General features: G+C 45.2%; 2 protein-coding genes across 2 annotated transcripts; both read left to right on the forward strand.

The window, feature by feature from the left end:
• Positions 1–38056: 38056 nt before the first annotated feature.
• SCIMP (SLP adaptor and CSK interacting membrane protein) lies at positions 38057–44763 on the forward strand (the record flags this gene model as incomplete). Its single annotated transcript, XM_082861565.1, has 4 exons — positions 38057–38174; positions 40061–40124; positions 42704–42777; positions 44588–44763. 4 exons carry the CDS (start codon positions 38057–38059, stop codon positions 44761–44763), a joined length of 432 nt encoding a protein of 143 aa, XP_082717691.1.
• A 13057-nt stretch (positions 44764–57820) lies between these two features.
• Positions 57821–66764, forward strand: ZNF594 (zinc finger protein 594; the record flags this gene model as incomplete). Its single annotated transcript, XM_082860751.1, has 3 exons — positions 57821–57892; positions 64525–65541; positions 66724–66764. The coding sequence occupies exons 2-3, from the start codon at positions 64545–64547 to the stop codon at positions 66762–66764; spliced, it is 1038 nt and encodes a 345-aa protein (XP_082716877.1). The 5' UTR covers positions 57821–57892; positions 64525–64544.
• Between the last annotated feature and the right edge of the window lie 5325 nt (positions 66765–72089).

Here is a 72089-nt window from a genome sequence, read left to right on the forward strand (position 1 = left end):
TTTCTCTATTTTTTGGCTGCATTGGGTCTTAGTTGCGGCACGTGGGATCTTCCGTTGTGGTGCACAGGCTTCTCTCCAGTCGTGACCTGCAGGTTTTTTCTCTCTCTAGTTGTGGCGCATGGGCTCCAGAGCTCATGGGCTCTGTAGTTTGCGGCACGCGGGCTTAGTTGTCCCACGGCATGCGGGATCTTAGTCCCAGACCAGGGATCGAACCCGCGTCCTCTGCATTGGAAAGGGGATTCTTTACCACTGGACCACCAGGGAAGTCCCGGTAGTCCCACGTTTGCTTCTCAGATCTCCTACATCAGTTTTCCTGTTAATCCTCATTTTGCAAATGAGGAATCGGAGCCTCCAAGAGTTTGAGTCTGAAGACACACAGTTAATTAGTGACTGCCAAGTTTACGCTCAGATTTTTGTGACAACAAGTCCAATCCCTTTTCTGGGTATTCCACAGCTGCTGAATTCTTTGAGTTTGGTTTTTGTTCTAATTTAAGTTCCTAGAAGATAGTAATTGTATTTTTCTATGTTTATATAATGTAAATCACTTAGCTAATGAGGACATTCAATTAAATTCAATAATAAAATTAGTTAAGAAAAAGTTTTTGATTGAGTTTTTAAAAACACTGATGCTTTGTAGAATAACTTTTTCTCACTTATACAAAAATGTTTATTATGGTAAAAGATTCAAATATCATAAAAATGAACAGCTAAGACTGTAAGAATGCTCTAAAATCATCATATCATCCAGAGAAACGGGAATATGCTTTACACGCTGCTCAGCAAGATGCTTTTAATTTAACATATATTGGGAACTTCCCTGGTGGTCCAGTGGGTAAGACTCTGAGCTCCCAGTGCAGGGGGCCCGGGTTCGATCCTCGGTTGGGGAACTAGATACCACATGCATGCCGCAACTAAGAAGCCCACATATGCTGCAATTAAACATGCCGCAATGAAGATCCCGCCTGCTGCAGCTAAGACCCAGAGTAACCTAAATAAATAAACAAATAAAATTTTTAATTTAACATATATTGGACATTTTTTCATTTCAGTAGTTATGGGTCTAATTCATTTTTGTAACATTTTAATATATAAATAATAATTTTTTTATCCATTACCCCGTTGATGAATATTTGACTTGCTTCAATTTAAACCAATGCTGCAGTAATGAATAGTAGCTTCATAAATAGAGCTTTGGCCAGTGAATTTCAATAAACTAGATCCCTGTAAGTGAGGTGTACTTAAAAAGCAGGGGTGTTTTTAAAAATATTTTTCATACAAATTGCCAATTTTTTCTCCAAAAATATTTTGCCAACTTACATTTCCACCAACAGTGTATATACGAGTACCCACTTCCCCACACCCTCATCACCACTGTTTATCATCAGTCTTTTAAATTCTTGGCAATCTGATAAGTAAAAAATGATACGAAGTTTTATTTTGCATTTCTCTTGTTACTGGTTTATTCGGAAGTTAACTGCTTATTTTTATTTCTATTCTGCAATTGCCTATTCATATCCTTTTATCTATCTTTATCACTGAATAATATTTTATTGAATGGATGTACCACAGTTTGTTTATACATTCTGCCTGAGTTTCTTTAATTGGTTTGTCTTTTTATTAATAGGAGCTCTCCATATATTATAGATAGTAATCCTGTGTCTCTTTTTACGTGTTACAAATATTTTTTCCCAGACTCACGCTTATCTTTCAACTTTAGAATGTCTACCCTTGTATGGAAGATTTTGTTTCTTAATATATAGAGAGTCAGGCTGGTAAATATTTTACATATGGCTTCTAGTCTTTATAAATTTGTTCTGTGTTCTGCAGTTCAATTAAATTGAGCTCAGTCTTAAATCGTGAGTAGAAGTTAGGCAAGTGAAGGCAAGGAAGAGCATTCCAGATGGAGAGACCAGAAAGGCAAGCCCACAGAGATGTGCCGTTGGCTCACGTCCCTAGGCTGGCTTCCTTCCAGATTGCTTCATTTCTGCCCCAGGGCCATGTGACTGTCAGTGCTGGGCTCCAAGTACCCTGCTGTGGAACTGCAGGGCAGAGAAACAGAAGGAAAATGACTTAGCTTGAGTCTTAGATCTGCCCTCACTGGGTGGATTACCTTGGCCAAGTCACCAAGACATACCAGAATGGTTTTATGTCACATATCCATTCATTAATCCATCCATCCATCCAACCATCCATCCATCCATCCAATATTTAAAAAGTGACTATTGCCTACCAAGCTCTGTTTTAGGTACTGAGGATACCCTGATGAAAGAGACAATGTTCCTGCTCTCACAGAGCTCACTGTCTAGCAGAGAAGATACGATATATAAGCAAATAAACTGAAAGGCAATTTCACTCAATGACAAGTGCTATTTTTAAAAACAGCATGAGGATACAGTGGGAACGTGTGGCATGGTGGGAGGCTGGAACAGGGAGAGGATGCTACTTAGGGTGGTTGGGGAAATTTTCTCTGAGGAGGTGATATTTGAACTAAGAAAGGAATGATGGGCTTCCCTGGTGGCGCACTGGTTAAGAATCTGCCTGCCAATGCAGGGGACACGGGTTCGAGCCCTGGTCCAGGAAGATCCCACATGCCACGGAGCAACTAGGCCCGTGCACCACAACTACCGAGCCTGAGCTCTAGAGCCCATGCTCCGCAACAAGAAAAGCCACCGCAATGAGAAGCCCGAGCACCGCAACGATGAGTAGCCCCCGCTCACCGCAAGTAGAGAAAGCCCAAGCGCAGCAACAAAGACCCAACGCAGCCAAAAATAAACAAATAAATAAATAAACAAATGAAAGGAACGATGAGAGGGACTCAGCCATGTAAAACGCTGGAAGGACCAGCAAGTATGTAGACCCTGAAAAAAAAAAAAACCTTGGCACAGGACCAGAAAGAAGACCAGAGTGACTGGAGCTTCGTAAAGGACGGGGAGCTGCAGGACATGCGGATGGAGAGCTTGGGGTCATGTTCCAGAGAGGCCTTTCATCCCAGTTTTCCTATTGCCTGGCCCCTTTAAAGTTTGTCCGGCCTTTTTCACTCTCAACAGTGTTTGGGTTTGGACAACAAATAATACAGTTGCCCTTACTTGAGGGCCACAGTGAAGGATTTGGATATTTTCTCAATGCAGTGAGAAGCCATTGGAGGGTTTTCGGCAGGAGAATCAAGGACCCCTTTAGGGACTGGATATTTCCTGTAGGCTACATCAGAGCTTTCTCCTCTTTTGAAGAAAGAAAGAACAGCTGCTATGGACCTGGCTTCTATTTCCAGGGACCTTCAAACTGATCTGAGTGTGATTTTGTATCAAACCTGAAAAGTTTGAAATACATCACACATGGCTAACATATGCAACTTGGCCCTGGCTTCTTGGTGCATAGATAAGATCCCCACAAGTCCGGCAGGATACACCAGGTGTCCTGGTAGAAGGGGGGAGGGGACTTCCCTGCTGGCGCAGTGGTTGAGGCTCCGCCTGCCAATGCAGGGCGCACGGGCTCCATCCCTGGTCTGGGAAGCTCCCATATGCCGGAGCACCCAAGCCCATGTGCCACAACTATTGAGCCCGCGAGCCCGAGCTCGCGAGCCGCACAGCTACTGAAGCCCGTGCGCCTGGAGCCCATGCTCCACAACAAGAGAAGCCACCGCAATAAGAAGCCCGCGCGCTGCAACGAAGAGTAGCCCCCGCTCGCCGCAACTAGAGAACGCCCGCGCTCAGCAACGAAGATCCAACGCAGCAGAAAAGATATAAATAAATAAAAACTTTAAAAATAAATAAATAAACTATACTCGAATAAAATATTTATTTATTTTTGTTTGTGTTGGGTCTTCGTCTCTGCGCGTGGGCTTTCTCTAGTTGCGGCGAGCAGGGGCCACTCTTCATCGCGGTACGCGGGCCTCTCACTGTCGCGGCCTCTCTTGTTGCGGAGCACAGGCTCCAGATACGCAGGCTCAGTAGTTGTGGCTCACGGGCCTAGTTGCTCCGTGGCATGTGGGATCTTCCCAGACCAGGGCTCGAACCCGTGTCCCCTGCATTGGCAGGTGGATTCTTAACCGCTGCGCCACCAGGGAAACCCTCGAATAAAATATTAAAAAAAATAAAAGAAGTGGGCAGGCCCACCTGCAGCTTCTGGGGGCCGGGGGGAGGGGGAGCAGAGTGGCAACTACAGTCTTTGCTTCCAGCTTATTGTGATGTGTTGCAGCTTAAGTGGGCCCAGTGAAACAGGTTTTCTGATATTATCCACTTCGCACTAAACCAGCTCTCCAAGACTGGACACGTGCCTTGCAAAGATACACAGATTGGAGATAAACCAATAAAACCAGTACAAGCCTCAAACAAGGAAACAGCAGACCCAACACGTCTCCTACTCCTGGTAGAAGTCCTTCTACAGCCATGTTATGAAGCGAAAACAACGATCAACTCATCAGATCTGACAAACATCTGGCAAATTAACAAGAGAGAGAGAAATTATCAAAAAGGATATTTGAGGGGCTTCCCTGGTGGCGCAGTGGTTGAGAGTCCGCCTGCCAATGCAGGGGACATGGGTTCGTGCCCTGGTCTGGGAAGATCCCACATGCCGCAGAGTGGCTAGACCCGTGAGCCATGGCCGCTGAGCCTGTGCATCCGGAGCCTGTGCTCTGCAGCGGGAGAGGCAACAACAGTGAGAGGCCCACGTACTGAGAACAAAAAAAAAAAAAAAAAAAGGATATTTGAAATACATGTTTATAGCCACAATAATTAATGCCTTTGACCCTGAGTGTATGGTCAGTTTTGAAAAAATAACAACAGTAGTTTGAGTAATTATAAATAATGGAACAATTGGTAGCATGTGCTCAAAGATGTGTTGTTAACGGTAGAATCACCTAAATCTGGAGATCATTTCATGAGAGCAAATTTCTCAGTAGATCCAGGACTGCTCTTAATCCCTCAGCACAATGTCTGACCCAAAATAGGTGCCCCAAAAAAATATATGTTCAAAGATATTTGATGGAGGAGAATCAGTTTCCTGCCTATAAAATGGGGATGATCATACCTGCCCTTCCTAGGGCCCTGGGGCTGATGTCCAGATCAAATTCTACCCACCTCATGTCTCTCCTCTTATTCTCACCGCAAGTGCCCAGCTCAGGCCTCACCTCTGACACCTGGTATGCCTGCATCACCTCCTTGCCAATTTCCCCACCTCCCCCCAACTTACTTACCTCCATTCCACCCTGACTCTGAATGATCCTTCCAACATGCCTAAAACCTTGGGTGGCTCCCTGCTGCTAGCTGGATACAACCTACATTTCATACAAGGCCTTCAAGAACAGGATCCCAGCTTTGCCTCACCTCACCTCACCTCACCTCGTCTCAACACCTCATCCCATCTCACCAAGCGCCCAATAGCCAAACTATCAGTACGTATAGTTCCTTGACGGTATCTCCAAGGTCATCGGTCCCACCTCACACATTTCTCTCCGTTTATTCCTTCTAACCCTTTGGATTGAGTCTAAGTAGGATCTCTTCCAGCAAACTTTCCCTGACTCATCCCCTCCTAGATCTGGGCTGAAGACCAGGCCTCTCAGGGCCCTTATCATAGTGTTTGCTGTTTCTGGGTTTGTTTTTGGTCTCCACTTCTTGAAAGCAGGATGTAGGTCCACAACCAGAGCTTCAAAGAAGAGGCTTCAATGAATATTTGCTGCAAGGATAACTAGATGAAAGAATGAAACACTTGGTTTGGGGAGGGTGTTCAGACAGCGTTTACTATTAGGATGTCAGTCGAAGGCTTCTTGCAGATTCCCCACTGGGGAGGATGAACCTTGCAGGAATCCATCCCTTAGGGATGTTAGTCACTCTTCAAGGCTCTTCACCTTGCCTCGAGGTTTGAGTTCGACCCCCACCTTTCTCTGGACCACGCTATCTTCTACACTCACACCTGCTCTTTCCCTCCCTGTCATTGGATTGCAAACTTGTGCCCTAAGCGCTCTCCCTGCAGCGAGAGCCTGGATCTGCAGGCTTAGGGAAGGCTCACGTCTTGGTCTTTTGCCCTGAACACACATAGTGAGTGAGCCAGCCAGGCAGCCAGCCACAGTTATATTTAGATTTCTGTCACCTGATGGGGTCATCCATTAATCAGGGCACAGTGGCAGCTGTGGCATTTTGGGAGTAAACTGAGGTGGGACGGGGGGCAGTGAGGAAGGGGGCAGGAAGTCTGGGCATTGACCCAGGATTCATTCAAGCAAGACGTAGGGCAGAAATGAAAATGTGTGGCTTACATGAAAGCTGGAAAGATGGAGGTCAGACCCAAGAGGGACCAGGACTTGAGGGAGAAATCAGTGCCTGGCTTAGGCAGGGGAAAGGCAGCGCCTGGGAGATCAGTAGGAAGAGTGGCTCAGTTGATCGGCTCCTTCACTGCCCTGGAGGGCAGGATCTCGGGCCCCTTCCTGCCGGGTGAGCTGTGGCTGAGTGAGTGTCTGACAGGCAGTAAGGTCCAGCTGTGGTCAGCAGAGAGAGCTGCGGTCACCGGACGCCATCCATGAGGGAGAAACCGGAAAGAAGCAGACATGCAGGATTTTTTTTTTCAAGTTCCAGAGGCCTTTCTTGCCCAGATTTGGTTTATTAAATGACTGCCCTGGGAGCCAGGGAATGAGCCCTAAATCATTATTGATCCAGTTGCTTCTCCTTCCTTTTATCTTTAGAATCCGTCCCCACCCCTCTGGTGGGGCCTTTACTGTACAAGGATCTCCTGCCCTGGCTTTGACCCCTCCGGGCTATTCCAGACCCTGCCCACAAGGGTTGGCTTCCTACAACCAAAGTCCATCTGAAACACTCAATGCTGCCTATCACCTCAGGGTCACCCACACTCCTCAGTCTGGCTTTCAAAGTCCACCATGTTCTGACACTCAGCCTTCCCCCCAGATTTTTCTTTTTGCAACAGCTTTCCTGAGGTATTAGTGACATAAAAGACACTGCATATTTCAAGTGTACAATTTGGGGAATTCCCAGGCAGTCCAGTGGTTAGGACTCAGCGCTTTCACTGCTGAGGGCCCAGCTTCAATCGTTGGTGGGGGAACTATGATCCCACAAGCCTCACAGCGCGGTCAAAAAAAAAAGTGTACAATTTGGTTAAGTTTTGACATATACACAAATATATATCCCAGAAACCAACATCAGAATCAAAATAATGAATATATTTATCACCCCCCAAAATTTCTCATGTCCTTTTCCATCCCTTCTTCCCACTTCTCCCCCCATCCCCACGCAACAACCGCTGATACACTTTCTGTCGCTGTAGAATAGCTTGCAATTGTGGGTGTCTCATGCATAAATGGACTCAGATAGTACACACTCCTTCTTGTCTGGAGTCTTTCACTCAGCACAAGTATTCTGAGAGTCATCCCTGCCATAGCATGGATCAACAGGGCGTTTCTCTTTATTGCTGAGTTTAATACCTTCCATAGTATGAATGTACGGCATTGCTTACCCATTTACCTGTGGACAAACATTTGGGTTGCCCGCAGTTTTTGACTCTCAAATAAAGCAGCTCTGAGCGCTTGTGTACAAATCTTCGCCTGGACATATACTTTCATTCCTCTCAGGTAAATACCTAGGGGATTCATGCAGGGAGGGGGTGTCATAGGGTAAGTGCATGTTTAACTTTTTCAGAAACTACCAAACTATTTTCCAAAGTGGTTGCTTCATTTTACGTTCCCACCAGCAGTGTACGAGAGTTCCAGATCGACCACGTCCTCACCAAGACTTGAATGGTGAGTGTTTTTCATTGTCATTCTGATAGGTGTGTAGGTATCTCATTGAGATTTCAATTTGCATTTCCCTAACCACTAAAGATGTTGGAGATGTTTTCAATTGTTTAGTTGCCATGTGTATATCTTCTTTGATGAAGTGTCTGTTCAAATATTATTTTCCCCATTTTTATAAATTTATTTGTTTCTTATTTATTGAATTTTGGCTGCGTTGGGTCTTCGTTGCTGTGCACGAGCTTTCTCTAGTTGCGGCAAGCGGGGGCTACTCTTCGTTGCGGTGCGCGGGCTTCTCATTGCGGTGGCTTCCCTTGTTGCAGAGCACGGGCTCTAGGCGCTCGGGCTTCAGTAATTGCAGCATGCGGGCTCGGTAGTTGTGGCGCATGGGCTTAGTTGCTCCACGGCATGCGGGATCTTCCCAGACCAGGGCTCGAACCCGTGTCCCATGCATTGGCAGGCGGATTCTTAACCACTGCACCACCAGGGAAGTCCCCCATTTTTAAATTGGATGGTTTGTTTTCTTATCATTAAGTCTTGAGAGTCCTTTATATATTCTGTACTCAAGTCTTTATCAGATATATGATTTTCAAATATTGTCTTCCAGTCTCTGGCTTATCTTTTTATTATCTCAACACTATCCTTTGAAGAGAAGTTTCTAATTTTGATGAAGCCCAATTTATCGATTTTTTTTTCTTTTATGCATAGTGCTTTTTTTTTTTTTTTCTTTTTTGCATAGTGCTTTTGCTGTAGTATCTAAGAAATCTTTGCTAAACCTAAGGTCAGAGAGATTTTTCTCCTATGTTTCCTCTAGAAGTTGTATAATTTTAAGTTTTACATTTAGTTCTATGATTCATTTTGTGTGTTTTGGTTTTGCTTTGTTTGTTTTGGTTTTAGGTTGTTTTGTTTTGTTTTGTTTGCCTATGGATGTCCCATGGTTTCAGCACTATGTTTTGAAAAGACTATTCTTTCTTTCTCCGCTGAATTGCCTTTGTACCTTTGTTGAAAATCAATTGACTGTATATGTGTACATCTATTTCTGAACACTCTATTCTGTTCCATGACCTATTTAAGGAATTGAAAAACTACCCTTTCTCCAGTGAATTGCCTTTGCATCTTGTTAAAAAACAACTGACCATATACATGCAAGTCTATTTCTTGACTCTGTATTCTGTTCCACAGATCTGTTTGTATATTTGACGTATTTGTACTGATAACACATTGTTTTTATTACTCGAGATTTATAATGTCTTGAATCAGGTAGTATTAAGTAATGCCAACTTTGTTCTTCTTCTGTGTTATTTTGGCCATTCTACATCCTTTGCATTGCCATATAAATTTTAGAATCAGCTTGTTCCACTAAAAAAGTCCACTGAGATTTTGATTGGAACCATGTTGATTTTGTAGATCAATTTGTGGAGAATTGACACCAATATTGAGTCTCTTGACCCATGAATATAATATAGCTCTCTATTTAGGATTTCTTTTAATTTTTCTGTAGCCTTCAATGTGCAGGTCTTACATGTCCTTGGTCCTTGTCAGATGTCTCCTCAAGTATTTAATATTTTTATGGTGTTTTGGAAATTTTCAATATCTGATTGATCATTGCTATAATATAAAAATACTATTTAGTTTTGTATTGTATCCTACAACATTATTAAACCCACTTATTAATTCTAGCATTTGTTTTGTCATTCTATAGAATTCTAGATTGATAGGGTTTTTTTTTGGGTTTTTTTGTTTTGTTTTGTTTACTTTTAGTACTTTTAAAATGTTTTTCCCTATCTTTTAGATCACCTTGATTCCAACGAGAAGATTGCTGAAGTATGTGTTTCTCTAGCCGTATTGTGCCCTTTTTTCCTCTGGCTGCTTTTAGATTTTCTCTTTATTGCTAGTTTAAATTGTGATGTACTTTGGTGTCGTTTTCTTCATTTTTCTTGTGCTTTTGGTTCATTGAGCTTCTTGGATCTGTGGGTTTATAGTTTTCATCAAATTTGAAAAAAAAGGTGCCTATTATTTCTTTGAATATTTTTTCTGCACCTCCTCCTTTTAGGACTCGTGTATATTAGCCTTCTTGAAGTTATCTCACACTTGATGTTCCTTTACTTTTAGCCTTTTTTCCTCCTTGTTTCTTTGTGGATAGTTTCTCTTACCGTAACAAGTTCACTAATCTTGTCTTCCGCAGTGTCTAATCTGCTGTAAATGCCATTCAGTGTATTTTTCATCTCAAGAAGTTTGATTTGAATCATATACATCTTCTACACTTCTACTTAACATGCTCTTGTCCACTAATTCCATCATCTCTGTCATTTCTGGGTCTGTTTTGATTGACTGATGCTTCTTCCCATTATGAGTTGTAGTTTCCTGATTCATTGAATGCTTGGTCATTCTTCATCAAGGGATGTTATTTTATTTTCCATCATGGTTTATTACAGGATATTGAATATATTTCCCTGTGTTATACAGTAGGACCTTGTTGTTTATCTGTTCTATATGTAACAGTTTGAATCTGCTAATTCCAAAATTCCAGTCCATCCCTCCTCCATCCCCCCTCTCCCTTGGCAACTACAAGTCTGTTTTCTATGTCTGTGAGTCTGTTTCTGTTTCGTGGATAAGTTCATTTGTGTCATATTTTAGATTCCAAATGTAGGTGATATCATATGAAATTTGCCTTTCTCTTTCTGACTTACTTCCCTTAGCAGGATAATCTCTAGGTCCATCCATGTTGCTCCAAAAGGCATTATTTCATACTTTTTTATGGCTGAGTAGTATTCCATTGTATATATATATACCACATCTTTATTTTTTCATTAATTAATTTCTTTATTTTTGGCTGCGTTGGGTCTTTGTTGCCGCACGTGGGCTTTCTCTAGTTGTGGCGAGTGGGGGCTACTCTTCATTGCGGTGCACCGGCTTCTCATTGCGGTGGCTTCTCTTGTTGCAGAGCATGGGCTCTAGAGCGCAGGCTCAGCAGTTGTGGTGCACGGGCTTAGTTGCTCTGCGGCACGTGGGATCTTCCCAGACCAGGGCTTGAACCTGTGTCCCCTGCATTGGCAGGCAGATTCTCAACCACTGCGCCACCAGGGAAGCCCCGAACCAATGAATTTTTAATGGGTGGAATTTCAAACTTTGTGGAAAGTGAAGTGAAACAATAGAAAAAATAAGAGCAGTGTGTGGTGAGGAGGATAGGAGAGAGAGTTCTCATCAGGATCTTCTTTTCCTGTCTGGGTTCTCAGCTCTCCAGGCAGTATCTGCTTTCCTCTGCTTCTCCCGTGAGCCCAAAGACTAGAAATTCCCATGGTTTCTGTGCTGCGCCAGGGGAGCAGGTTGGGTTGGGTTCCCGCCAAGCTCCTCTGTAAGTGTGAGAACCTCTTACCTGGTTTAACAATTAGCCAGTGTAGTGGTGAGTGGCGCCATCTGGTGGTAGAGATGAGAATGTTTCCAGACTTTCAGCAATGTACCATTTCCATTGAGAATCCCAGGAAGAGGCTGGATGGAGGAAGAGGAAGGGTTTAGCCAGACCAGCCAGGATTTAATTTCTTGAGAATCTCTTCAGTTCAGTGGGTGGTGACGTGGTTCCTTCCCCCCATTCAGCTTTGGGGGTGCCAGGGCAGCAATCACAAGCAGAGTTCCCTATGTTGTGTTCATAGGGACTCCAGACTGTTCCATGCCCACAGGCAGGAATTCCCTCACATTCTCAAAATTCCACCTTTAGGGGTAACCTTGCCCTTCCCACTTCTGGAATGCACACCCCTCCATTCAGGCCCGGGCCTCAGGGTCAGTCTGGCATGGAGAACACCCAAGGCTGCACCTGGTCTGAGAGGACCAGCCTTGGTCAGACTGCCTGTGTGGCCCTAGTGCCATTCCCCTGCAGCTTTGCCTTCATTTCAACACTGCGGGTCCCCTGCCCATGAAGGCTCTGGGGTCCAGCCTTGCTTTGTGGTTTCCCCTTCCTGGCTGTCGCTGAAGCAAACCCTCAGCTCTTTGACATCAGAGTTTCACTGCAAAATTCAGCGGTGTCCCAGGCAATGGGTAACAACTTAACAACTGAAGCTCTAGTATCTTCCAGAAGTACGTGGACTTTTTTCTCTACTCCTGAGGCCCTTCTTCTCTCAGAAGCTCCACTGATCTGCTCTTCTTTTTAATTCCTTCGCCTCTCAAGTAGAGAAAAAAAATGTTTCAGTGGGAAACTATGCACTGTCTAAACTCTAGAGGCTATCCCTGTGAGTTTTCTGATCCCGGTTCTCTGTAAAGTGTAGAGATAATTGATAGCAAGACAAAAATAATTCATATCTACGGATATGGAAATGCTGTCCTATCCTGTAGAGGTTGGAACGACTTTCCTCCCACCTGACCCTCTCTATGGAAAAACCAGTTTGGCTCCCATTTGCACATTTATTTCAACACTCTTAATCTATAAATCTGTCCTTTGGATTTTCTTTTAAACCTACTCTAACATCTGCCTGGTTGCCTCATTGATTAATTAGTAGAATAAAAACTTGAACAGGTGCTCATTTTTATATCTGCATGAGATTCATGATTTTATCTTTCATTGAAAATCATCTTTTAACACTAAAATGGGTAGGCCCTGTACCCAGAAAAGCCCAGATCTCTGGCATTGAGACCTGGAGGGGTACCCTATCAGGGGGAACAACCAGAGTGACCTGTTTCCCCTTCAATTGCCCTCTGGCCTCTGGTGGAGATCTCACTTCTGTGTCCTGCTCCCCATGTGCAGCAGCACAAGTGGTTGGTGATCTTGTCTTGAATGCAAAGTTTCTGGAGTCGTGGGAGGAGGCTTGCCTTGAAGGTTTCTGTGTAGTTTTGCCCTAAAACAGTTCCAGAGCCTGGCTTGCCAGGTAAAATGGTTGGCTTTTGACGGTTTTAACATTCTTTAGCCTTTTTCAAGAAAAAGTTGCTACCAGGGGCTGAGGGGGAGGGGGAATGGGGAGTTTGAAACCAAGCAGGACCCTATGGGGCTCCTGGGCACAAAAGCCTTTCAAACAGTTGCTAATCAGGGAAGGGAGGCGGATGCAGAGACAAGGGAGGAGCAGCCAGGAAACAATGATGCAGCCTTGGGGCAGGGTCCTGGGTCCTCCCCAAGGGATACTCTTAACAATATCTTTGAGCTCTTTTTTTTTTTTTCCTTTGAGCTCTTTACAGAACTAAAACCCCCAACAAATGGAAGATGTTAGCATTCTTCATTCCAGAGAAGACCACCTGAGGCCAGATTAAAAGAACCAGAGAAGCTCATCAAGAGACTACCTGAGAACAGATTAAAGGAATGCAGGCCCTGCACACACCCTGATCCTTATCAGCAAACCCCACCCTTGAACCATTGCTATAAAACTTAAAACTCCTCACCAAATCCTCCCGGGATGGGACGTACAGTTTTTCAGGGCATGAGCCACTGTGTCCCCCTTTGCCTGGCAAAGCAATAAAGCTGTTCTTTTCTACTTCATGCAAAACTCTGTCTCCGAGATTTGGTTCGGCACCCGTGCACAGAGGCTGAGTTTTCAGCATCAAGTTCATGTTTAACAGGGACAGAGTTTCACTCTGAGATGATGAGAAAGTTCTGGAGCAGGATGGTGGTGATGGTTGCACAACAGTGTAGATGTACTTAATGTCACTGAACTGTACACTTAAAAATGGTTAAAAATTTTTATTTACATTTTATCTAAATCTAAAAAAAAAAAAAAAAAAGGAAAGAGTTGCTAATTTGAATACTTTTCTGGGTGGGTTCCTGTGGGTAAAGCTGAAATTGGACAAGATTTCACAGCTTCTCAGAGACTGAGCTTCGGTGTATGTGCGTGTGTGATTTTTAAAAATAAACCTTCCTCCTCCCACCAAACCCCCTTAGTTCTCAACCAAACAACAAACAACAGCTGTAAGCCACCACCTAGAAGGTTCTGTGGAACAGAATGGAGGAGGTAAAAAGAAGGAGCTGACAGTGTGAGGGGGAGACATCTGTCCGGGTGATGCTTGGTGCTGTTCTGACAGGATTGTTTGGGTAGCAAATGACCCTGAAACCATCCTTGAACTGGCTTAGACATAAACAAGAAGGCTTGGTAGGATTCTGGGGATGCTGGAGGAATATTACTTTCCTGTGGCTGCTGTACCAAATTACCACAAATTTAGTGGCTTAAAACAACACAAATATATATAATCTCTTATAGTTCTGGACGTAGGTGTCTAGAATGGGTTGGCAGGGTTGGTTCCTTCTGGACGCTCTCAGGGAGAATTTTTTTCCTTGCCTTTTTTTGCTCCTAGGGGTTGCTGGCCTTCCTTGGCTCGTGACCCTTCTTCTGTCACTCCATCCGCTTGCTTCCATGGCCGTTTCTCCTACCACTGACTCTGACCTTCCTGCCTCCCTCTTGGGAAGACCTCTGTGATTGCACTGGGCCCACCTGGATAACCCAGGATCATCTCTCAATCTCAAAATCCTTAACTTAGCCCTCTTAGCGTGTAAAGAACATATTCACACATTCTGGGGATTGGGACGTCTTCATTCAGCTTACTGTAGACGGCTTAGTGAGGCTCATGTGGACGTGCCTGGACATCCCCATCAGGGCAGGAATGCTCAGTGATCCTGAACTGCTAAACATACACCCCATATTCCTCCACACAGCCTGCCTGGGGAGGGGTGTCTCTGGCTCCTTCTGGGCTTCCTGTGTGCTTTGTACCACCCTTTCATGCTTGCTTCTTGGGATGTTGTGACAAAGGTCTTTCTAGTCATTATTATGCCCTTTCTGTGCCCCTTTGATACATCTCTATGTCCATATCCTTGAAACTAAGTAAACCATTCATCTTCATGTGCTGATGAGTAACCCAAGGACTGGGGAATATGCGGAGGATCTCATACAATTAGATCTTTGAAGAGTTAAAGGACCAAGCCTTGGGAAGGGAAGGAAGGCCACTGGGCCTTAGGGACAACTGAGCCAGGGATGCAAATGCTACCAGGACATAAAAGAATGGATGAAGAAATGGAAAGACAGATGTGTGACAGCTGCAACTCTGTTTCTCTGTGTGTGGTTGCTTATTCCTCTCTCGTTGCAGATCCACCTACAACTCCTGAACCTCACATTCCAGTGGAGGAAGATTGCTTCTCTCTCTCTGGTCCAGTTTCCAAAGTCCCAGGGAAGTGCTGTGATTGGCTCGCCTTGTACGGCAGATGCTGTTGGTGCCCCGCCCCCAGCCCTCGGCACTCACAGTTCCCCTGCAGACCCAACAAGCTTCCTGCCCACAGCTTGTGACTCTTGGCCTGGCCTTTCTCTGGCCACCAGAGTGAGCTCTGCCTCAGGCTGGAAATGCTGGGAAGTTAACCTTGGGTAGTTCAAGTCTAGGAGACCAGCTCTCAACCGATGGCTCAGTGGACTTGGTAGACACCTGAGCTCCCTTGCCCCCTGGGTAGGAAATGTCTACAGTGCTCCCCACATGGTTCCCAGCAGGACTGAGTCCCAGTTAGTCACAGTGGAAACCCACCCTTTGCTGCTCCCTGTGTTAACTTCTTTCCCTCCCCCCATCTCACTTTCCCATGCCCCTGTTGGTGCCGCCAGATAAACTACGTGCACTCAAATCCTTACTCAGGGTCTGCTTCTGGGGCATCTTAATCTAAGACACCTTGTGCCAGGTGCTCAACCCTGGCCCAAACAATCATGGCAGTTGGTCCAGGAACCAACAGTTGGAGCAGGAAACAAGAGCAGCTCTGACTGGAAAAACATGGTTGATGTAGGGGACAGGGGCAGAGGGGGACACTTTCCAAAAGAAAGGGTTGTTAGTCACAAAAGAAGGGGTGAAGGCCTGGGAAGACATAATAACAGGCATCCACTATAGCTGTGATAGAGACATGGACAGGTACAATGTTTGCACAAAGTGGAGAGTTATCTTTTCCCCCTGGAGGCATGGGGGCAGCGGCGGAGGGGGTGGGGACCTGGCTTTCCCCAGAGTGAGTGTCCGGAAAACGACGGGGCAGAAGCTGCAAACCTATTCTGACCTGGCCTCCTAAGTTACGCAACTTCACTTTCACTACATGCTGTGTTTGACACATGAGTCACTAAGGTCACCCAGTTTCAAGTAGAGGGGACAGAGACCCCTTCTCAGTGGGAGGAGTGTCAAAGAATCTGTGGTTGGGCTTCCCTGGTGGCACAGTGGTTGGGAGTCCACCTGCCGATGCAGGGCACACGGGTTCGTGCCCCGGTCCGGGAAGATCCCACATGCCACGGAGCGGCTGGGCCCGTGAGCCATGGCCGCTGAGCCTGCGCGTCCGGAGCCTGTGCTCCGCAACGGGAGAGGCCACAGCAGTGAGAGGCCCGCGAACTGCCCCCCCAACAAAAAAAGAATCTGTGGTCATGTTTTAAAACCACTGCAAAGTATATCTAGGGGAGGATGCCCAGTAGAGAGATAACCACGTTGAATTGACAGGACACATACAATTTCTAGGTATTATGAACAGAGCAGGACCAACCTGAGCCCCAGTCAGAGTTGAGTGGTAGCAGGGCTCATGAACTAGCATTTGAGAATCATGAGAAGGAGTAAAGTTCAAGGGTGAGAACTGAAATCACTGCTATTTCCACGTAGCTGTCCCAGGGGAGCATCCATTCCCTTGCCTCTTTCAGCTCCTAGCGGCCACCTGCCTTCCTGGGCTCGGGCCCTTCCTCCATCACTCCAACCTCTTCCTTGCATGGTCATATCTCCCACTGTTGACTCTGGCCCCCTGCCTCCCTCTTGGAAGGACCCCGGTGATGACCTGGGGCCCACCTAGATCATCCAGGGCACTCTCGCCACCTCCAAGTCCTTAACTTAACCGCATCTGCAAAGATCCTTTGCCCATATAAGGCAACATATTCAAGGGTTCTCTCATGGGGCTCTTCGCCTCTAGAAATGGGGAGAAGTGGGCAGGGACCCCTTTCATTTGCCCCCTGCCCACCACACCCCCCAAATATCTACACGCTGGCCTTCCATCTGGGCCGGGAAGATCTCCCCTCAGTGACCTCAGGGAAGGCATGGGGGCTGGGGAGGAGGTGCAAGGCCTGCATGGCTGTTGTTGTTGGGGGAGAACAGAGCAACACGGTGGGCTTCAAGACGACTCCCCGCTCCACCCACATGCTCTGGCCTCCCATACCCCGGTAAGAGCCCTTTAAAGAGGAGTTCTTGTTTTTGTGACTTAGAAACGTATCCAAACATCCTCAGACAATGGAAAGAAGACAATTTCAATCTCTAAGGATCCCACCAACCCAGAGGGAGCCACTGTTATACTGGGGTGCATCTCTCTTGACTTAGATTTAAGTGTACAAGTTTACGAAGTCAATACACATGCTGCTTTATAATCTGCTTCATTCATGCAATGTGTTGTGACTGCTTATCTATGGCCATAAATATAGAATTACATCTCCATTTCTATTGGTTTCATACTATTGTATAGAATAACATTTTTAACCAATACACAACTGACTACTAGATTGCTTCTAATTTTTCAGTATTATAAACAATACTATCCTGAACCTCTTTGCTTTTCGTCTAGGTGTCTCCTGAGAGTAAATTTCTAAATATGGGATTGCTGAGTCACAGGTATGTTCATTTTACATTTGAATACTATTATGGATTTAACTGTGCTCCTCAAAAAGGTATGCCAGGGGATTCCCTGGCGGTGCAGTGGTTAGGACTCCACACTTTCACTGCCGAGGGCGCAGGTTCAATCCCTGGTCAGGGACTAAGAATCCCACAAGCCGCGTGGCGAGGCCCTCTACAAAAACGTATGTCAATTTCCTAACCCCTAACATCTGTGAATGACCTAATTTGGAAATAGGGTCTTTGCAGATGATCAAGTTAAGATGAGGTCGTTAGGTTGGACCCTAAACCAATATGACTGGTGTCCTGATATAAAGGAGAAATTTGGACACAGACACTGACACACAGAAAGAGAAGACAATGTGAAGATGGCCATGGGATGACAAAGGCAGAGATTGGATGGACGCATCTGTAAGCCAAGGGTTGCCAGGCATCACCAGAAGCTGGAAGAGGCAAGGAAACGTTCTACCCAGAATCTCAGAGGGAGCGTGGTCCTGCTGACACCTTGATTTTGGACTTCTAGCCTCCAGAACTATGAGACAATAAATTTCATTTTTTTTTGTTTTTTTTTTTTTTTTGCGGTACGCGGGCCTCTCACTGTTGTGGCCTCTCCCGTTGCGGAGCACAGGCTCCGGACGCACAGGCTCAGCGGCCATGGCTCACGGGCCCAGCCGCTCTGCGGCATGTGGGATCTTCCCGGACCGGGGCACGAGCCCGTGTCTCCTGCAGCGGCAGGCGGACTCTCAACCCCTGCGCCACCAGGGAAGCCCCAGTAAATTTCATTTTAAGCCACCCAGTTTGTGATACTTTGTTACAGCAGCCCTTGAAAACTAATACAGATGCATGTTGCCAAACTGCCCTTCAGAAAGGCTGTACTGGTTTAAATTCTCATCATAATAAACTATGGTTGTATACATTTCTTTTATTATTGGTGAGATGTAATCATTTTTCCTATGTTTGCCAACTATTTGTATTTCTTCCATGAATTGCCTTTTGCCCATTTTTCTATTGACATGTTTATTTTACATCTTATTAGCTTATAAAAGACGTTTTTCAATTAGAAACATTGATCCTTCCCTATTTATGTAACAAATATTTTTTCCTGTTCAGTCATCTGTCTGGTTTCTCTTATCCTTCAGAAACCTTTTAAGAATATAATCCAATTTATCACTTTTCTTTTATGGCTTCTGGCTTTGTAGCAAACTTAGAAAGTCTTTCCCCGCTCTTGATAATTTTAAAAAGAAAATGATCCGTATTTCCTTCTGGCACTCCTATAAGTTCATGTTTTAAAGTTAAATCTTTGCTGGAACACCCTGGAATGTGTTCTCCTGGGAGAAGTGAGATTGGAATCTAGCTAGGTAGTTTTTCAAAGTGGCTAGCCAGTACCATGAAATGAATAACGCTTCTTTCCCGTGATGATTTGAAATGCCACCGTTATATTCTGAATTCCCAAGCGTCAGGACTCTCTATTGTGAGAGTGTGTGTCACTGGCACAGTTATCCGGACTGTAATAATCTACTCACTTGTCTTTATCCCCACTAGACTGTAAGTTACCAGAAGATGGGAACTAGGTCTGTTCACCATTGTACTCAGTGCCCGGCACATAGGAGACGCTCGATAAATATTCGGTCAAATAAATGAGTACTAACACATGGTGTCATGCAGCATCATTGCTGCTTTTCTCCGGAGGTCCTATCCCCCACCCCCGTGTGCAGATGCACAATCACCTCTCATCTCACATGGAGGATGGGCACACGGAGGTGCAACCTCAGAGGCAGTTAGACAACTCAAGGGAGGCCCCTGCTCCAATGACCAACACTTGTTTGCATTTCAGGCTGGGTGAGTTCCCAAGAAAGCTACCCGAGAGGCAGGGTACATGCAGCAAGGCCTTGCGCAGATTGTTTAGTCATTGCATGGACTAGACAATGTTTATAAGTCTTCATGGGAAAACACTAGAGTCTAGTCCAAAATAAGAACTGTTGCTTTTTTTTTCCCCCATTCTCTCAGTCTAAGGTAGTTTGAGGGACTTCCCTGGTGGTGCAGTGGATAAGAATCCGCCTGCCAGTGCAGGGGACACGGGTTTGATCCCTGGTCTGAGAAGATCCCACATGCCTCGGAGCAACTAAGCCCGTGAGCCACAACTACTGAAGCCCACACGCCTAGAGCCCGTGCTGCAACAAGAGAAGCCACCGCAATGAGAAACCCGCACACCGCAACGAAGAGTAGCTTCCACTCACCGCAGCTAGAGAAAGCCACCGTGCAGCAATAAAGACCCAACACAGCCAAAAATAAATTAAAAACTAAATCTTTAAGGTAGTTTGATACTTTGAACCATAGGGTGATGAAGTTGTTGGGCTCAATAAGAATGTAGGGTGTTGTATGAAAGGAGAGAAGGTTAGCACTCCCCTTGACAAGGATGGAAGAGGCCTTCGGGCCTGACAACACGCATACGGTTAAGGCATTGCCACTTACTTCGTGGCATCTAACCACTGTTAAAAAAAAAAAAAAAAGAATGTAGGAAGGAGAAAGGGTTAAAACCATGAATAAAAGAGTTTTTCCATCCAAGTCATGCCACCCGGTTTCAGGACACCAGCATCCTGGTTCAGTGGAAAAAGCCACTCAAGTTGTATTGGGGAGGATCTCACTCAAATCTGAGTTTGCCAAATTGAGTGCTTTTTCCACTGTACCAGGTTGCCCAACTATGCCCTATGGTTCAAGGTATCAAACACTATTAAGCTTCGGGGCCTCCACCCTTCAGTGACCACTCCTTCCAAGGTGCCAGTTGACACCACGAGGGCTTGCTTCCACAATGAGAGCTTCCACCCATTGGTTCTGATTCTGTTTTGATGCCACACAATACAAGTGGAAACTTCTTCCCTGTGTCAGCACTTAAGCGATCAGAAGGCAGAAATCACAGCCTCTAGATACGTTATTTCTGTCCATATGACCCCATACATACTTGACCTCAGTTGTTGCTCATGGCAGGGGTTAACTGACACTTGTGAAGTGGTACAAGGGGTAAGACCTTCATTTTATACATGGCTTGGATGCCTTAGGGAGAAGAAACAACACAGCAGAAGCTGTGTGCTACCTGGCACGATGTTGACAAGGACACTGAATCGTGGGGCGAGGAATGGATTAGATTCCCTTCTGAGTCTCCTCTAGTCTGATGGTCTCCAGTTCTATGGCTTTAAGTGGTGAACATCTTATCTGTCCACCCTGACCTCCAAGGTATGGTCCAGCCTGACCAAAATAAGAACTATTGCTTACTACTGAGCCCACATGCCACGACTACTGAAGCCCACGCACCTAGAGCCCGTGCTGCAACAAGAGAAGCCACCGCAATGAGAAGCCGGCGCATCGCAACAAAGAGTAGCCCCCGTTCGTCACAACTAGAGAAAGCCTGCGCGCAGCAACGAAGACCCAATGCACCAAAAATAAATTAATTAATTAATTAATTTTAAAAAAAAGAACTGTTGCTTTTTTTTTCCCTTTCTTTCAGTTTAAGGTAGTTTGATACTTTGAACCACAGGGTTAAGCTGAATCCTGAGGAGAGGAAAGCTCCACAGATGACCACCAGAGGGTGCCTCGACCCCTGCAGGGATGTCTTTAGCTATACAGGCCAGCAGGCAGCATTTCAGATGTGCGCAAGGAAGGCCAAACAGACCACCCCGACTTCCTGTCCTCCTCCTGTTGTGGGAAGACAGTGGTGGAGCCAGGGGAAGAGTGTGGACGGCAAGGAAGTGGGTAGGTCCAAATGACCTGGTGGGGGCCCTAAACTTTGCTTTCAGCCTCCCTCTGCCAACACATTCACTCCCCACCAGACACACAATCCCCTGCTGCTGTCCAAACACTCTGGGTTGGTCTCTCCATATTATCTCCGCTTGGTGAGCTCCTACACATCCTTCAAGGCCCAGTCCGAATGCCCTCTCAGCCCTCCCATTTTGTGCTCCCATGGCACCAGTATTCATTGCTTTCAATAGTAATTAGTTACGTGCCCTTCTGTCCTGAAGAACATAGGTTCCCCCAGGGACAACTTGCTCAGCTCTGAGCAGGGACACGTGAGCATAGGGCCTGGCACAAAGTGAAGGGCATTGAACCTCGCCAGCATTATATTATGTTTCCACCTTCTTCCTACACCTTGAGAGGCTTCCCTGAGGACAGGCACTAGGTCTGATTATTCTCTCTGGCCCTCATACCACCCAGCACAGGACATGGCAAAGTAGGCCCTCAAGTTTGCTAGAATGAAGTTGCCTCCTTTGGAGTATGTAACTCACTTCTTTTCCCTGTAGACTACTTGGCTTCTTTTTTCAGTCGACACGTATCTATCAGGCATTTTCTGTTGTGCCCAGGACCGTGCTGGGTACCCGGGTTGCGGAGGATAGTTGAGGAGGTGCCCTGTCCCAGCTGTGGAGAGCAGACAATAACGGAAGAGTGATTTATGGTACAATCTCTGAAGCACCTTCATGTTTATCAAACTCTTTTATTTTACAAATGAGGAAACTGAGGCTCAGGGAGGGGAGGGGTTCACATAGGAAGTTGTTGGCAGACTGAGTCTGGCATTTGGATCTCCTAACAGCCCCACTCGGACGTGCTGGGACAAGTGCATTGTGCAAAGCAGTAGGTTTATCAAGTTCACTGCATCACAGCTGAACACGGCCATCCCGAAGCCTTAGCAAAATCGCTTACTGGATGAGTCAGTGAAACACAAACCAAGGAGTGATCACCTTGGTAGCAGAAGATGACTTGTACCCACAGAAGCATTTATTCACTTCTCAAAAGATCATTGACGATTTGCTCTTAGAGAGGTTTTTGAGCCGCTAAGCTTTGGATCGACCCTAATAAGAAAGAACCTAGCCTTTGCAAATGGACAGATCTGGGTTGAAGGTCCTTCCCGGGCTGTGCAGTGTTGATTCATGATGTAACCTCCCAGAGCCTCGATATTCTCACCTGTAAAATGGAGACAATAATCTTCCAGGTAAGTGAAGATGGGGTGAGATAAGGGCACCGGTTTCGGGCCCTAGTCCCCAGCAGCTGCTCCCTAATGGGATTTATCAGTTCTGTGGTGAGCAGCCAATTGGGTGCGTCCCCTCCCAATGCCAAGTCCAGCGACTCCTGTTGGTAGCTTGAAATCGGCCTCCGTGGGGATATTTACATCATGGAAATGAGCAAACACTACAAACCACGAATCTTTCTGTCTCCCGAGAGCCTGTTGTTGAACGTTTACCAGACATCCCAGGGTATCATCATTATGGCTGAGAATAAGCATAACTTGTTCACCCCGAGCAGACGCAATGCACGCCAGCTTGGCTCTTTTTACTGACGTGACCACTCATTTCAGTCAGCACAGTCAAGTCCACCAAACGGTCGGTTGGCTTCCCCACCGCCGGCCCCCATTTCAGAGGTGGTGCTGTGGGAAGGCAACTGAGTCCAGGGGTCAACTGGACCCATTTCTTGATGCAGCCTGTCACCCACCCTCAGAAACAGGAGGCTCCCCTCGCCTCCCTGAGCAGAAGCTGGGTCAGCAGTGCCAGGGCTCCCGGGGCTTGTGAGAGCTGTTTTCCTTATGGGACAGCGTTGGTACACGTAAACTGGTCTCTCACCCAGGTCTGTCTCTGAGCCTGGGTGGGAGTCAGGCTCCTTTAGCTTTTCTGGAGCTCCGGGCTGCTCAGGGCAGATACATCTGTGGGGACCTCCCCACCCTAACCCCCTCCGCCCTGGGACCTGATCCCTCCACCCCAGGACGGTCCGCCAGTGGGACTTACAGGAGCACAGGGGCAGCAAGAAGATTCTGGAAGGCCTCAGGAGTCAGCTTTCTTGGAAGAGGGATTGGTTGCCTGGTGACGGTGCCTGGGCCTCTGCCCGGTGGGCTGAGCAGAAAGGGGAAGTGTGGTCAGGCTGGCACGCATAGCTCGGGTGGGTGGAAAGCCTGTGGGCGAGGAACCACTTCTCCCCAGCTGCGCTGGCCATGATTCAGAGCACTGCTGGTCCCTCAGCTGCTCACAGCTGGACCTCCTGCAACTTAGTAAGCACCTGGGCCTGTGTCAGTGCGAGTGACCACCTGGGCTTGGGCTGAGGGATTGTAGCCTAGGGCCTTGGTACGACCGCTGGGTGGGGCTGGAGAAACACTGGCCTTGAAGAGCCCACCCTGCTGGTGGCTGGCTGGGTGACCTGGGATCACTTCACCTCCTTGGGCCTCCATCTCCTTGTGTGTATGGTGGGGCCATGAAGAGGCCTACTTCTCAGGATGAAATGACATAATGACCGAGAGTGAGAGGTGTGTACTGCAAGAGGGCTGTTATCGTTCTCTGGATTCTGACGGCGAGTTGGGGTAACTGACCTGTGAGAGGACACTAATTGGTCTGTGCTGGAGGCGGGGTGGGAGTTGAGGCATTGACTATGTGAACTTTGGGCTACATCTTGAAACCCGTGGATGAACACCACCAGCCTTGGTGTCTTTGTCCCTGTGTCTCTGGCATTCAGGGATTTATCTTTAAGGCATCTTGCCTTTCAGAGGCCTCAAGGTCAAGGTGTGTTGGGCTGGGGTCAGATCTCAATTGAGCAGTCTGCTCTTGACCCCTGGAAAAAATGACTGCGGAGGAGACCTGGGCTCGGCTTTGTCCTTTTCACTTCCACCTTCTCACGCATCAGTTGTCCCTACAGCCACTCCCTTTCCTGGTCCCTTTGCATGGGTGGACCTCTGAGGAAGCATCAAAAGTGGGGATTGTTGAGCCTGGAGAATACAAAGCCTGGGAGCTTCTTTTTAATTTTTTTTTTTTAGCATCTTTTTTTCCCTTTCTGAAAATGAGAAAACTGCCGAGCAATAGGGGAAACGATGACCCCAAATCCCACCACCTCACAATAATCACAGTAAAGGGTTTGCTGTCTTGCCTGCCAGTCTTTTTTTTCTCAGGTGTAGCTGTTTTGGAAAGTTATCTATGTTTTATTTTGATGTAAGTACATTCTAGACATAGAAATACAGGCATCATCGCTGTCATCAGGCACCAGCATCCCTGACCCCTTCCGTCTACTTAACATGACACCAGCATTCCTGCCAAAGAGCCCCTAAGCGACCGGTTCAAGTTTCCCTCCGCATTCTCAGAGCCAAACAAATAAGAAAACGTAAGCAACAGCGAGAGGCGATTTGGTTGGACCCAGGAAAGGACTCCTGGGTTGTAGAAATTCTGGGATAAACTTACTAAGAAGCCTGAATGATCTGCAGCTCTGGAAGGCTCACATCACCTAGAACATCTCAAAGATACTAGAATATCAACCTATTCGGGAGCAGGGAGCAGAAGCTCTTATAAAATGTGATACCTAAATTTTTGAAACTGTGTTTGCTTTATGCCTCACAGCAAGGCTGGGTGGCAGGGAAAGAAAGAAGGATCCTACTCTCACACACTAAACAATCAAAATTCGCTTTCTGTGCTTTCTCCCAGCCGTCTCCAGCCACATCCTCCAGTAATGTTATAAGATGGAGGGAAGCCCATTTTCAAATGTATTACTATTTTCTTTCCAAAAAAATTTTAAAAATTCAATGTAGGGCCTTCCCTGGTGGCGCAGTGGTTAAGAATCCGCCTGCCAATGCAGGGGACACGGGTTCGAGCCCTGGTCTGGGAAGATCCCACATGCCATGGAGCAACTAAGCCCGTGCACCACAACTACTGAGCCTGCGCTCTAGAGCCTGCGAGCCACAACTACTGAGCCCGTGTGCCACAACTACTGAAGCCCACGAGCCTAGCGCCCGTGCTCCACAGCAAGAGAAGCCACTGCAGTGAGAAGCCCACGCACTGCAACGAAGAGTAGCCCCTGCTCACCGCAACTAGAGAAAGCCCGCACACAGCAATGAAGACCCAAGGCAGACAAAAATTAAATAAATAAATTTATAAAAATCAATGTATAGGGCTTCCCTGGTGGCGCAGTGGTTAAGAATCCGCCTACCAATGCAGGGGACATGGGTTTGATCCCTGGTCCTGGAAGATCCCACATGCCACGGAGCACCTAAGCCCGTGTGCCACAACTACTGAGCCTGCGCTCTAGAGCCCGTGCTCCACAACAAGAGAAGCCCCCGTAATGAGAAGCCCGTGCACTGCATCGAACAGTAGCCCCTGCTCTCCGCAATTAGAGAAAGCCTGCGCACAGCAACGAAGACCCAACGCAGCCAAAAATAAATTAATTAAATAAATAAATTTTTTTTAAAAAGAAATCAATGTATAGTACCACTGGCCCTGTGGGAGGGTCCGTTTCACTACAGCTTTGCCAGGATAGGATTTTGTGATTATCTTTCATTTTTTGCTAGCAAATAGATGTAGTTTCTAACTGTGGCCAGGGGAGCAATAAACTATGATGGGTGAATGTGTCAATATTTCAGTGTGAAACAGAGTCAAGCCCTGTAATGAAATAAACCAGATGACAAGATTAATCTGAGAGCTGGTGTGATAAGCTGTCATACTGAAGGCCGCATGTGCAAAAAAGGATGTTTGGCTTGCCTTCTCCTTCTTAGTTCTCTAGGCCTTATATTTAGCCTTTCACAGAGATGGAAGGATAGAGAGAGGGAGAAGAGAGGCTGAACTCCTTTTACTACACTGCCCTGCCCTTCCGCAGCCACAGTTGGATTTTAAGTGGCCATCAAGTAACCACATGGCCATTTCTGGTGCTGACAACAGCGAAGTGGCCAGGGGGGAACTTGGCCTCACTGAGCCTGGGAAGTGACAGTCTGGGAACAAGAGGCGAATTCGGGCAAGCACTGCTCAAGCTGACTTGCACGTGTAGCCTCAGTATTATCTACAATCTCCCAGACACTTGAGATCTAGGTGGAGAGCAGCTCAAACCCTCATTCCATGCCCTGCGAAGTCCAAAGCCCTCCTACAGATTTCTGTGGGCTCCCCAGGAGGCCTCCACTTTCACATGGCCAGCCCGGCTCCAAGCCCCTGTGGGTGAGCCTCTGTTCCATACTGCACTGACCCAGGGGTGAAACTCAGTCATTCCCTCACTCCCCACATCACCAAAACAAAACTGTGTACCAACGCATGGGCAGACGCAGTAGACTTTACTAAAGACTGGAGGGGGGCCATAGGGGAAGTTTCTACTGCAGCAATGCAAACCACTGCAAACTGACATAATCCAGTCCTGTTCTTAAAATGCCATTGACCCGGGCTTCCCTGGTGGCGCAGTGGTTGAGAGTCTGCCTGCCGATGCAGGGGACACGGGTTCATGCCCCGGTCCGCGAAGATCCCACATGCCGCGGAGCGGCTGGTCCCGTGAGCCATGGCCGCTGACCCTGCACGTCCGGAGCCTGTGCTCCGCAACGGGAGAGGCTGCAACACTGAGAGGCCCGCGTACTGCAAAAAAAAAAAAAAAAAAAATGCCATTGGCCCTTTGGCCACTCCATTCCTGATCATCTTCCAACAGATGCTTCTCCCACTTTCCAACCATCCAACTGGCTCCCCTTCCTCTCCTCCTCCCATTTTCCCCCAGAACTCCAGACCCCCACCTGCCCCAGTACCCAGAGGAATTCAACAGTCTCCAACCAGTTCCTACCAGCAAACTTCATTCCCTGCCCAGCCAGCTAAGTGCTTGAAAGGCAGCTCATTCTATTTTTTATTTATATTTTTTGATGATGTATAATTATCAATAAAGTGCCTAGGTCTTAAATGTACCGTTCAGTACATCTGACAATTGCATAACAAGATGTAAACATTTCCATCCCCTTGTGCCCTTTCCAACCAGATCCTTTCTGCCCCCATTGAAACCACTATTCTGATTTCTATCACAGTAGTTTAGTCTGTTCTTGAACTTCATACACAGAGACTCATACAGGTTGTACTCTTTCAAATGTGGCTTCTTTCACTTACTATAATGTTGTCAGGATTCATCTATGCTGCTGTGTGTATCAGGAATTCATTTTTTTAAATTTCTGGGTAGCATTTCATTGTATGACTATACCAGCTTATTTATCCATTCTGCTGTGGAATTCCATTCTGTTTTTACACAGTGTTACAATGTTTGAGCTGACACCAGTAAGTATAGTAATGCCCAGATGGTAACCCTAAGAATTTGAGCGTAAGCAGGAGGGTCGAGTGGGGGATTTTCAACTGGGGGGAAAAATTAGAAAGGGGGGGAAGCTGAAATTAATTTTAATAATACATTTTGCTTAACCCACTATATCCAAAATATTATCATTTCAACATGTAATTGAGATAAGCATTTATTAATGAGATTTTAAAAATAATTTTATTTATTTTTTTATACAGCAGGTTCTTTATTAGTTAGATCTTTTATGTTCTTCTTTCTGTACCAAATATTTGAAATCCAGTGTGTATTTCTTTTATTTATTTCTTTCTTTTTATTATTTTTTTTTAATTTTTTTAAATTTAAAAAAATTTTTTTAATTTTTTTTATTGTTTTTTAGCAGTGTGTATTTCACACTTATAGCACATCCCGGCCTCGACTAGCCATCTAGCCAGTGCTCAGTGGAATAGCCTCACAGGGCCGGTGGTTGCTGTCTTGGACAGTGCAGGCCTCGGGCAGAGGGATTTGTGTCCAAGTCCACGAAGCCCTTAATGGCAGGGAGTGAGGAGCTGGATTCATATTCAGGTCTCCCCATCTTCCTGCTAAGCTGTTTACAAGTCTGCCTCTTCCCACAGAGACTTCTTCCAACTCCAACTTTCTGAAATTCTAATTCACCCCCAACACATGCATTCTACCCACACCTTTTGGGACTCATGGCTATTTCAGATCATTTCTTTTTCTGAGAAAAACTCGAGTTTTTTAATACACAGGGCATGACCATTTTGAAATAAATTGAGGGGTTTACACTCAGGACTTTTTCTCATGAAATGGGCTAGTATAGGTGAGAAAATGTTAGTTGGAGTGCATTGCGTGTCCTAAAGACATTTTGCGAAACATGTTTTTGTTTTTTGGGTTTTTTTTTCTTTTTGGCTGTGTTGGGTCTTCGTTGCTGTGCGCGGGCTTTCTCTAGTTGTGGCGAGTAGGGGCTACTCTTCGTGGCAGTGCTCAGGCTTCTCATTGCGGTGGCTTCTCTTGTTGCGGAGAACAGGCCCTAGGCACACGGGCTTCAGTAGTTATGGCATGCAGCCTCAGTAGTTGTGGCACGCAGGCTCAGTAGTTGTGGCACGTGGGCTCAGTAGTTGTGGTGCACGGGATTAGTTGCTCGCAGCATGTGGGATCTTCCTGGGTCAGGGATTGAACTCATGTTCCCTGCATTGGCAGGCGGATTCTTAACCACTGCGCCACCAGGGAAGCCCTTAAATGCGTTTTATTTATGTGAATATATGTGTAGCTGTCACACTGTAAATTCTACATCTTAGAGGAACCTGGTTAAAGGAAAAAAAAAAAAAGCAGATTCCTGAATAAACCCAAAGTCTCCAGAATTCCCTGTGATGGACAGTGAATGTGATTTCTGTCACTGAGTCCCCGGAAATGCCTTTTGGGGAAGTGAGAGTCAGAGCTGGGGGGGTGGTTTGCTTTTAGCCTGCTCTCCTACCCTGACACTACGCAGAATCGAGTGCCTTAGGCTACTGGAGTACAAGCAGAGACAAGAAAGAAGCTGTCACTCCACCCTGCAACGTCTGCCTGGCCTCTGCTTCCCAGCCAGCTGCTTGACGCCCACGGCCAAAGGCAGGAGGAGAGCAGGGAGCCTGCCCAAGGTCGCGTGTCCAGGTGAGGTGCTTTAGAATCAGGATGCCCAGTACTTGAATTTCAGACCCTGGATCCAAATCGCCTACTGCTCTGCATCATTAGAGGGGAAGTCTGCCAACGGTGGAGGAAAGCGGGGAAGAGGCCGGGGCATCAGTCATTCAGTCGTATAGAAGAGAGGCTGAACTCCTTTTCTCAGATACGTATGGTGCGCCTACTGCGCTCCAGGTGATGTTCTAGGCACTAGAAAGAGTGGAAAAGGAAGCAGCCAGGCCCTTGCTCTCCTGGAGCTCACAGGCCAGTGTGGGAGACAGACAATGAACATCAAATAAGCCAACAGACAGCTGTTACAGTAAGAGTAGGCAGGCTCAGATGGAGGAAAAATGCATTTAGCATATTGATCATAACATATTGCGGGGAGGCAGGGATGTCTGCCCCTCCCCCAACCGGGCACCCCGCCTGTTGACTCTTCCTAATTCAGAGAGAATGGGAGCTTTCGGTATGAGCTCTCAGCTTCCTGCCCCCAACCCAGTCTGGTTCCCCTGAGCAGCACAGCCCTCTCTCCACCCTTGTTCCCTTTTAAAAGTGGATTCTTCCATCTGGGCCCCTGAAGGTAGCTCCTGCTCTCTCTTCTATCCCTGTATCTCATTTTGTCCTCTTTCCTGACACCTTCACAGTATATAAACACGCTGACTCTCTGCATTTTAAACAAACAAGCTCACTTTCCTCCCTTCTTGAAATTCAGGCTTCCCTTTCCTTCTGGGCTTTCATCAGGCTGACCAGAGCTCCCTTTAAGCTGTTATCAGAGAAGCAATGAGATGCAGAGTCTGTCCTGAGGACAGGACGATTGAAGAGAAAGCGGGGGAGAGAGTGCAGGACACTAGCTCTGGAGCGGGGAGCATCTGTGAAGCAGGGAGGGGCCCGACAAGCAGGGACGGCTATGGCCAGACAACAGGGTCTTCCTGGGTCCTGTTAGTCCGGCAGGAACTTCATTCCTATGTCATATTCGGTTATGACTATCCTCTAAGGACTCTGGATAGGATTCTAGAATGCCCCTGCTCCTGCCAGCGCCCTGGGGAAATCCTGAGGCTCCACTGAAGTCATTCATACCCTAGCAAAAATCAGTTCCTCTTCCTCAGTGTCTGACACACCCAGGCAAATGGGAAGTGGGGAGAGGAGGTAGTGTGGAACTTTGCTCTGAAGAGAGTGATTTAATGATGGAATTCCATCATCACTGTGACAAGCAAACAGGAGAGGTCTTTGGGTTCAAGGAGTCTTTTTTTTTTTATTTATTTATTTTATTTTTGGCTGCGTTGGGTCTTCATTGCTACCTGCGGGCTCTCCTCTGGTTGCGGCGAGCGGGGGCTACTCTTTGTTGTGGTGCACGGGCTTCTCATTGTGGTGGCTTCTCTTGTTGCGGAGCACGGGCTCTAGGCGCGTGGGCTTCAGTAGTTGTGGCATGCAGCCTCAGTAGTTGTGGCTCGCGGGCTGTAGAGCTCAGGCTCAGTAGTTGTGGCGCAGGGGCTTAGTTGCTCCGTGGCATGTGGGATCTTCCCAGACCAGGGATCGAACCCGTGTCCCCTGCATTGGCAGGCAGATTCTTAACCACTGCACCACCAGGGAAGCCCAAGGAGTCTTTTTCAGTGCTTTCATTCTACTCGACTGCTGTTGCTACTGCCTATGAATGTTGCAGGGAACAAGCCTCCAGCTTCCTCACCTGCCCCAGCTGGGGGCTCTGCAGGCTGGCTGGATGCTGTGTTCCTCCCCGAGGTCTGAGAACCAGTTGGAGTGTTTGTTAACAATGCTGATTCCTGAGTCCCACAACAGACCTACAAATCAGAACTGGGAGTAGATACAGTAGGGACATAGGACTCTGGTATCTGCATTTTAATACATTTCCCAAAGGTCTGGCTTGGTGGTCACAATTTAGGGCCCTGGGTTTGGCTTCTGATTTTTCCACTTACTAGATCTGCAACCTTAGGCAAGTTAATTGAGCTCTTCTAAGTTTCTACTCTCTTATCTGTAAAATGGGATTATAATTATGACCTGCCTTATAGAGTGGTTGAACTCATGGTAAAGTAGCACATAATGTACGTTACTTTTCTAAAATGCATTTTCATATTGAGGTTCTTATGATTTGGACCACAGCTAAAAGCTGAGGTCTTGCCAATATTGGAATTTCTTGACCGAGGGTTCTGCTTTCAGTTCCGTTATGGTAAAATGGGAGTGATAAGAACACCCCCCAACACCAGGTTATAATAAGGATTAAATGATAACATGTATGTCACTGGTTCTCAACATTGGCCTCCCATTAGAATCATCTGGAGAACTTGACTAAAACAAGCAAACAAAATCCCAATGGCCAGGCCGCAGGTTGGGAACTTCTGATATTCCTCAAGTTCTTGCCCCAGCTTTGGGGCCACACTGGATCCTACCCTCTTCTGGTCTATACTGTACCATGGGCCCCCACTCTGGCTCACAGGGCCCTGTCTTATCTCTGAGTCCAAGTCCACCCTTGAGAACTTTCATATGACCTCAGACTTTTTTTTGGGGGGGCGGTGTGGCCAGAGCTGGTCCAGCCCTGAACCATAGGTCAGCAGGTCCCAGGCCATGGGAGGGTGAGGACCTGAGTCCACAGTACAGGTGAGGTGTCCTGGCTGCCGGGAGGAGGTCAGGGAGCTTCAGGGCCTGACCTCAGTCTTGTCAACTGGGGGAGCATCTGGTGGATACCATAAATGGAAGAAGGAAGAGTAAGAGAACTATGGGAGCTGCTTTTAGTTATTAGCTATCAGGGCCTTGGTGTGTCAGACCCCAGGGCAAGAGCTTGAGGAATATCTGAAGTTCCCAACCTGCGGCCTGGTCACTGGGGTTTTGTTTGTTTGTTTTAGTCAAGTTCTCCAGATGATTCTAATGGGAGGCCAATGTTGAGAACCAGTGATAACTTAAGGATTAAGTTATCACTTAATCCTTATTATAACCTGGTACTGCGGGTGTTCTTATTACCCCCATTTTACAGATAAAAAGAGAGAATTCAGAGAGATTAAGCAATTTGCTAAAGGCAACACAGCTAGTCTAAGACTAGATTTAACTAGTCTAGTTAACTAGACTAGTCTAAGTCTAGATTGACTAATCTAAGATTGTAGCTCAGCTCTGTCTGATGCCAAAGTTTGTGCTCTTTCTACTCTGCCAGGCTGACACCAAGCTGATAAATGTTTCTTTTCATAAGAGACCCCTGTCTGTCCCCAGCCTTGTGGCAGGTCTCCACTGCTTCTTCACTGGGTCAGCAACAACGGGCGCTCTGTGGTGGACTTCTGGTCAAAGATGGCAGAATTATCACTGACCATTTTTCCTTCTGGAGATATCAGTAGAAGGCAAAAAAAATGAAATTTTAACATGTATAAACCCATGGAACAACTTTAACTAGAATCTTATTGCCGTATGAGGATGAAGTGGTTCATGTGGTGCCCCACTCACCCCAAGATGTCCACATCCCAATTCCTGCAACCTGTGAATATGTCAGATTACATAGCAAAAGGGAACTAAGGTTGTAGGTGCAATTGAGGTTGCTAATCAGCTGACCTGGAGATGGGGTGATGAGCCTGGGTTATCCAGGTGAGCCTAATGTAATCACAAGAGTTCTTGTAAGTGGGAGAAGGAGGCAAGGGGAGGTCACATGTGGCCAGGGGAGAACTGTTAGAGAGATGCAATATTGCTGGCTTTGAATATGGAGGAAGGGGCCATAAGCCAAGGAACACAAGTGGCCTCCAGGAGCTGAAAAGAGCAAGGAAACGGCTTCTCTAGTGGAGCCTCCAGGAGGGACCCAACCCTGCCCATAGTTTGGTTTTAGCCCAGTGGCATCATGCTGGCCTTCTGTCCTCCAGAGCTGTAAGATAATACTTTTGTGTTGTTTTAAACCACTGCATCTGTGGTAATTTGTTGGAGCAGCCATAGCAAACAAATACACTTTGTTTCTAATGACCACTGCTGCCTGGGCTCCCGCCTCCCCCAGTGACATTTCAGTCCAATTCCAAAACTTTTAAGTTACTTTTGATTACTAAGCAGACTCATTGCAGTTTTAAAAATTTAGCCATGCTCATTTAAAATCTTCCGTCTTGGGACTTCCCGATGGTCCAGCGGTGAAGACTCCACGCTCCCAATGCAGGGGGCCCAGGTTCGATCCCTGGTCAGGGAACTAGATCCCACATGCTGCAACTAAGTGCTCACGTGCCATAACTAGGACCCAGTGCAGCCAAATAAATAAAAATGAAAACTTCCCTCTTATCCTTGACTCAAATCTCCCCCCTTTGCCCAAGGAGGGGAGTAGAGAGAGGAGTGAGGGCTGTCTCAGCTCCTTAGCTTCCCCGCATCTACTTCCCTGGTATGAGATTGAGGAGGAAAGACAGGGACAGACAGTTTTCCCCAGGAAGTCTCCCCTCACTGGACCATTGCTGCCGATCAAGTTTGTGGTGTTGGGTGGAGACTCAACCACTGGCCCTTGAGAGGTCCCTTGTGGTCCCTTGAGAGACTCAGCTGCATCTTTGGGCTGGCTGCCAGCATCCTCTCATGCAAACACCTCTTTGCCCCATGCTTCAGTAGCTCTCAGGAGGTCTGCACCCCACAACCTTATCTACTCCAGGCCTGGCAACACAGGTGGGATTCAGCTTCCATACCTTTACAGGACCTGAACTTGACCATGCAGCTGTGACACACTCCCCACTGGCTGTACTCCCTGCCATCTCTCCCCAGAGCTCTTGTCCCCTCTCTGGGGACACCCTGGCTATTAAACTAGCCTGGTAGTCCAGAGAACATCTAACTGGGAACGGGATGTGGTTCTCGTGGGCCCCCTCTCTCAGCTGCATTCTTCCAAGAAGACAAGCTCTTCCTGGTTCTGTTGAAAAGGCCTCTGTCAGCAGTCCACGGGGAAGAGTGCTATTTCTCTGATCGTAGATTGTGGGGAACTTGGGACTCTCATTCTCAGCTGTGGGCCCTGATCATTCATTCTAGGGAATCCCTTGGGCCCTCACCCCACCATATCACTACCACATCAGTGCTCCTTTCAAAGTAAGGTATCTTGACCCCCATTTGGCCTTTCCTTGATGATTTGGAGGCATCGTGACTAACATCAACAGAGGAAGGCCCTGTGACACAGAGAGAAAGCGTTCCGCCCTCCCTCCTACCTGGGGCAGGTCATTTCACCTCTGTCTCAGGCCCCTGTCTAGAAAAGCCTATGGTGGTGAGGATGAAATGAGGTGAGCAACAAGAAAGCTCTTGCAGAATGCTTGGCGCACCGAACACTTGCGAAACACCTGATGGCAATTCAAATCCATTCGATTTGTAAGAAAAAAACTGCAGAATGCTTACCATTCTGCATAGTTCTGAAAAGTGACCCATTGTTTCACTTTCGGACACCATCCTACTTCCTCTTTCTTCCCCAAGAATCTGATGAGAATAACATTTCTTTGAACTTGAAATCTGAACAATGGGAAGCTACGCTATATGGTTAACTGGCCCTTTTTTCAATGTTATCAAAGTAAATGCAAAAGTTAAAAAAAATCAAGGAATTCAGAGGGTTTATAGTGAAAAGTCACAGCTGCCTGGTCTCCCACTTCCCTCCTCCCGTCCAGTCATACTCTTCAGATGCACAGCTTTTAAGTCTATGTCTGGTTTCTATAGCTCTAAAGAGTATGTTTATGTTTCTTGTTGGAGAAATCCTTCAAGAGTAAAAGAAAAAGATGAAGAGATAGAAAATATGAGGGGAAAATTAGACGAAGAACGAGGAGACATTTAAATAAGAGAAAAGAGAATGAGTGTCCATCAACAGATGAATGGATAAAGATGATGTGATATATATACACAATGGAATATTACTCAGCCATAAAAATGAATGAAATATCACCATTTGCAGCAACATGAATGGACCTAGAGATTATCATACTGAGTGAAGGAAGTCATACAGAGAAAGACAAATATTATATGATATCACTTATATGCAGAATCTAAAAAAATAATACAAATGAACTTATTTACAAAACAGAAACAAACTCACAGACATAGAAAACAAACTTATGGCTACCAAAGGGGAAGGAGGAGAGGGATAAATTAGAAGTATGGGATTAACAGATGCATACTACTATATATAAAGTAGATAAACAACAAGGATTTACTGTATAGCACAGGGAACTATATTCAACCTCTTCTAATAGCCTATAATGGAAAAGAATATGAAAAAGAATGTATGTATATATATATAACTGAATCACTTTGCTGTATACCTGAAACTAACACAGTATTGTAAATCAACTATAGTTCAATAAAAATAAATAAATAAGATAAAGAGAAAATGGAGGGAAGAAATTTCTGTCCATCTGTCTATCTATCCATCCATCCATCCATCCATCCATCATTCCATGTATCTATGTATCTTTTTTTTTTTTTTTTTTTTGTGGTACGCAGGCCTCTCACTGCTGTGGCCTCTCCCGTTGCAGAGCACAGGCTCCGGACGTGCAGGCCCAGCAGCCATGGCTCACGGGCCCAGCCACTCCACGGCACATGGGATCTTCCCGGACCGGGGCACGAACCTGTGTCCCCTGCATTGGCAGGCGGACTCTCACCCACTGTGCCACCAGGGAAGCCCTCTATGTATCTATTTATCTAACTGGTTCCCTAGAGCTAAAGAAGGTGAGATTCCAATTTAGGTTTGAAGAACAAAGAGGCTGCCTTCTGATATGTGGCATCTTCTTAAGTCCAGTGCCCTTTAACCACACTGGGCTCTGCACAACCAAATTTCACAGGCCCGTGCTGAGAGCCAAGGTTCCATTCTCCACGGTCTTCCTTTTTCCCTTTAGTCTTCTTCCTTTCTTCCTTTCTTTTGTGCACCCTGAGAAGGTGATCTACAAGAAAACATCTGCTGAGTGCATGCTTTGTGGGGGTGATACCCCCGGTAGATGACACTTCACTCCCTTAAGAGTGAATCCCCAGCACGTCTACCAACATCAATAAATGACAAAAACATAATGTTGAACAAAAAAGTAAGCTGCAGAATCATGTTTATAGAAGAGTACTAGTTACATGTGATTGGTTTGCCACATATAACTTTCTGAATAGCCAAAGAACATTATATTGATCAAACCAAACCTTCACAAAAGAAATGATGTTTGCAACTAAAAATCCAAATCGTTATATAACTACTTAATAAATGAAAACACTATGCCAGGAATACAAACACATGTTTAAATAGTAAGCCAAGTCATTAGGTCTTTGTAGTAATAATGGCTTTAGCAGCAGCCTAATTTGGCCCCTGTTCCTTGGCCCCCTGCCTGGATCCCCACTGATGTTAATAATAGCTCAAAAGCATGAATCAGAAATGGCAGTACATGAACATGCATGGGTGAGATTCCATTGGCTAAATGGTGACACAGGAAGGTGATTCTCATTTAACCAGGACACGTCTGGATATCTCCCAGGCCTCAAGAATCTTTTTTTTTTTTTTTTTGGTCTGTGTTGGGTCTTCGTTGCTATGCGCGGGCTTTCTCTAGTTGCGGCGAGTGGGGGCTGCTCTTTGTTGCGGTGCGCGGGCTTCTCATTGCAGTGGCTTCTCCTGTTGCGGAGCACGGGCTCTAGGTGCCTGGGCTTCAGTAGTTGTGGCTCGTGGGCTCAGTAGTTGTGGCTCGCGGTCTCTAGAGCGCAGGCTCAGTAGTTGTGGCACACGGGCTTAGTTGCTCCGCGGCACGTGGGATCTTCCCGGACCAGGGCTCGAACCCATGTCCCCTGCATTGGCAGGCGGATTCTTAACCACTGCACCACCAGGGAAGCCCCAAGAATCATTTTTATTTTAACATCCACATGCACTAGCAAAGTGTCCATTCCACAGATGAGCGGAGCCCAGCCCCGCCCCCAGCTCTCCCTGAATTCCTAGAGGTCCCTCCTAGGAGTCCATCCTGCAGCCTGCTCCCCACAGTCACTCAGAGCCTGGCAGCTGCTGTTCTACTTGCCCGTGTGTCACCCCTGGCTTGAAAAACCACAGCACACATGTCATTTCTCCCCAGGTTCTGTTCATACAAGCTTCTGTTGTCCAATTTTATTGAAGATTTGATGGGAAAAGACAATCACAGCACAGCATTTTACAGGCAACAATTGAAGACTGAATATTAGATGTAACTTTCCTACAAACGCATGGGTCACTTTCCACCAAGGGGACTTTCTACTGATGCTCCAACTTTCTGCTCTCTTCTTTTTTTTCCCCTAGCTTTATTGAGATGTAATTGACACATAACATTGCATAACTTAAAGGTGTACTACCTGTTGATTTGATACACTTACATGCTGTATAATGATTACCCCCATAGTGTTAGCTAACACCTCCAATTGACACATAACATTGCATAACTTGAAGGCGTATTACCTGTTGATTTGATACACTTACATATTGTATAAGGATTACCCCCATAGTGGGGAGTACATTTAAGACCTACTCTCTTCGTGACCTCTCCCTCTGCTCTGACCCTCTTCCCAGTCTCTCCTCTCTAGTCAGTCAGGCTTTAGCCCCCAAGTTCCTGTTACTAATTCAGTTTGCTTTGCATCTTTACCTTCTCCCTCTGACCGTGCCTCACTCAAAGAGACCCATCAAGGTTATTTTTCTAACCCCCACCTCAAAAAACAAAAAAGCTCTCAAAATTCTATCTCCCCTTTTATGAATTAAGTCTATGTTGCCCCTTCAATATAAAAACAACTGCAGAGAGTTATTGCTTTAAATGGCATTTCCCTTCCTGCTGCATGTTTAACAGTATAAGAAAGAAGAGTGAATATGTCTACAGTTTCTGGAGTAACTAATAAGTACATGTCTTACCTCTAATCTTTGTAAATTCCCTGCAAGGTAGTAGACAATATCACTCCCATATTTCAGATGAGGGCACTGAAGCTTGGAGAAGGTTAAGTCACTTGCCTGAGGTCTCCCAGCTGCTAATCAGCAGGGTTTGACTGTGAACCAGTGCCTGCCTGGCCCCTAAGCAGATGCAGCTGTACAACATGGTAGATAACTGCCCCCACCACCCCAGGAAGGCTTTCACTCATGCCTCATTCCTCTCTCTCCATTCTTCTCAGGATCCCATGGCAATGGATTGGTGGAGGGACAATTTCTGGATCATCTTGGCTGTGGCCATCATCGTTGTCTGCGTGGGCCTGAGCATCTTCCTGTTCTGTGTCTGTAGGTGTCTGTTTAGACAAGGTAATGACCATCTCATTTGGGCAGGTGGAGGTAGGGGAGGGGAGAGGTGGTTATCAGCATATTAGGGCTTCTTCAGGGCAAAAGATTAGTTCTGGGCCTGCATAGACTGAACTCTGGATTTAGCATCATGCATTCTGTGTTTGAGTCCTAGCCCTGCCACTAATTTGTGTCTCTGGGCCTCAGTTTCCCCCTCTGCATAGTGAAGGGAGGGAGGTTACCTAATCTCCAAGAACTCTTCCAGCTCCATCGGTTTGGGTGAAAGCAGAATCTGTTTCAGGGCACACTGTGCACTAATGCTATCTCTCTTCAGTGTGGCTGCTAATCACAGCATCCTACCTCTGGGACTTGAAAGGGAGTACAAGTCCATGGAATGTCAAAAACTGTCTTGATTCCAACCATGTCAAGTTGTATACATGTTGCATACATGAAATACGTACAGCTTTTTTATGGCAATCATTCCCCAATAAAGTGGTCTAAAAAAATGTCTTGAGGCATGAAAAATGGATTCATTCCATGATCAACATGTTTGACCACTATGATTGCCTACTCTAAGACCATACTCTGAATTTTCTGGTATTACATCTGCCTCGGATAGAGGTTCTTAGCATTCTTGGACATAAATAAGCAGCTTATTGGAGGATAAATGTAACTTTAGATGATCTACAAGTGGGTTTCTACTTTACCATTCATCTCCAGAAACATGAAACCCTTGATTCAATGGTGTGTTTTCTTGAGATCCTATCCCTTTACATAATGACCTAGGCCTGGAGTATACCTGGGGATGGTAAATACACTGAGAGGTACAGCCATCTTGCCCTGGGGCAACCTGGGCAGGCACCTCTCCATGATCAAGGCACTGTCCTCCCGTTGCATCTGGGCACAGCCTCAGAATCCTGAGGAACCAGTGCTGAAAGGTCAGGGCTGTTCAAGAAGTGAAAACTTTTTGTCATTCTTCTCAATCTCTTTTTAGAGATAAGAAAATTAAGGTTCAGAGACAGGCAGATCCTTGGTTGAGGTCTCCTAGGAATTGGTAGCAGAGTTGGAACCAGAACGCAGGTTCACTGGGCTGCCTGTTTAATGTCCTTTCCCCTCCACCCCTTGATGGTAATTAGTCTTTTTTAATACAAAAAGTGTATTCTAGCCCCTATTGTTCTCTATACATTTTTTAAACATTTCATTTTTAGATATGGACAAAAATATGATCCTGAACAAAATCTTTACCTATTCTCTTTTAACTTGACCCACTCCTATTAACAAGCAGGTTATAATTAATAATAACTTACATGTCTAGCATATCACAGTTTTCAAACTGCTTTTCCCATTCTTTATCTCATTTCCTCCCAACCATACTTTTGGCTATTCACTCGACCAGTATTTCTGAATGCCAGCTATGCGCTAGGTAGATATACTACTAGGCAATGAGGAAACAGGCACAGCCCACAATGGGTAGTGCCTAGACTCTGTGGTCAGACGGCCTGGGTAAAATTCTGGCTCTAGGACTTCCCTGGTGGTCCAGTTGCATGTTGCAACTACTGAAGCCTGCGCGCCTAGAGCCTGCGCTCCGCCAAAAGAGAAGCCACCACGAAGAGAAGCCCATGCACTAAACAAAGAGTAGCTCCCCCTTGTCGCAACTAGAGAAAGCCCGCATGCAGCAACGAAGACCCAGCGCAGCCAAAATAAAATAAAATAAAACAAAATGTAACTACATCTATAAAAAAAAATTCTGGCTCTATCACTTATGAGCTCTGTGTCCCTAAGTCTGTTTCCTCTGGATGGTTCTTCTCCCCTATGTCCTGAACCTGCCGGGTCTCTGATCTCTTCTAAACTCTAAAAATCACAACTTTTGATAATTCTTCCTAAATGAATATGCTTATTTGTTTCCTTAGGCAAGAAACGCGTAATTGCCAAGCCCTTGAAACAAAAGCAGAGAGATGAAGAAACGATGTATGAGTAAGTGGGGGGGGGAACACTTCTGCTTTTTAATTTCAAGAACCACCTGTTCACTTCCATTCTTGCGCCCGCGTTAAGAATGTGTGCCTTAAATTCCAGGGAAATATTGTGTCTGCCAACTCTCCCCACTGTAAGGGAGAGACCTCAGGGCTTTGGGGGTGCAGGGCACCACCTGGCTCTCTCTGCTCTCCAAGTCCTCCCAAGTCTTGTCTAGTTTGATAGAGGTCACAGGTCGGGCGCTGTGTTCTGGCTAATTCAGTCTCCTGAGGCCAAACTGATACAGAAAGACCCAGGGCCCCTGGCAAACACAGCAGGCATTCACCATCAGTCACATTGTTAGCATAAACTATCTGGCTAGCCCAAGGCCCCTTAATACAAAGACACTCTTATCAGGCAGGATATTCCAAGGGTTTAGAGATTATCTCCCAGAAGCTGGTCAAGGGCCAGTCCTTTCTTTAAAACATAGGCACAGGGAATTCGATGGCGGTCCAGTGGTTGGGACTCTGTGCTTTCACTGCTGAGGGCCTGGATTCAATCTCTGGTCAGGGAACTAATATCCTGCAAGCCACATGGTGTGGCCAAAAAAAATTTTAAGTAAAAATTAAAATAAATAAATAATGTTTCTTAAAAATACAAATAAATTAAAAAACAAAAATATAAAGTCATTCTAAAGTGACTTTCGTTGAGGCTCAAGGGATTCAGCAAATAACAGATCTCTTCCCCTCCAATTCTGATCCCCTTGAGGAGTCAGACAACTGTATCCTGCAGTTAGGTAACCAAAGTATTGCCTTTATTGAGGATAAAACTGACATTGCAGAATGTGGCTCTTCTCCATGGCCAAGTTTGCTTCCTAATTCAAAACCAGGCAAACTTTCCTGCATGGTACATAGGCAGCCCTGGACAGCCTCAGGTCTCCCCTACAGGGCAGGGCCCTTTCTCTGAATGGCAAAGACTCAAGCAGAATATATACTTTAGGCAGTCAGGCTGGCTCTAGAGGAGAAAGTGGGAGAAGCTAGATTTTTCCCCAAGTCAGGTAAATGTCCCTCCTCTCCCGGGAAGAGCCACGGAGGGGTGGAGTGAGGTCACTGATGGCGCTCTAGCCACATGTCCCCTTCTCCACTCACCCCAGCAACGCTTCTGCATTCCAGGGGATTTAGGCACATACAGGAGGCCAAAACTCAGCTCAGAAGAATCTAGTACCAGTTTGGAAATCAGAGTACACAGAGGGGATGGGGGGTCTGGGTAAGGAAGCTTTCTTGGAATCTATCTTTTTATTAAAACTTCTTACTGAAGTATAATATAAACAGAAAAGTACACATGGTAAGGGTACAACTCAATGAATTTCCACAAACTGAACAGAGCCGGTAGGTGACACCCAGATCAAGAAACAAAATTACCAGCTCCTCAGCCCCATATATTCCCTTTCAGCCATTAAACCCCAAGGATAACCACTACCTGAAATAGTATAGACTCGTTTTTCCTTGTTTTTTATGCTTCATATACATGGAATTAGACAGTATGTGTTATTGGTGTTTAGCTTCTTCTGCTCAGCCTTTTTTGTGAGATTCATTGTGTGTAGTGGTAGATTGTTCCTTTTTTTTTTTTTTTTTTTTTTTTTTGCGGTACGCAGGCCTCTCACTGCTGTGGCCTCTCCCGTCGCGGAGCACAGGCTCCGGACGCGCAGGCTCAGCGGCCATGGCTCACGGGCCCAGCCGCTCCGCGGCATGTGGGATCTTCCCGGACCGGGGCACGAACCCGTGTCCCCTGCATCGGCAGGCGGACTCTCAACCACTGCGCCACCAGGGAAGCCCTAGATTGTTCATTCTTATTGCCATAGAGTATTCCACTGTGGGAGTGAACCATGATGAATTTATCCATTCTACTGCTGATGGGCATTTGGGTAGTGTGCAGTTTGGGGCTGTTATGAATAACACTGTGATGAACATTCTATAATGTATCTTTTGGTGATCAGCAGGATATATACCCAGTATTGCTGTCACATGGTGTGTGTACATTTAGCGTTAGGAGTACATTTGTTTTTCAAATCAAAATACACCTGGTGGGCTTCCCTGGTGGCGCAGTGGCTGAGAGTCCGCCTGCCGATGCAGAGGACACGGGTTCGTGCCCCGGTCTGGGAAGATCCCACATGCCGCGGAGCGGCTGGGCCCGTGAGCCATGGCCGCTGAGCCTGCGCGTCTGGAGCCTGTGCTCCGCAACGGGAGAGGCCACAGCAGAGAGAGGCCCGCGTACCGCAAAAAAAAAAAAAAAAAAATACACCTGATGCTTACCTCCCCCTTCTAATCCAGCTCAGATGAACACAGGAAGATGAGCTCTAAGTTATAGTACTTCAACTCCCTTCCCTCAAATCCAGCTGGTCCCTGGGCTAAAGGAAATGAAATGGTTTCTTTAGAGTGCCAGTTACAAATGGGATACAAGACCTAGAAAGGGAAGGAAATGCTTCCAGTTTTCAGGGACCAAGATTTGAATGTTCAACTCTATCCACTTTCCTTGACGTTTTCTTTTAAATCAGTAGGCGTGATCAAAACCAAACACTGACTCCTCTTCTTCCTCTCTTCCAGGAATGTTACCAATCAATTCTCAGTTCAATTACCCCCTCTGCCACCCAGGGGTGTGCTTTCTCCAGAAGTTGCCTGTGAGTGTATTTTGCTGATAACAGTCTCATTCAGGGTAGAATAATAAATTTATCTTGGTGTTTAGTCAGCTTGGGCTGCCCATAAAACAATAACATGGACAATGTGGCTTAAACAACAGTAATTTTCTCACAGTTCTGGAGGCTAGAAGTCCAAGATCAAGGTGCCAGCCAATCTGGTTTCTGGTGAGGACTCTTCCAGGCTTGCAGATGGCTGCCTTCTCCCTGTGTCCTCACATGGAGGGGAGAGAGCTCTCTGGTGTCTCTTATTATAAGGACACTAATACTATTGGATCAGGGCCACACCCTTATGACCTTATTTAACCTTAATTACTTCCTTAGAGGCCCCATCTCTAAATATAACCACACTGGTGGTTAGAGCTTCACCATATGAATTTTGTGGGGACACACACATTCAGTCTATAACACTGGAATTTGCAGATGGCAGCAACCTGTTTTAAAGAGATGAACTAAGTTTTAAGGGGGCAGAATAAGTACCAATGCTTCCAGTATTCAATGTGTGAGTTCATATTCAAATTCCAGCCTGCAGCATGGGTATAAAGGAACACTGGGCCTCTCAGATGTCCTATCAGAAAAACTCTGCCTGGTTCCCTTGACTGGAGTGTTCTTCCTTAAGCTGTATACAGAGCTGGCTTTACTACACCTTTCAGGTGTCAGTTCAAATGTCACCACCTCAGAGAGGCCATTCCTGACCACCCTATATAAAGAAATCCTGCTAATTCTCCTTATGAGGCTTATGGCAATAATCCTAAATGGGCTTATTTAGTTATCCTTCATTTGTTCATTATCTATCTCCTCCATTATTATATAAACTCTAGGAAATAGGTGCCTTTCTTGTCTTGTTCACCACTGTTTACCCACCACTAAGAACAGTGCCTGGAGCTTAGTAGATAATGGATGAAAATGTTTTAACTGAATGGATAAATAATAATATTAGCTAACATTTATTGATCAGGCACTGTGTGTCAGGTCCCATGCTAGGCACTTTATAGGTACTATCTCATTTAATCCTCTCAACACCTCTATGAGGCAGGTACATTATTATGTCCCTCTGACAGAAGAGGACACTGAGGCACAGAGAAGTTAAGCGACCTACTCATGGCCACACAGCTAGTGACTGCTGGACCCTGAAGATGAACTTGGATCTAACTGCAGAACTTTGTGTGAAATGAAATGGTGCTTGTTTTTCAAGTTCTCTTAGGAAAAGATGAGATTGCGGTGAGGCAGTTCCAGGCCCCACCAAAGGTGGAGCTGAGCTGTTTCACTATCTTTTTCCTACCACTTTAGTCCATTTGCTATGTACCCATCCTCCACTAATTCCACCTTTTGAAAACACCACTGCCCACCTCCTTCTTAGCAGAGGGATTGTGGATATGAGCAATTATAGATAGTTATGGAAAGCAGTGTAAGTCACTGTGAGGGATGTGCCCAAAAGGAAATATGGTTTGTATCACTTCCTTATGAGAATTAGTATCTATAAACACAACACTACTCATTTGGCTACTAGCTCTGGTCAGCTTCTTGTCTAAACTTGTTTCATGGTTCCTACTGCAGTGCAGTCAGGCAAAGAGACACGGGAGTCAAGATGTCTGACCAATATTTGCCACTTACTCACTTGGGTGAGCCTGAGACTGTGTCATGTCTGGGCTTTAGTTTTCTCTGTAAAATGGGGATCTGGTCCACCAAGAAGTGGGAGGATCACCGAAACCCATGAAAATCATGCAGAGCCACTTGGTCAAAAATATATAAACACACAATAGCTTTGCATTTAATACCTTTTTGTGTATTCTAGCCCCACAGGAAACCCCAAGTTGGCCACCAGCTACATACGCATCAGTACCTAAAGTTAGAAATAAGAAGACAATGGCTGTCCCAAGCTATATTGAGCCTGAAGATGACTATGATGACGTTGATAACCCTGCACATATGGAAAACCATCATCTTGAAACAACCGCTTCTTCTTTTTGACAAGCAGAAGAGGGTTCGTTCACACAGCTTATTTTAAACCGTCAAGAATGGTCGAACTTCAGTAGGTATCCGGGTCCGAAAGCCAGTGGTAATGGTACGAGCTCTGTAAGATAAGCACTTCCTGAATCGTAGATGAAGAAGCATCAGTGATCAGATAATCGCAGCCAGAGGAAAGACGCCCATGCTCAGCTCTGAGGAGTCAGTCCTTGAGCTTCTGCTGAGTGAGGTTCCAGGTGGGGGACCACTGGGTTCCGCCGTCCCCACCCGTGAGGAGACACTCAGTTCCTGGCACTCTTCCCCTGTTTGTGTGGTTCTAAGTGATCTTAAAACTTGGCGTTTGATTGTACAGAGCCTCCCAGGCTCCTATCCCCAGCACAGCCCTCACCAAGCACATGTCTTGCCCCCCCACGCCCCATCTTCCACACTGAGCGGCTACAGGTGGTAGTTACAGCTAAGCACTCTTGCGCGCAAGCCACCCGTCACGCCTTGCGTGTCCTTCAAGGGTGGGGGAGTGTTTTTGTTCTTGTGGACCCTCACCACCTACACAATCCCAAACCCCAGGGCCTCTCTATGATGTCAGCCAAACTGACCACAGAGACCCAAGTTCCCAGCCAGGGTTTTTCCACTGCTTGCCAGCTGCACCATAACAATCAACAAAGAACAGAAGTCACCTTCCAGACCACAGGACAGAAGTTACCCATAGAGGTGTTCATTTTGTATATTGGGGGAGCTACAGGGAACATAGGTTTCCCCAGGAAAAATCATGGGGAACAGGAAAGAAAGGGGTGATTACGTGGCAGATTCAAGATGAGAGTTCAGGGGGCTAAATACCCTCCTCCGATATTTTCATTACTGTTTCCTCCCTTGTGTAGAGTTCAAGGCAAACAGCGTCAAGCCCCTCCCTGCCAGATCCCTGTCCCCAAGCGGCCGGGAGGCAGAAACTCCAATACAATATGCTGCAGCTAATGACATGCCCGGGGAGCTGGGCTGTTGTCCTGTTAAACAAGCGTCCTAAGGGGTCGCCAAGGCCCATGTCAGCTTTGGAGGCCCTGAACATCATTGGTCCCTTCAGGTTGATCTGCTAGAGCCCGAGGACTTGACACTTCTTTCTAACCAAACTCACAAGATGCTGACTTCTAAGCGACCCCTGGGAAATCCAGCTAACAGGCTTGCAGGGAGAGCACCATGAATGGTGAAAAGGTGACCCTTGGACTGAGCTCCTCCTCAAGAGATGGAAAGTATGTTCCTGCCATATTTAAGCTTCTGCCCTCAACCACTGCAGGAGCAGTGGGGACGTGTCCTTCCTCCCCAGTTCTCTCTTTCTAGACTCCAAGGAAACTTCCAGCGTCTTATAATACCTCCTTTTAGGCCAGTGGTTCTCTAACTATGGCCTTAGGGAACTCTGGTATTCCGTGAGCCAAAGAGAGGACTCGTTTCTTAAATTACAGGAAAAAAAAAAAAAGGCTAAAGGATAGAAGGGTTTCACGTGTATGCTTTCCCCTTGTAAATTGTCTGTAAACCATACACATCTCTGCCAAAAGTTAAAAGTAAATACCAGATACGTGTTAATTCCTTCTTGGTTTCTGGCCACCGCCATCACCTGGTTCTCCTCCTGCCTGACTGGCCTGTCTCCGCCTTATTTGCGAGCCTGCCTCCTCTGAAGCCTCTCTTCAATGCCAGTCTTCCTCAGGGTCCTGTCCCTGTCCCCACCCTCATCTCGCTCCACACATTCATGAGTGACCTCACTGACACCCAGGGGCTCAGTTTCCCCTCTATTATGAAGACTTCCAGTCGCAGGCTCCAGCTGCGCTCTCTCCTCAGTTCCAGACCAAGTCGCCCCCAGGACATCTCCAGATGCCTCTCCCATAGGCCCCGCACAGTCAACATACGTTGAAAAGAACTGATTACCTATCCCCACTTCCAAACTTCTGGTGCTCTGCTATCTTCTTCATTGTTGAAGTCAGAAACTAGCATATGTCTGGAGTCCTTCTCTCCAGTGTTCCCCACTTTCTGTTGATTGTGCCTCTCAAGTAGCTCTCTGATCAGTCCATGTTCTCCTTGGATGTTCCTAGGTCATTGCCAGCATTTGCCGATGAACTTCAACAGCCTCCCAATTGGTCTCCTGCCCCTGGCGTCTCACCCTCCAATCCCCTTTCTACATGGCAGCCAGTGACTTTCTTAAGTGAACATCTGACTACTTCATTCCCCTGCTTAAATCTCTTCTTTACACATTATCATCAGAAAAAGCCCAAACTCCTTAACTCTTGGGTTACAAGATTTGTCAGGCTCTGGTCACTGGTTATTTCCTGCCAATGCTCTCCTTTCCCACCACCTTGCAACTGCACTCCACCAGCTTTTTGCTCCATCCACTTAAAATGACTTTGTCCATGGCCTCTCTTGCCCCTGTGACTATGCACAGTACTGTCCCTTTGGTCTGGAACATTCTTCCCCACCTTATGATCCTTCCCATCTCTGCTTAGAGCCTTACCTCACCACCCCGAATTTGGGTTTAGTGTCCTCTTAGAGGCTCCCTTCTCATAGCATTAGCTGTAGCTACCTGTTTACCTGTCTTTTCTCTCCACCAGACTGAAAGCAACATGAGGACAGGGGCTGTGTCTCTCTTTTCCCCACTGTTTCTCTGTTCCTAGCACAGTGCCCAGGAACATTGTAGATGCTCAATAAATATGCTGAATGATGATCAACTGAATGAATGAATGAACTCCTCTGGGATCCCACTGCTCCCCCTGTACTCGGCCCTAAAGAAACACTTCTAGCTCTGCATTATAATTGCCTAGTTACTTTTCCATCCTCCTTCCTAATCTGGGGGTTCTTTGGGGTGGAAGCTATCTGGCTCACTGCTATATTCCCAGTGTCCATCTCAAACCCTGGTACATAGTAGGCACTTAATAAATATTTACTGAATGGTTATCACTGATGGAAAACCTACCAGTCTGACAAAAACAAATTATTTTCCTCTGGGTGTAACTTGGTTGAGATTTTTTACAGGGCCCCTGTAATAAAACCATGTTTTCTGCCAACAAAGTTGTTTCCAGTTTGGATGATATAATTAGATATATCAGGATTTCACAGGATCTTTCTTTTTTAATATTTATTTAGTTATTTATTTGGTTGTACCAGGTCTTAGTTGCATCACACAGGCTCCTTAGTTGCGGCTCCAGGGCTCCTTAGTTGTGGCTCGCCGGCTCCTTAGTTGTGGCATGTTCTTAGTTGTGTCATGCATGTGGGATCTAGTTCCCTGACTAGGGATTGAACCCGTTTTTTTTTTTAATAAATTTATTTATTTTTATTTTTGGCCACGTTGGGTCTTTGTTGCTGTGCATGGGCTTTCTCTAGTTGCAGCGAGCAGGAGCTACTCTTCCTCCCGGTGCGCAGGCTTCTAATTGTGGTGGCTTCTCTTGTTTCGGAGCATGGGCTCTAGGCACATGGGCTTCAGTAGTTGTGGCACACGGGCTCAGTAGTTGTGGCTCGCAGGCTGTAGAGCATAGGCTCGGTAGTTGCAGCACACGGGCTTAGTTGCTCCGTGGCATGTGGGATCTTCCCGAACCAGGGCTGCATTGGCAGGCGGATTCTTAACCACTGCGCCACCAGGGAAGACCTTGCCCAGGAGTTTTGGCTTTTGTTTAATGCCTTGCCATAATTATTAATAGCACCCCATTTCACTCTCAAAAGTGTCCTGGTTGGGGCTTCCCTGGTGGCGCAGTGGTTGGGAGTCCACCTGCTGATGCAGGGGACACGGGTTCGTGCCCCGGTCCGGGAAGATCCCACATGCTGTGGAGCGGCTGGGCCCGTGAGTCATGGCCGCTGAGCCTGCGCGTCCAGAGCCTGTGCTCCACAGCAGGAGAGGCCACAACAGTGAGAGGCCCGCATACCGCAAAAAAAAAAAAAAAAAGTGTCCTGGCTTGGATGATAAATTATACATTCACTCTACTTATTCATGATCAGGTCAGTGTCTGCCCTCAACAGAGTGAGTGTTAAAAAGACATCTTTCAAATGAATGTGCAACCCTCCCTAGGTCTCATTTTCTTCTATCAGAAAAATAGCTGAATTAGATGATTTCTAAGTTCTTTACTGCTTGCAGTCATTCAAATAAAGTCAGTAATCCAAAAGTCTAAAACCAGCAGATTTAGTTTATCTTCCCCTCGAAAGGACACGCCACATAGAATTACACCTTCAAACATATTCACACCTGGATCAACAACTCTAGAGACCATTACCTGCTGTGAGTCTGACTATTGACACAAATACATACACCAGATCTTCTTCTCAGCTGAAGACACAGTACCCTCAGGTAGCCGCACTAGTAGCTGGATAATCTCCTAACAACAGACAAAAAACCAATTTCCATTTGCTCTTGTGATGTGCATTGCATCAACAGTATTATTACTGCTCAGACATGTCTCCTGAATTGTGCTTCAGTTTCTAACCTAGCCCATCCACCTTCTCTGTATGCTCTGTCATGGCCGTGTGGCAGAATGAAATCCCACCTAGGTTAACTCTTGGTTGCTGAAAACCTTCCACCATAAATAGACAGGTAGGTAGCAGTTGACTGTGGTCACAGTGCATTTTACTAGAGTGGAGTGTACATATCACTACCTGCAAAACCATTGTAAGAAACAGCCAATTAATATTGTTGCATCTTGGTCCTTCAACTGTAAAAGTCAGTTTGTATATTTACCCACATCTCATTGCCAAAATTTAAGGCAGTTAAAGTATTAGATCAACTATGCTTGTATAATTTGAATATTCTACATCAAAAAAGCACCCTGAATTGCTTAAAATAAACTCTCACAAAATGACCCATGAACTAACAGCTTTTGAATTATTACTTTTCTAATATTAGATGCCTCAGCATTTTTTTTACAAATTGAGTGTCAGTGGAATATGGCTTAGGTTTTAACTAAAACTGCAGAAGGTAGTATTTAAGAAAATTGAAATTCCCCTGATGGTAAAAAAAAAAAAAAGGTTTATTTGCATAACTTGTACACATCTACCTCCCATGAGGTGCCAAACAAAAATAAATTTTTGATACTTTTAATGTTGGCACTCTACAACACTATTCTCAGTGGCCAAGAAAAGCTTCTTCCTCTAAGTACACTAAAAATAAAATTACCCTGAATCTCTCACTGTTGTTTAGAAAAAATATTCAATATTTCATATATCAAATCTCTATTGTATCATTAGCCTAGCTCAATAACAATTCTATAATTCTTTACAGTTTCATATTTGCCTGAAAACAAAAACAACAACTGTATACGGATTTTTTTAAAAGGTCAGCTTTAGCCACTTTGGAGAGCAATTTGGCAACATCTAGCAAAATTGAAATTGTGGACATCCTATATGACCCAGCAGCCCTACTTCAGAATACACACCCTAGAACGGTGGCTTTTGAACTTTTTGGTACCAGGTCTCCCTCATACTCTTAAAAATGACTGAGGGGGCTTCCCTGGTGCTGCAGTGGTTGAGAGTCCGCCTGCCGATGCGGGGGACACGGGTTCGTGCCCTGGTCCTGGAGGATCCCACATGCCGCGGAGCGGCTGGGCCCGTGAACCATGGCCGCTGAGCATGCGCGTCCGGAGCCTGTGCGCCGCAACGGGAGAGGCCACAACAGTGAGAGGCCCGCGTACCGCAAAACCAAAACCAAAACAAAACAAACAAAAGAAGAAGCATTGCACAAAGTACATAAGAGTGATGGGGGAAATGACTTGAATCACAAGCAACACCACTGACGAATGAGAATATGGCAAAGAAAATTGATACAAAGAAAATTACATGATAGTGACAGATGCTTCACATTCTGGTTATCCATTGCTGCTTAACAAATCGCGCCCAAATTCTGGCTTAAAACAACTGCCTTAAAACAACAACAACCTCTCATTCTCTCTCGCAGTTTCTATGGTCAGGAATTCATAAGGGGCTGGGCTGGGCTGGGTAGTTCCCGCTCCAGGTCTTTCATGCAGGTGCAGTGGGGTGGTGGCTCCCCCATCTCACACCCAGGTACCCTGCCCTGTTGAACCCCTAATAGGTCTCTGTTACCCTTAGGATAAAGCCAAGAAGCCTACATGTGGCTTTCCAGACACTCTGTGGCCCAGTCTTTCCAAGCTCATCTCATTCTCACCATCCACTCACTGGCCTCCAGCTTCTCAGACACTGCCACAGGGCCTTACATAGATAGTTCCTGCTGCCTGTAATGCTCTCCCCTGCAGCCTCCCATAGTAGACATCTGCTACTTTGCCTGTCTTAAGAACTGTCTCATTTTTCTGGTAAAAACAAAAAGAAACCAAAAAACCGATTTTCTTTCCATCCCCCAATGGGTCTAGCAGTAACATGGCTCCCTTTCCCTATCCCAACGTGTAACCCAAGCTGATCCACCAAAGTACCTTATCTACTGGATACAGCGATTGATCCAGGGTTGGACATGTTATCCAAGAAGAACCTATCAGAGACCTTTTTCTGTAATTTCTATAGATGCCCTTCTGCAATCCTGGGCACTGAAACCTATCTCCATGTGGGGGGGAAAATCTATGAAGTTAACAGAGAGAAAAGTGAAATCAAGAAATAGAGAGAGAGAAAAGAGTCCTGATGACAGTGCTTAAATCCTTGAATTCTGACCTTTGTGGAAGCCTGTCAACCCCCTAGACTTTCCTGTCACATATGGGTTTTTTTGTGTGTTTTTTTGTTTTTTCCTGTCACATATGTTTAAGTAGAGGTGGGTTTCTGTTACTTTCTTGTCCTTCATCTGCCTAACTCTTCAGGGAGAGCCTGATTCCAGGAAGCTTTCACAGACCTTCCTGTGTATGTCAAATCTTCTTTTATAAACACTTACAGCACTTTGTACTCTCCAGAATAGCACTCACTACAGTTAACATTTTATATTTATTCATGGAATTGTTTAAATATCTCCTCTTCATGACGTTAAGTTCCATGAGACAGCCTTGGGTTTGCTCAACATTCATTGCATCACCAGCGTCTGGCAGAGAGCGAGCACGCCATACGTATTTGTAGAGCAAATGAATTACATAATGAATTCACACTGCTGACAGGCGCAGCATGTTAAACCCAGATGAGATCAGACAGTTTTTTGTTCTTTTTAAAAAATGACTAAAAAGCCAAAGCAAACCACCCTCAACGACTTTACATTTCACAACAAAAATGTAGCTACTGTTCTTCCCTCTCTCCTCCATTTTCATTCTTCTGGCTTAAGCAGATTTTGGTTCTTGAAACAAAACAAAAAAACAAAAACACTATTTTGTTCTTTTAAAAGTAATATAAGAAATACAAGAAAACATTCAGGGTTACAATTTTTTTCTGAAAAAAGAAGAGTAAATGAAGAGAGGACTACTCCTACCAGATTTTAAAACATATTTAAAAGCTCACAATAATTATAACAGTTTATTATCAAAGCAGAGAGAGAGAAACAGATAAGCAGACAGAAAGTACTTCAAATACATAACCAAGTACATGTGTGAATTTAGTTAACGATAAAAACAGCATTTAAAAATCAGTGAGGAGGGACCTCCTGGTGGCACGGTGGTTAAGAATCCGCCTGCCAACTTAGGGGACACAGGTTCGAGCCCTGGCCCGGGAAGCTCCCACATGCCGCGGAGCAACTAAGCCCTTGTGCCACAACTACTGAGCCTGTGTGCCTACAGCCCGTGCACTGCAACAAGAGAAACCACCGCAATGAGACGCCAAAGCCACCTCAATGAGAAGCCCGTGCACCGCAAGGAAGAGTAGCTCCCGCTCCCACCAACTAGAGAAAGCCCACAGCCAGCAACAAAGACACAGTGCAGCCAAAAATAGATAAAATTAAAATAAACAAAAATCAGTGAGGAAAAGTAGGATAATCCATTAAACTGGACTCAGAGAGGTTAGGTAATTTGCCCAAAGTCACACAGCCCATAAATGGTGGGTCAGCGATTTTGTCTGACTTTCTGAGTGTCTTGATGTTCTCACTTCAGAACTTGCCCTTTTAAACATTTCGCTATCCTTGTTCATCTCTGTACTACCAAGCCTTTGGGAGGGCACTGCAAACAGAAGGCATCATTGAATGAGACCACAAAGCACGCAGGGAAAAAAAAAATTAAAAATTAGAACAAAAGCGTGGTTATCTGGCAGGGTCCCCCACCCAGGCCGACTGGCCAGAAGCCAGCCGTGGGCGAGTCTAGGACCCCCCGGAGGACTTGCGTCTCGGTGGTGGCCTCGCATACGTTACTTGGCGCCTGCAGGTGCAGCAACCTGCGCGGCGCTGGACCCTCAGGACTCTGCTCGCGCGAGACCGAGAGAACGACGCCGAACCTGCGCAGGGAAGACCCTTGAGCGGGTGGGAGGAGGCTTGGGGGCGCGCCCGCGGATTGGCGGGCACAGCCGGGTCCGGCGTCGGGGCGGGGCACGGCCGCCTGGGGGAGCACGCCGGAAGTGGCCGGCCGCTGCGGGCACGATGTCCAGGGTGGTGGCGCCGCGCCTGAGGGAGGAGCTGGGGCTGAGCGCTGGCGGCCGTGCAGGGGGCCACGGTCGAGCGGGAGGCTAGGGGTGGCCTGGAGGTGAGACCCCGCTGCGATCGCAGAACTGGGGGCCCCAGCGCCTGGGTCCCCTGGGGAAGCGGGGTGGAGAGCAGATCTTCGGAGGTGGGCGCTGACCCCTCATTTCTCTGAACGGGGAGAGGCTGCGGCCTCCGGGACTTAGGCGCCGGGTGCGCGCGGCCAGGCCTTCTATGCCCTTGGCCCTCTCCTGGTTCTTGGCGTACCCCGCCCATCTCCACACACACCACACACCCCTACCCCCACCCCACCCCCGCGCCGCGTCCCCCTTTTCCAGTCTGTTCCAGTTCCCTCCTGTGAGTACTGCAAACCGCATCTCCCCCGGGCCCAGAATCAAACCCCGGGCATGAATTGACCCTGTTCCTTGCACAATGCCGTGTCAGGCGCGTAGAACGCTCCAGGAGTAACTGACAGACCCTTTGGGAAGACTAGACTGAACCACAGGGATGAACTGTATGGTTTAGACATGTTGTAATACCTCTTCTAAAATGTTCGTACTGTTGGGAGTTCGGAGGAGGGAGGGATTTGGGCTGGTCTCTTCTTTGTAAACGTCTGCATATTCTTTTAGGGGTAGCTTCTAAAGTCATTTTCTTTGGGAAGCCTTCCAGGATTGCCACCTCCCTCCCTCCCTCTTTAAGCTTTTCATCTTTTTTTAGCTTGTTTGGCGTCTACTTCACAAACACTTACTACCTGGTTCCGTGTGTGTCTGTTTATCTAAGTCTTCCAGGCCCCTAGGCAGGGACTCCATCTTGTGTAGCATCAACTAATGCATGCACATGAATATGAATTAAAAGGATTGAAATAGTTAGAAGGTACTAAGGTGAGCCTGAAACAGTGGGAGGAATTTGTGTAAGCCAGAGGTTGTAAAAGTGTGGCCCCTGGGCCAGAGTAGACTGTAGACACTTTTTTTTTTTTTTGGCCGCTCCCTGCAGCTTCCGGGGATCTTAGTTCCCTAACCAGGGATTGAACCCCGCCACCGCAGTGAAAGCGCAGAGTCCTAACTAACCACTGGACTGCCAGGGAATTCCCTGTAGACACATTTTCCTGACTCATGCTGTTTGTTTTTACTTGAATTAGTGGCCAACATTTTAAAATCAGAAAATTTCTTACACGTCCACTCACTCAAAAATCTGGATTTTCAGCATCTCTTGGACAATCAGAAGATGTGGCCAAATAGGGCACACATGTCTGCATGGTGCAATTGGGAGGAACTGAGTAGCAGCTCCCTCCTTTAGACTCAGTACAAAATTTGCAGATCCCCAGTCCCCAGTAATCATTGCCTCCCGGACACTGCAGCAAAGTATCAGTTGTCATTTATCACCTTGTTTGCTTCACCCATTCTGATTAACTGCCTGGCCTCTTGCTGCATTTGATATTGATGTAGATGAAGGAGAGTAGGAAGGACATCACAAGTAGGAGAGTCATGGGCAAAGGGCCAGAATGGGAAGAAGCCTAGTATATGGGAATTTAGGGAGAATCCGAGAGCATAGGTTTGCTCTTTCGTGAATCATAGAATGGGGCTATTGTTATGGGTTGAATTTGTCCCCCAACAAGGATATGTTGAGGTCTTAGCCCCCAGTGCCTCAGAATGTGACCTTATTTGGAAATAGGGTCATTGCAGATGTAACTAGGTAAGATGAGGTCATACTGGAGTAGAATGGGCCCCTAATTCAATATGACTGGTGTCCTTATAAGAAGATGGCCAGGTGAAGAGACAGAGACAGCGAGAATGTCATGTGAAGGTGCAGGCAGAGGCTGAAGTACTGCATCTACAAAGCAAGGAACACAAGGATTGCCAGATGTCACCAGAAGCTAGGAGAGAGGCATGGAACAGTTATCCCTAGGAGCCTGCAGAAGGAAGCCACCCAGCCAACACCTTCATTTCAGACTTCTAACCTCCAGAACTGTGAGAGAATAAATTCCTGTTGTTTTAAGTCACCCAGTTTGTGGTATTTTGTCATGGCAGCCCTAGGATATATTACAGTTCTGTGAATCAAAAAGAAGCTATTATTTCCTTTAACGGGTGATAGAAAAGTCATGGTAGATTTTTTTTTTTTTTTTGCGGTACGCTGGCCTTTCACTGTTGTGGCCTCTCCCATTGCGGAGCACAGGCTCCGGACGCTCAGGCTTAGCGGCCATGGCTCACGGGCCCAGCCTCTCTGAGGCATGTGGGATCTTCCCGGACCGGGGCATGAACCCGTGTCTCCTGCATCGGCAGGCGGACTCTCAACCACTGCGCCACCAGGGAAGCCCCATGGTAGATTTTTGATCATTGGTGTCAGCGGTGCTTTAGAAAATTATTTCATCCGACAGTGTTATCAGCATTGATTGGAGCCAGAAAACGTTTAGAGATTTTATGAGAATCCAAGCATGGGGTGAGAAGGTTCTAGGTTATGATGGAGTTGGAACAGTTTTCAGAGTTAGTAGGTACGGATAGAAGGGATAGAGAGAGAGGAGTCCAAGATGACTTGCCTCCCAGAGCGGTGCTTCTCAGATTGTAGCAAGCTGAGAATCACCTGGAGCGTGAGCTGGGTAAGCACAGATTGCTGGGCCCTTCCCACACAGACTGACTCAGTAGGTCTGGGTGGTGCTTGAGAATTTGCATTTCACCAGGCTCCTCGGTGAGGCTACTGTGGCCGGTGTGTGGATCACATTTTAGGTGGCAGTAACCAGAAAATGTAAGACTTATAAATGTATACACATCTAACAACAGAACTGCAAAGTATATGAAGCAAAAGTTGACAGAACTGAAAGGAGAAATAGATAATTCTACAATAGTATAGGCATACCTCAATTTATTGTGTTTTGCTTTATTGTGCTTCATGGATATTGCATTTTTTACAAATTGAAGGTTTGCGGCAAGCCTGCGTTGAGCATGTCTATCAGTGTCATTTTTCCAACACCACTTGCTCACTTCATGTTTGTGTCACATTTTGGCAATTCTTGCAATATTTCAAGCTATTTCATTATGATTATATTTGTTATGTGACTGGTGATCTTTGATGTTACTGTTGAAAAAAGATAATGACTAACTAAAGACTCAGATGATGGTTAGAATTTTTTAGCAGTAAAGTATTTTTAATTAAAAACAAAACAAAACAAAACAAAACTACTGCATTTCTGGCTTAGAAAGCCCTAGAATACAAGCCCCATTAGGGGCTTCTTCACCAGAGTATCCCAGGGCCTAGAACAGTGCCTGGACACTATAGGCTCATGTTAAATATTTGTTCAATGAAAACTGGTCATTTGGGCAGAAACAGATAGTAAGAAGGGGGAATACATTTAGAAGCAAAATGTTGAGTTCATTTTCATGCATTTGATCCTTCTTGACTGTCAATAAGACGTTGGACTGGAGATGCATTGTGAATATAGACTACAATGTAGGTGAGGAATAGGAGTTTTAAATTTATGGTTCATTCTGGACAAAGGTGATCACTGAAGCCAGAGGTGATATGGTCATTGAGATACTGAATATAAAAGGAGAGGACTGGAAGGAAGGAAAAGCTGAAAGGGTAAAGACAATAAAAAAAGTAGAGTGGGTGGAGTATCATGCATTATGGAAGCCAAGGGAGAAAAGAATTTCAGGGATTAGTCAAGGGAAAGAGGGAAGAGAGTTAACCTACTATTCATTTATTCAATGATTTTTTAAAAAAATAAATTTATTTATTTACTTATGGCTGAGTTGGGTCTTTGTTGCTATGCACAGGCTTTCTCTAGTTGCGGTGAGCAGGGGCTACTCTCTGTTGCGGTGTGCAGGCTTCTCATTGCGGCGGCTTCTCTTGTTGCGGAGCATGGGCTCTAGGCATGCGGGCTTCAGTAGTTGTGGCTCGTGGGCTCTAGAGTTTGGGCTCAGTAGTTGTGGCGCACGGGCTTAGTTGCTCCGCAGCGTGTGGGATCTTCATGGACCAGGACTCGAACCCATGTCCCCTGCACTGGCAGGCGGATTCTTAACCACTGTGCCACCAGGAAAGCCTCTATTTAATGATTTTTAATTGAGCACCCACTATGGTCCAGGTACTGTTCCAACACTGTACAGAACAAAGACCCCCATCCCCACAGAGCTTACACTCTTGGGGTAGAGGTGTGTGGCTTTATATACATTGGGGTGGGGTTTTTTTTGGGGGGGGTTGTTTTTTGTTGTTGTTGTTTGTTTTTGCCGTGCCGCGTGGCTTTCGGATCTTAGCTCCCCAGCCCAGGCCACGGCAGTGGAAGTGCCGAGTGCTAACCACTGGACCACCAGGGAATTCCCGGGGTGGGTTTTTTAAAATGTGTACAATAACACTTTGGAATCAGTGGTATTTCTGCTTTACATTTGCAGAAATGATAGTTGGGGGAGATTAAGAAGCTGGGATTCTAATTTGGTTCTGCTTGCTTCCAAAGCCCTGTTGTGTTCAGAACTCTAAGCTGCCTCCGAGCTGTAATCGCCAGCTGTAATCGCCACTTTTCTGCTTTAGATACTAATTATATGCTGATGATTCCAAAATCTGTGTGTCCATTCTAGATTTTCCTCCTGGGTTCCTGACCCACTGATTCATTGGTTTCTCAGAAGTTTTCTCCTGGATGCCACACAGGTACGTCAAATATAACGTGTCTGAAGTGGAATTCACCACCTCCTCCCCCTCACCGCCACTCTTTCGGTCCCACTACCCAGCTTAGGCAGTTGTCTGAGCTAGAAACTTGGGTGTCATCCTTAATGCCTTCTGTTTTCCCTCACACCTTCCATTCAGGACAGCACCGATTCTCCCTGTTTTTGCTTCTTTAATATACTTTAAAATGTCTCCAGTCCCAGTAACTCACTGTCAGTGATGAGGCCCTCACTGTCTCCATCATAGATTCTGCTGTAGTTTCCTAAGCAATATCCCAGCTTTCAGCCTTGCACCCTTTAGTCTGTTCTCCATAAAGCTGTCAGAGCAGTCTTTTAAAAAGATAAATCTAATGATGTCATTCTCCTGCTTTAACCCCTTCCGGGGTTCCCCACTGCCTTCAGGAGAAAGTCCAAGCTTCTTAGCCTGGGATACATGGGCCTCCGTGGTTTGACCGCCGCTTCCCCAGCTTCATCGTTTACTGTCTGTACTCTGGGCTTCAGTCATATGGTGCATCCATGAACACATCGTAGCTTCTCTCACCTCCTGGCCTTTGCACATGCTTCAGCCTCAATCTGAAAAGCCCTTCCTTCTTCTTTTAGTCTAGTTATCTCAAATTGTCTTTCAGGCCTCACCTTAGAAGCTGCTTCCTTCAGGAAGTTTCCTTACCCATCCCACCCCCCTCAGGTTGTGCTCTTCTCATGAGGTCCCACGGCACCCACACTTACCCTTATTGTGTATTTAACACGTTTAATTGACACCACACACTAGTCAAGGGCAGGGACTCTGTCCTCATTATTATATTCTAACCACCTAGCGTGGTGCTTGGCCCATCATAGGGGCTCAGCTAAAGAGCAATAAATACTAGAGAATGGAAGAGACAAAATACAGTAAAGATGAGGAGTCATTGAAAAGAGAGAGGAACGTGAGGTGATTATTACCACATGGTCTCACATATTTTTAAAGCGAGGGGCAAGATTATCTACTGAGACCAAGGGAATGCAGGAAGTAGTAGAGATTTAAAAAGGAAAGGGAAGCTATGGAGTATCTGCAACTATTGGGTAGTTGCAGAACAGGAACTTCTGTTTCAGGAATTCAAGATGTTGCAGGATGTGGCTGTGAATGAATCGCAAAAGGATGCTGGGCCTCAGGTCCACACTCAGTGGAATCCCTGCATGGCAGAGATACTAGAGGAAGAGACAGAGCTGGTCTCACTGAGTAGGGGCTCTGTCCTCTAACTTAGACTCTATACACCCCGAATTCTCTGAGTTTCGGTTGAAAAGCAAAAAACAAGAAAAGGTTTTAAAGAGCTCAGTGGAATTGGAGGATTAAGGATTCCCAATGGCTTTGACTCTTGGAGACAAGATAAGATGCTTCTGCTCTTTGTTGAAGGGCGTGTAGCCTAATCTGTGGAGTTGACAACTCCTTGCCTCTCCCTGAGCTCGGTTCCTGTTAGAAACCAAGAGATGACGAAAAACTCAACTCATCTTCAGATCTTTGGACCTAGTATCCCACCCTCCAAACCTACTCTTCCTTCTCTGACCCCTGTCTTCATAAACAGCACCATATCCCACCCATTGCCTAAGCCAGAAAACTGAAAGTCATCCTTGACTCCTTTCTTCCCCCACTTGCAGTTACCATGTTTCGTTGATTCAGGTTCTCCCATACTGGACAGTGCTCACCTTATTCCAGCACTGGCCACGCTATCTTCTTGTCCATTTACACATATATCTCCCTTCATTGAACTGTAAGTTCCTTGAGGGCAGGGATGTTCACCTTTGTATTGCCAGTACCTAGTACAGTGTCTGGAATATCATGGGTGCTTAGTTAATGTAAGTTAGGTGAACACATCAGTGAATGATATGAAATAACAATGCCCTTTTCCCAGAAGCTCTGAGTTCAGCTGGATTGGATTGTAGAGGAGGACTCATCTCTGATCAAGCCTATGTTTCAGATACTGTACCCTTCTCCAGACATCCTCTGAGGCAAAGAGTTCCTTAAATTATTCCCTATTCCTTTCACCTATGGAATTGGATGAAAATGTTGAGCAGAGAATGCCATTCATCTCTGCAGGGAATGCTGTGTGGGACTAAGGACTGGGTACTTTACCATACCTATGCTTGTGGTAAAGATTGACCCTAATGCTTCTTACAGAGAGGAGTCCTTTTAGCACTATTTCTAAACAAATTTTTGTTTCCTCTTTCTTAGCCCCCTTCCTATTCTTCTTGTATCATCTTCACTTTGTTCTAGATCTAAAATGAAATGATAATATGTATCTGTATTGGTCAGGATCCAGCCAGGAGACAAAAACTATACCAGTAGTTTAAACAAGGGACATTTAATATAAAGAATATTTAAAACCGGTAAAGGTAGCTAACTACTAAAAGGATCTAAAGAAAACACTAAGGAGTATAGAAATAGATAATGCAGGAAGCCGTCTTACCTCTAGGACTAAGGAGAAGTAAATAAGGAAGGAACCACAAATTTAGAAGAGGGCTCCCCCCCACCCCAAAGCAGAGATTCAGACTTTTTTGGATGGGGTGTGGTTGCCAAAGAAACAGCCTGCTGGTGTAAAGAAATTTGTCAGAGGGCATGTCTGTCGGCACGGCCTGCCAAATGACAGAGAAATTCACTGAAGGGTGCAGGCAGGCTAGAGGTAATCCATAGGAAAGGCCCGCTGGGTAGTGGAAAAACTCACTGGAGGGTTGGGTAGGCCAGAGCTGGTTGGTCTACCCCATCAAGCCTCCCTTATGTTGATTTGGGGGCCCCACCAAAAGACAAAACCGCTCAAAAGTACCAAGAGAAACCCCTTTCTCTTTGTGTGGCTTACAGTGTTCCTCCAGCACCCTCTATTGACAAAGCCAGCCAACAAAAGGGAACTGTTTCCAGGGTCCAGCTCCAGTATCACAAGCAGGGCAAAGAGGACAATAAGGGCATGTATACTGTGATCCCATTTTTGTATCAGAAAAACATTTATGCCCAGAAATAAGACTGGGAGAATATACAACAAAATATTGGGTATCTTTAGTTTCTTCTCTGTGCTCTTCTCTACTCTTGGTTTTTCCTATAATGAGCATGTAGTATTTTTATGATCAAAAATAGAAAAAGTGGGAACTCCCCTGGCAGTCCAGTGGTTGACTCTGCACTTCCAATGCAGGGGGCGCGGGTTGCAGGGGGCACAGGTTTGATCCCTGGTCGGGGAATTAGGATCCTGCATGCCACGAGGCACAGCCAAAAAAAAAAAAAGTGTTTCTCTGTAATTTTATTTTATTTTTGGCTGCGCTATGTGTGACATGTGGGATCTTAGTTCCCTGACCAGGGATCAAACCCGCACCCACCGCAGTGGAAGCGCAGAGTCTTAACCACGGGACCAGCAGGGAAGTCTGTTTCTCTGTAATTTTGAAACATTATTCCTTTAAAATTATGGGGGAAAACTGATCATGAAACATATTAAGGTTTGGATCTTCTTTTAAAATTATGTATTTCTACTTGAGATGCTATCTCTTGATCCCTGTCATGACAGACAAGCAAATTAGCACAATTTATACTTAACTCCCACTACCTCTCCTCCTCTATTCTACAAAAATAATTTCCAATTGTTTAATGTCAGTTCCATATTTAAATATATTCAACACTCCTCATCCATTGTTTTACAATGTTCTCTGAGGTCCTGAGTGTTTATTCTCACTCATTTCTTCACTGGCTATATCTCATTGCCCAGCAGTGCTTTTCAAAAAGGGCTGCCTGTCATACTCCCTGAGTTTCTACCTACTTGAGAACATTTGCCTGTTTTAATATGAGGGAACAGCTTGCCAGGTAAAAAATGATCAAGTCACACTTTGTGTCTCTTCAGAACTTTACAGGCACTACTATACTCTGGCATGAGTGTAACGTGGAGGAGTATAAACTCAGCCTGAAATTCCCTCTTGCCCATCACTTGCTCCTCTGCCTCAGATCTTCATATGTTCATTTATTCCTGAAATTTAGTTACTTCACCAGGCTATGCCTTGGTGTGGACTGTTCTATATCAACTTTCTATGGACTACACTGTATCCTTCCAATAGATTCAAGTCTTTATTTCAGCCACATTTCCTTCTGTTATGTTTGAATGTTTTTTTTTTCCTTCTGTTTGTTCTTTTCTCTTCTTTAGGAACACTAATTATATATATATTTGAATATCTTTCTGTAGCAACTTGTTTTCTCTATAATCATATTTATATCCACTGCATTCTGTGTCATCTCTCCAGGCCTCATCCTGTCCCTGTAGTGATTATTTTTCTTTTTTCTTTGATGAGTTTCATCTACGTAATGCATTTAGTTTTCCCTTCCACTTTTTTCCTTCAGCTCTGCCAGATTACTTCTCACTTCTTTTTATTCTTTTATAATCTACACTCTATTTTGAGCTCTTATATGTCTTCTTTGAGTTTTCATTTAAACAGTGGTTTTGTCTATAATTTCTTTGAGATAGTGGAGAGCTCTGCTAGATGCGTCCTATTAATTCCTTTGCTGTTCCTCTTGGGTGTATGCTCCTAATCCCTCTGTTACTCATGTTGCTTTCTTTCCTAAAGCAACAACCCCCTGTTTTCAAGCACACATCCCACAAAGTTACCTGAATGATTACTACTCAACAGTGCATGAAGCAGGTTCTCTATGAAAGAGGGAAGAGGCAGAGGGAATTGAGCAAGGGCACCTCAAAGCCTTCATACAGATCTGCTGCCACAAACACCTTCTTATCAAATCTACAGGCATTATCTCCCTTCAGCTTTTGGTTTCAACATGGCACAGAAAAAGCCCTGTAGATCACTGGACTTTCGTAGCACAGTCTGACAGTCACACTCATCTCCTTTCTTCATCTTGCTCCACGGCTGCCAGTGTTCCTCAGCCAGGTACCAGGTGGAAGACAACCTAAATGATCTGCCGGCACCGTTTCTTCTTTAGCATCTTCCCCTGCCACTCTGATATGTCAGACTAGATCTCTATGGGACAGTCCCTGCTTCTGTCACCTGCCTTCTCGCCATGGCTCTAGATCTCTTCACTCTAATTAGAAGATCACTGACCGTGCCTTTCAGGATATGAGACTTTGGGAGACATCTGTATATGACCCTTTTTTTGAAGATGGAGTTTACCTCATTTGTCATTCTTTTAACTGTTTTCAGTGGGTTTTGAGAAATGCCTTTTCCATCTTTTAAACTGTTTCTAAATTTTGAACACTATATATCAAACAAACCCCCCAAAAAATCACTTTAAGGGAAAATTATGACAAAGCCAATTCTTTCCAGTATTTTATTTGAATGTTAAATAAATAAAATCCAGCCTAGATATGGAGGTTTGTGCTAGGGACACATTACTTAATGATAATTCTTGGGCATAAAGGGTAATGATTAATGATAATAGTAGTAATAGTAACAGCAGCTGACACTTACATAGTGCTTTCTATATGCCAAGCATGGTTCTAAATGTTTTACATATATTTAATTCTCATAACAACTCTATGAGGTAAATACTATTATTATCTCCATTTTAGAGATGAGGAAACAGGCACAGAGAGTTGCAGCAACTTGCCTAACGTCACACAGTCAGTAAGTGATGGAGATAGGATTCAAACCCAGGCATTTTGTCCGACAGTCAGTTAAGAATCCACACTCTTAATCTCTATGCTGTGTTTCCTCTTATTCATTGCAAAAAGATTACTGACTAGAGCATTCCAATCCCCCGGGCCAAGGTGAAATGGCTCTCTCAAGGAGCTCAGAAATGTGTTTTTGTGACTGGGCAAGGTCAGGGATTTGATGATATGAACACTCAAAAGCAATAAACTCATCTGTCTTCCAGTTACAGGAGGATACAAAATTGCCATACAAAGGAGGCAGTTCCACCAGAATACCAGAAAGAAAAATGCCAGGTCTGAGAAAGGGAGAATTGATTTCTATTAAAATGGCAGCCAAGCATTTTTATTCTGAGGCATAGTTTCATATTTGTTTAACTGTCATGATATATTGGGAGGAATGGTTAGTGGATCAGTTATTAGTTTATCATATCTCAACTCCAAATCTACCCTTCTTTGCTTTGCTTAAGTTACTGGATCTGGACGGTTTCTCCTTTGCCAGCTGGTACAACATTTAGATTTTGTCAATAGAGGATGCTGGAGGGAAATACAAGGCCATAGGAAAAGGAAGGAACTTCTTTTCCTGGTGCTGGTGTGCTATTTTATCTTATTTATTGGTGTGGCTGCCAGCAGATCAACTTGTGGGAGGCCTGGTGGCAATCACCCTAGTGAGTTGCTTCCTGTGAACCCATTCTGGCCTGGCCTCAGGGCCCAGCAGGTTCCTACCCCATCAAACAGGCCACTTCCAGCTCCAGACTGCCCAGTGAATTCTTCCACCACCCTGCAGGCCACCCACACACACCAGCTCCAGCCTGCACCCTGGCAAGTTTCTTCTCCACCAATAGGGTGTGTGTTCCTGTGGTAGCCATAATCCCTCTGAAAAACGTCTGAATCTCAGCTCCAGAAGGGAAGAGTCTTCTTCCAAGTTCCTTGTTCCTCCCACTGAGACTTCCCAGTGTAGGAAAGAGGTGAAAATTTGTATTTTAGGAATTATAGAATGTTCTACTTATTATTTCAGATTCTGAGACCAAAAATAAGATGAAAGACTGGAAGACAAAGATGGAAATTTCTGAAGAAAAAGATTCAGCAAGGGCTGCATCAGAAAGACTCCAAAGACAGATCTCCCAGGAATGGGGGTTAGTTGAAACTGGTGATCCTGAGGACAGGTTATTGAGGTATTGGGTAAGCCCCTTAGAGGATGCAGTGGGATATCCCCCTTCCCAAGAGAGAGGTATCAGGGAAGTGAATCTGATCCCCAAGAAAGCCATTGCAGGAGAGAGAGTCCATGGATGTAAGGAAAGAGAAAAAATACTTTCTGCAGGAGAAAGACCCCACAGATATGAAGTCTGTGGCCAGAGCTTCAAACAGAAGTCAAAAGTAACTGAACATCAGAAAACTGGTAATATAAAGAAAACCTATGAATGTAAGGAATGTGGAAAAACTTTCAGTCGGAGCTCAAACCTGATTGTACATCAGAGAATTCATACAGGGAAGAAACCATATGTATGTAGTGAATGTGGAAAAGACTTTAATCAAAGTTCAAATCTTATTATACATCAGAGAATTCATACAGGAAAGAAACCTTATATATGTCATGAATGTGGGAAAGACTTCAATCAGAGCTCTAACCTGGCCCGACATAAGAGAATACATAATGACGAGAATCCCTATGAATGTAAAGACTGTGGAAAGGCCTTCAAGGGAAGCTCGAACCTTGTCCTGCACCAGAGAATTCACAGTGGAGGGAAGCCATATGTATGTAATGAGTGCGGGAAGGCCTTCAATCAAAGTTCAGATCTTATTATCCATCACAGAATTCACACTGGAGAGAAACCCTATGAATGTTATGAATGTGGACAAACCTTCAGTCAGAGTTCACACCTTGTCACACATCAGAGAATTCATACTGGAGAGAAACCCTTCAAGTGCAACACCTGTGAAAAGGCCTTCAGGCAGCGTTCACGCCTCACAGAACACCAGAGACTCCACAGTGGGGAGAGACCCCATGAATGTCACAAATGTGGGAAATCCTTCAGTGGGCGCACAGCCTTTCTTAAACATCAGAGACTACATACTGTAAAGGAACTTGAATGTGAAAAAGCCTGCACTTCTGACTTAACTCTTATCCAACAACAGAGAATTCACAGGGAAGAAAAACCTTATGAATGTACTGAGTGTGGAAAAACTTTCCGGGGAAGTTCAGATCTAATTCGGCATTGGATAACTCACACTGGAGAGAAACCCTATGAATGTAATGAATGTGGGAAAGCCTTTAGCCAGAGGTCACACCTTGTTACACATCAGAAAATTCACACTGGAGAGAAACCCTATCAGTGCAATGAATGTGGGAAAGCCTTCCGGCAGCGTTCACTCCTTGTCCAGCATCACAGAATCCACAGTGGTGAGAAACCTTATGAATGTAAGGAATGCGGAAAAGCCTTCATCTGGCGCACGGCTTTTCTCAAACATCAGAGACTTCATACTGGAGAGAAACTTGTGGAAGGTGAGAAAACATTTAGCAAGGAAGAGTTGCTTAGAGAAGAGCGGAGAATTCGCCAAGAAGTGAAAGCTTATCAGTGCAATCAGTGCGGTAGAACTTTCCAAGGCAGCTCAGACCTCATCCGACATCAGGTAACTCATTCAGGAGAGAAACCCTATGAATGTAAAGAATGTGGGAAAACTTTCAATCAGAGCTCAGACCTTATGAGACATCACAGAATTCATAGTGGAGAAAAACCTTATATGTGCAATAAATGTGGGAAATCTTTCAGGGGCAGCTCAGATCTCATTAAACACCACCGTGTTCATACTGGAGAGAAACCCTACGAATGCCCTGAATGTGGGAAGGCCTTCAGTCAGAACTCACACCTTGTTAGTCACCAGAGAACTCACACTGGAGAGAAAACCTTTGAATGTAGCAACTGTGGGAAGGCCTTCAGTGGGCGCACAGCTTTTCTTAAACATCAGAAACTTCATACTGGAAAGGAGCTTGGGGAACACAAGAGAGTCCACAAACAGGACTTATTCTAATAGGTAACAGAGACCTAATGAACGTAGGAAAAGCCTGATGGAGACCACATCATATTGCACAATAGAAGGCTTTTATTGCTGAAAACTCTTTGAAGGTAGGAAAACATTAGAAGAGCCTACTGGATGGAAAACATATAAGTGTAATGTGGGAAAGCTCTTGGACATAATCACCTTTTTTCTGCCTCAGAGTTGACACTGGAGTATGGTCCCCAGGATAAAATTAATTGAGAATGTTTTAGGGGACTTCCATTGTTAATAAAATCATTAGAAATCACTTTGTCACCAATCCCCAAACTAAATTCTTCATGGAAGGAGCCATTTCAATCTCGACTACCTAGTCCAGTGACAAGTATAAATCTGTTTTAGGTACTTTAGAGTGATTAAATCTTTGTCTGGGATGAGTTCTTCCCGTTAGATATATATTTTATACATATTCCCCTTTTATCTCCTTATAAAAATATGCTTATGCATATGTGATAATACTAATTAGAATGATCCATTAATTCAGGGGTCTCCAACCTCCAGGCAATGGACGGGTACTGGGCTGAGGCCTGTAAGGAACCAGACCGCACAGCAGGAGGTGAGCATCGGGCGAGCAATCAAAGCTTCACCTGCTGCTCCCCATCACTCGCATTACCTCCTGAGCCATCCTCCTCCCCCTCCACCCCTGATCCATGCATAAACTGTTTTCCACAAAACAGGTCCCTGGTGCCAAGAAGGTTGGGGACCACCGCATTAATTTAGAGGAAACAAAAAAATAATAGAAATGACTTGACAACAGGAGAGCTGAAGGCCAGGACACAAGAGCCAAGTGAGGTATTCCCCAGAAAAAGAATGGTGATGATTAGGAGTATCAGGAAACGAAAGAGCAAAGAAAGGACAGTGGGTGTTGGGAATAGAATTAGACTGAGCACCAGGGAAGAGCATTTAGGTGACCTGAGTTGCTGGGAATTAGAAGAAAGCAACAACTGTGAATTAGAGGAGGTGATTAGAGGAGACTGGTTTTATCTTGAACCAGAGCTTTGTAATTATTTGAGAACTGGAGAGTCTAAGTAGAACTCTGAAAGAGATCAGTGGGGATTGCCTTCAAGATGGCAGAGGAGTAAGACGTGGAGATCACCTTCCTCCCCACAAATACATCAAAACTACATCTACATGTGGAACAACTCCTACAGAACATCTACTGAACGCTGGCAGAAGACCTCAGACTTCCCAAAAGACGCCCTCAGGTGACCTGCACACAGAGGTGGGGCCAAATCCAAAGCTGAACCCCAGGAGTTGTGCGAACAAAGAAGAGAAAGGGAAATCCCTCCCAGCAGCTTCAGGAGCAGCGGATTAAATCTCCACAATCAAATTGATGTACCCTACATATCTGGAATATCTGAATAGACAACAAATCATCCCAAAATTGAGGTGGTAGACTTTGGGAGCAACTGTAGACTTGGGGTTTGCTTTCTGCATCTAATTTGTTTCTGGTTTTATGTTAATCTTAGTTTAGTATTTAGAGCTTATTATTATTGGTACATTTGTTTATTGATTTGGTTGCCCTCTTCCTTTTTTATTTTACATATATATATATATTTTTCCTTTTTTTCTTTCTGTGAGTGTGTATATGTATGCTTCTTTGTGTGATTTTGTCTGTATAGCTTTGCTTTTGCCATTTGTCCTAGGGTCTTAGAGTTCTGACTGTCTGGGTTTTCTTATTTGTTTTGTTTTGTTTCTTTTGTATAGTTTTTAGCACTTTTTATCATTGGTGGATTTGTTTTTTGGTTTGGTTGTTCTCTTCTTTCCTTCTCTTTTTTTTTATTACTTTTTAAATTTTTTATTTTTAATAATTTTTTCTATTTTAATAACTTTATTTTATCCTTCCTTCTTTCCTCCCTCCCTTCCTCCCCTTCCTCCCTCCCTCCCTTCCTTCCTTCCTTTCTTTCTTTTTCTCCCTTTTCTTCTGAGCTATGTGGCTGACAGGGTCTTGGTGCTCTGGCCGAGTGTCAGGCTTGAGCCTCAGAGGTGGGAGAGCCAAGTTCAGGACATTGGTCCACCAGAGACCTCCAGCCCCTACATAATAGCAAATGGCAAAAGCTCTCCCAGAGATCTCCATCTCAACGCTAAGACCCAGCTCCACTCAACGACCAGCAAGCTACAGTGCTGGACACCCTATGCCAAAAAACTAGCAAGACAGGAATACAGCCCCACTCATTAGCAGTGAGGCTGCCTAAAATCATAATAAGTTCACAGACACCCCAAAACACACAACCGGACGTGGTCCTGCCCACCAGAAAGACAAGATCCAGCCACATCCACCAGAACACAGGCACCAGTCCCCTCCACCAGGAAGACTACACAACCCACTGAACCAACCTTACCCACTGGGAGCAGAAACCAAAAACAATGGGAACTACGAACCTGCAGCCTGTGAAACGGAGACCCCAAACACAGTAAGTTAAGCAAAATGAGAAGAGAGAGAAATACACAGCAGATGAAGGAGCAAGATAAAAACCCACCAGACCAAACAAATGAAGAGGAAATAGGCAGTCTACCTGAAAAAGAATTCAGAGTAATGATAGTAAAGATGATCCAAAATCTTGGAAATAGAATGGAGAAAATACAAGAAACGTTTAACAAGGACCTAGAAGAACTAAAGAGGAAACAAACAATAATGAACAACACAATAAATGAAATTTAAAATTCTCTAGAAGGAATCAATAGGAGAATAACTGAGGCAGAAGAACGGATAAGTGACCTGGAAGATAAACTAGTGGAAATAACGAATGCAGAGCAGAATAGAGAAAAAAGAATGAAAAGAAATGAGGATGATCTCAAAGACCTCTGAGACAACATAAAACTCACCAACATTTGATTTAGAGAGGTCCCAGAAGAAGAAGAGAAAAAAAAAAAGGGACTGAGAAAATATTTAAAGAGATTATAGTTGAAAACTTCCCTACTGTGGGTAAGGAAATAGTCAATCAAGTCCAGGAAGCACAGAGAGTACCATACAGGATAAATCCAAGGAGAAACACGCCAAGACACATATTAATCAAACTATCAAAAATTAAATACAAAGAAAAAATATTAAAAACAGCAAGGGAAAAGCAACAATTAACATACAAAGTTAACCATAAGGTTAACAACTGATCTTTCAGCAGAAACTCTGCAAGCCAGAAGGGAGTGGCAGGACATATTTAAAGTGATGAAAGGGAAAAACCTACAACCAAGATTACTCTACCCAGCAGGGATCTCATTCACATTCAATGGAGAAATTAAAACCTTTACAGACAAGCAAAAGCTAAGAGAATTCAGCACCACCAAACCAGCTTTACAACAAATGCTAAAGGAACCTCTCTAGGCAGGAAACACGAGAGAAGGAAAAGACCTACAATAACAAACCCAAAACAATTAAGAAAATGGTAACAGGAACATACATATCAATAACTACCTTAAATATAAATGGATTAAATGCTCCAACCAAAGACACAGACTGGCTGAATGGATACAAAAACAAGACCCATATATATGCTGTCTACAAGAGACCCACTTCAGACCTAGGGACACATACAGACTGAAAGTGAGGGGATGGAGAAAGTTATTCCATGCAAATGGAAATCAAAAGAAAGCTGGAGTAGCAATTCTCATATCAGACAAAACAGACTTTAAAATAAAGACTATTACAAGAGACAAAGAAGGACACTACATAATGATCAAGGGAATCCAAGAAGAAGATATAACAATTGTAAATATTTATGCACCCAACATAGGAGCACCTCAATACATAAGGCAAATGCTAACAGCTATAAAAGAGGAAATCGACAGTAACACAATCATAGTAGGGGACTTTAACACCCCACTTTCACCAAGGACAGATCATCCAAAATGAAAATAAATAAGGAAACACAAGCTTTAAATGATACATTAAACAAGATGGACTTAATTGATATTTATAGGACATTCCATCCAAAAACAGCAGATTATACTTTCTTCTCAAGTACGCAAGGAACATTCTCCTGGATAGATCATATCTTGGGTCACAAATCAAACCTTGGTAAATTTAAGAAAACTGAAATCATATCAAGTATCTTTTCTGACCACAATGCTATGAGACTAGATATCAATTACAGGAAAAAGTCTGTAAAAAATACAAGCACATGGAGGCTAAAAAATACACTACTAAATAACCAAGAGATCACTGAAGAAACCAAAGAGGAAATTAAAACTACCCAGAAACAAATGACAATGAAAACACGACGACCCAAAACCTATGGGATGCAGCAAAAGCAGTTCTAAGAGGGAAGTTTATAGCAATACAGTCCTACCTCAAGAAACAAGAAACATCTCAAACAACCTAACCTTACACCTAAAGGAACTAGAGAAAGAATTTAAAAAACCCAAAGTTAGCAGAAGGAAAGAAATCATAAAGATCAGATCAGAAATAAATGAAAAAGAAATGAAGGAAATGATAGCAAAGATCAATAAAACTAAAAGATGGTTCTTTGAGAAGATAAACAAAATTGATAAACCATTAGCCAGACTCATCAGGAAAAAAAGGGAGAAGACTCAAATCAATAGAATTAGAAATGAAAAAAGAGAAGTAACAACTGACACTGCAGAAATATGAAAGATCATGAGAGATTACTACAAGCAACTCTATGCCAATAAAATGGACAACCTGGAAGAAATGGACAAATTCTTAGAAAGGCACAACCTTCTGAGACTGAACCAGGAAGAAATAGAAAATATAAACAGACCAATCACAAGCACTGAAATTGAAACTGTGATTAAAAATCTTCCAACAGGGGCTTCCCTGGTGGCGCAGTGGTTGAGAGTCCACCTGCCGTTGCAGGGGACACGGGTTCGTGCCCCGGTCCAGGAGGATCCCACATGCCGCGGAGCGGCTGGGCCCGTGAGCTGTGGCCACTGAGCCTGCGCGTCCGGAGCCTGTGCTCCACAGTGGGAGGGGCCACAGCAGTGAGAGGCCCGCATACCACCAAAAAAAAAAAAAGAAAAAAAAATCTTCCAAGAAACAAAAGCCCAGGACCACATGGCTTCACAGGCAAATTCTATCAAGAGCTAACACCTATCCTTCTCAAACTCTTCCAAAATATAGCAGAGAGAGGAACACTCCCAAACTCATTCTATGAGGCCACCATCAATCACCCTGATACCAAAACCAGACAAAGATGCCACAATAAAAGAAAACTACAGGCCAATATCACTGATGAACATAGATGCAAAAATCCTCAACAAAATACTAGCAAAAAGAATCCAACAGCACATTAAAAGGATCATACACCATGATCAAGCGGGGTTTATCCCAGGAATGCAAGGATTCTTCAGTATACACAAATCAATGTGGTAAACCATATTAACAAATTGAAGGAGAAAAACCATGTGATCATCTCAACAGATGCAGAAAAAGCTTTTGACGAAGTTCAACACCTATTTATGATAAAAAAAAAAAACTCTCCAGAAAGTAGGCATAGAGGGAACTTACCTCAGCATAATAAAGGCCATATATGACAAACCCACAGCCAACATCATTCTCAATGGTGAAAAACT

The sequence above is a fragment of the Leucopleurus acutus genome (genome assembly GCF_964270905.1).
Source record: "Leucopleurus acutus genome assembly, chromosome: 19".
Classification (NCBI taxonomy): Eukaryota; Metazoa; Chordata; class Mammalia; order Artiodactyla; family Delphinidae; genus Leucopleurus; species Leucopleurus acutus.